The sequence below is a fragment of the Lathyrus oleraceus genome, chromosome 7, assembly GCF_024323335.1.
Source record: "Lathyrus oleraceus cultivar Zhongwan6 chromosome 7, CAAS_Psat_ZW6_1.0, whole genome shotgun sequence".
In the NCBI taxonomy this organism is placed as follows: domain Eukaryota; kingdom Viridiplantae; phylum Streptophyta; class Magnoliopsida; order Fabales; family Fabaceae; genus Lathyrus; species Lathyrus oleraceus.
The window spans coordinates 313,742,477-313,814,565 of NC_066585.1; the positions used below are offsets into that span (position 1 = coordinate 313,742,477).

The 72,089-nt window shown below is 37.3% G+C and overlaps 1 protein-coding gene across 4 annotated transcripts; it reads right to left on the reverse strand.

Annotated features, from left to right (window-relative positions):
- Positions 1-37,612: 37,612 nt before the first annotated feature.
- On the reverse strand, positions 37,613-44,064 carry LOC127101339 (uncharacterized). 4 transcript variants are annotated; one of them, XM_051038724.1, is made up of 9 exons: positions 43,907-44,064; positions 43,311-43,448; positions 42,311-43,212; positions 41,750-41,868; positions 39,037-39,939; positions 38,664-38,949; positions 38,241-38,394; positions 38,033-38,138; positions 37,613-37,941 (listed from the first exon to the last, which is right to left on the reverse strand). In XM_051038724.1, the coding sequence occupies exons 3-9, from the start codon at positions 43,148-43,150 to the stop codon at positions 37,824-37,826; spliced, it is 2,526 nt and encodes an 841-aa protein (XP_050894681.1). In that variant the 5' UTR covers positions 43,151-43,212; positions 43,311-43,448; positions 43,907-44,064; the 3' UTR covers positions 37,613-37,823. The 4 variants fall into 4 exon arrangements, with proteins under 4 accessions (XP_050894681.1, XP_050894678.1, XP_050894680.1 ...); XM_051038721.1 differs by having other exon boundaries at positions 38,229-38,394; XM_051038723.1 differs by lacking the exon at positions 43,907-44,064 and adding an exon at positions 43,623-43,807 and having other exon boundaries at positions 38,229-38,394.
- Between the last annotated feature and the right edge of the window lie 28,025 nt (positions 44,065-72,089).

Here is a 72,089-nt window from a genome sequence, read left to right on the forward strand (position 1 = left end):
GTTTAAAATTATTTGATTTAAATAGAGAATACAAAATGATTAAGATAAATCAAGAAGTTACGAAAATAAAATAAAATAAAGAATGACAATTATATATAAAATATAAAATAAAATGGTGAATTCAAAATCTGCCAACACCAACAAATTGAACTGAATACCTCATGGGAAACAGGAGATACCTTCACCACTAGACCATGGATAACTGATGGGGAGAATAACACATTCATTAATATAACAAAGAAAACCAGAAGAAAAAAAATTAAAAAAAAAAAAAGATGGGCCAAGCGAACCGGATCGGATCTGACCAGTTCATCACCACTTAAATCCCAGAAGACAAAGAAAAAAACCCTAATCCTAAACGGCCGCTCAAGAACTAAACGTTTCTTTTCTCAGTGACAACATTATTCCACACGACATCATGAAACGAAAAAAATCTCTCATCTCCGACCACCTCATGTTAATCCGGCGACGCCTCTCACGAATTCGGCGACGCCTCTCACGAATTCGGCGACGCCACTCATGAATCCGACCAAACCTCTTGCGAATCCGGCTAGGGCGCTCACGAATTCGGCCAAACGCGTGGCTGTTACTCATGAATTCACCGACGCACAACTTGATTCAGCGGTGTTACGGTTTCAAAACAGACAACCTCGCCGTTGAAGGGGATCAAAAGCGGAAACGAAGGAACTTACCTTGATTCAACAGTAACCGTAAGTCACTTTTCTCCTCCTTGCTCGATCTATGAAAATCCACTGGTTTAGTAACAATCTGATACTTTATTTTTGTTGATGGTTTTTATGGTGTCAATGTTAATTTTGTTGGTGGTTTTGCTGTTGTTTTCTTTTTGTTGAGATTTTTTCTTAAGCTTTCTTTCAAACTCTCTTCCCTTCTAATTTCTGTTGAAATTATCTTCTTTTTTTGGATTTACAGTGATGGAAATTTATTTGTTGTTTAGTGACAAAGTTAGATATGAAATTGGCTAATTTTTGAAACATGAGAATTTGTTTTGATCAACTGGTATAAAACTCTGTTAATTATGAAATTGTGATAACCTGCATTTGCTTTTTCTTTTTGACTCCAATGTCTTGTGTTTGTTTCTTGTAAATATGTTAAGTTGTTTTTCTGAAATTTGTAGGATAAAAGGACAAGTTGGTGGAAAGGGACCCTTCAAAGGACAAGACAAAACTTTGTTTCTTGTAACTGATTTTTTTTTGTAATACCTTATATGGAACTTAAGGAAAATGTAAATTTAAGTGTAATATAATTTTTTGTAATTTCCAATGTTTTGTAATATAAAATGAAAAAAAATTATAAAACTAAAACAACTATTATAAAATGTAGCAAGAAAATTAAGAAAAAAGATTTTTTTAAAAAGAAAATAAATTATAATGTCAATTCTTATGGAAATACTAGAAAAACTAGATTTGTTTAAGAGGAAAAAAAATATAATTACTTCTTACTCCATGGTTTAATTTTGAACTTAAAAAGAAACATAAATTATTACTAGCACTTCTAATTAGCACACAAGAAACTTGCTTGAATTTAAAAAAGACATGACACAATTAAGGACCTAAAAATATCATGGCACCCTTATTAGAAATTTCTCTAAAAAAGATAAAGGAAAAGCTCTAAACATATAATGTCAAACTTGATGAAATTGCAAATCAAATCTAAATATCCATGCTAACAAGCACTTCATGTGAAACAAGTATAATGAACACATGTGGACATGTAATAAAAACGGTATGGAAGCACAATTTACGAATGAACATAGTGTATGAATGTATATGCATCAATGCACAATTATGTGGTTTTAAATAGGAAACCTAATGGGAAATCATGGTTATGGATATGTAATGAATAATAATAATAATAATAATAAAATGCAAGATTGACCAAAATAAATAAATTAAGCAAATTGACTATTAATCTTGAATTATGTACGAAACATGAAACCCTCATGACTAAATGATTATCAATTCAGACAATGAGATGCAGATGAATGAATGTTTACAGATGAATGAATGTTTACAAATGAATGACTTTAGGTGGGACAAAATTTAGGATACGACAGTTGCCCCTATTTAAATATGTCCACTTGATATCATGAGTAACGACAGTCCTCATGAAGTCAAGGTGAAGGGTATTTAAATTCAGAAGACCTGAAATTTTGCCCCTGGGTGCGAATGACGTGTCATGCTATGAGCTGAAGGATCTCTTTTGGTTTGCTGGGGATATGATGAACCCTAGCATGATTTTTATGATGGATGAAGAATGACAAATGGACCTGTGGGGAATGATGGAGACATGTTATAATGGTGGTCCACAGGAAACAAAGATGAAGGTGAAAACGTGTTAGGGATAATAATCCTGCTAGAGGAAAGACAATTGGGGAATATGCAAAGAGATTTTAACAAAAGGTTCATCCATGACCTGACAGACACCAGAATATTCAAAGAATTTTCAGCAACGGGTTCAAACATGACCTAAAAACACTTGAATATTCAAAGAGTGCTCAATTAACAAGCTCATACATGACCTGGTAGCACTAGAGAACATACAAAGAATGTTTGAACAACAGGTTCAGACATTGACCTAATGACAACCTGAATATCAAGGAAAGTTTAGTCAACATATTCATACATGATCTGACAACACCGAAAAAAAATCAAAGAATTTCATCAATAGGTTCATACATGACCCGACCATTGGAATATTCAAATAGTTTCAATAACAGGTTCAAACATGATCTGACAATGTTGTGGAATATCAAAAGGTTCCATCAACAGGTTCAAACATGACCTGACAATACTGGAAAACAGACAAAGAAAGTTCCATCAACAGGCTCGTACATGACCTGACATCATTGGAAAATTCAAAGTGTTTCAACAACAGATTCATACATGACCTGACAATACTAGGAAATCAAGGAAATTTCAATCAATAGATTCATACGTGACCTCAACATTTGGATATTCAAAGAAATTTTCACCCATAGGTTCATACATGACCTGACAACACTTGGGAAAAATAAAAGGGAGTTTTATCAACAAGTTCATACATGACCTGACGATACTAGGAAATTCAAAGAAAGTATATCCATAGGTTCATGCATGACCTAACAATTTTAGAGATTTCAAAGAGATTTTATTAACAGATTCAAACGTGACTTGACAACAATAGAAAACCCAAAGAAAACTTCAACAACGGGTTCATACATGACCTGACAATATTGGAAAACATGCAAAGCAAGTATCATCAATAGGTTCATACCTGACCAGAAACTTTAGAATACATCTGACAGTTCTGTAGATTTCTCACAAGAAATTCATCTGATCAAAGATTTTGAAGATTCCTAACAGGGAATTTATGCAAAACAAAGATAAGCAGGAGTCTTCTTATAAGTAGATCATCCGTGCAAAAGGCTATGATGATTATTTACAAAGAAATCAAACAAAACCAACATCATTGGAGTTTTCTAACACGAAAAACCTCCAAGCTTCTGGGAATTCCTCAAGATGATGAGTCATACATAACTTTCACGGAACCATCAGGAAAGATAGGGTAATCAAACTCTCTGTACGTGACAACAACAATTGCACTTTGACCATAAGCAATGGATTACAACGAACTTTTAACGGATTTTGCCAACAACAATTGGACTTTGACCGTAAGCAATGGATTACAACCAGCTTTTAACGGATTCTGCCAATAACAATTGGACTTTGACCATAAGCAACAGATTACAACCAGCTTTTAACGGATTTTGTGAACAACAATTGGACTTTGACCATAAGCAATGGATTACAACCAACTTTTAATGGATTTTGCCAATAACAATTGGACTTGACCAAAGGAATTAGTAAAATAATTACCGACTACAATGAAGTTTGCCAGCAACAATTGGACTTGAAATGGTGTTGGCGACAACCAAACTTTAGATACCAATTACAATTGTATTTATAAACAGAGTGACAGTGATGCCATCGATAATTGGGTTTAAAATGAGTTCTAGTAACCATTGAGTTTGGAATAATTCCTAGTAACAACTGAATTTTATGAGGCACCAATGAGTCTTGAAATAATGCCAGGGAATGAGATAGAGGTTCTGGAAGTGCGTCAGAACAAAAATGACATGTCCGAAAATTCATCGGAGAGTAAAAGAAACGAATTCTGGAAATACATCAGAATTATAAGTGATATTCTGGAAATACATCAGAATACAGACACGTTCAGTAATACATCGAGGAAATTCTGGAAATATATCAGAATACAAGACAGACATATTTGAGAATACATCAGTTAGGTGAGGAAACATCTGGAAATACATCAGACAAGTTATGGAAATACATCAATAATTAAAGGAGTAATCCGGAAATTCATCCGATAATCCAAAAAGGAATTGAACCTCGTGGACAAATTTTTTTATAGGTGCCAACCGAGTTGGACTTGAAAATGACTGTGGAAACCGGATGATGGTTTAAGGGCACCAAAGACAAACTGGAATTAGAGGTCAAAGGATATGGGACCAACAACAAGACCTAGGTCAATGCAAAATGAGCACGAAGTACATTTAGGCTATGCATGATTTGGATTTTTTTATGCATGATATATGAATGATCATGATATGAGAATGTTGAGTGGACTAGGAGTTTGTAAAGGCTTTTTATGGAAGTCATGATTCCTCAACACGAGAACTCAACCATATATTTTGTGATAGATGTTGTCAAAGGATAATTCTATCAAGCTTGACAACCACAACTTAGCCAATGGGATCCTTTTGGAGGATAATGAATCGTGCTAGCATAATTTTCGGGCACTCATCTTAAGCTCAATAGTTGTTGACGTGTGGCAGAATTTGTATGAGTAGTTTGAAAGCATGAAGGGGGACTGCCCCTCTGTGGCTCATCTTGCCCTAGTTGGTTGGGTCTTTGAAAACGTTCACCTTGAAAGTGAGTTTGAAACAGCTTGACATGAGACAATCTCGAGATGGCTTACCCCAATGTTTGAATACTATAATTATTTGACCCTAATTAACCAAATCTTGGAATGGTAGACTTCTGATTGACCGTCCTTTGGATAGTTGGACTCATTAAGCTCTGAGGTGGCTTGCCCCAGTCTAAGTCTTAAAGCAAATTACTCTTGGCTAATTGAACCTTGGGGTGATTGGCTCAGATTGAATGATACTCAAAGTGATTTTCCCCTGATTGGACTTTTTCACTTTATCAAATTCCTCAATTGTATATTGTTGGAATTTCTTTAATGCTAAGTGTTGACTCGCAAATATGATTGTGCATTCAAAAATGGTAATTTTAATGCAGTGCTTATGCAAAAATTTGAAATTAAAATTTATTGATATAAACAGGTGAAATATAGTGAAGGGTCACTGGTAAGAACAAAATGGTGATCTAGTCATTCACAGTATGCAAGTTGTGCCATCAAATGATTAAAAAAAATTGTTTGGAGTTAGGTTAACACAACCTTGTTTTAGTATGCTTTCAGAATAAACCTGCCTCAATTAGGTCTTTTAAGGGTTGTAACATGGTCTGGTTCACGGTTTTTTGAAACAAAAGGATATAAGGCTCAAAATTTAATTTTTACCCACCCTTCTTCTTGATGATCTCCAGTTCCTATGTTCAGTTAATTCAATACACGCATTCGACTTCGAAGGTGTGAATGTGAAAATGAGGATTCAATATGAGATTTTCTTGAAATGGCAGTCACCTTATTTTGTTTTTGTTGAGGATTTAGTGACCTCTTTTTTTTTGTTTTTCTTTACCCCTAATTTTTCCTGGACCGCTTCTTTGAAGCTTTCGGTCCATCGGGATGCCCTAACTTTTGCCTAAGTCATTTTATGGTATTTGACTTAGCGGGCTTCTTTCTCTTTTTTTGAAAGGTGTTGACTGCCACGTTATTGGTGGATGAGGATCAACCAACACTAATTTTGGCTTTTCTCACCTTCTTTGACACTTCAACATGTGCGCGAAGGATAACATGTGGTTGAACCTATTTGGAGGGTGTACAGGTGGACGTAATCTTTTAAAAGATCGAATACATGGACAAACTATCTGAACACAACTACCCTGCCCCAGGTTAAGATTAAGGGTTTTTTAGATCTTAAAGAAACACTAACTTCTAGGCTCAAAGTGGTTGACTAGGGATTAACTCCCTATCTCTTCAGTGTTTGGGGATTTGAAACAATGCCTTACATCATCGACAAGGTTTTCTTCAAAAGCATACCACGACAAATTCAGGTGTTTCGTTTTCATCATCCTCCTTCCAATATTTGTTAATACAACAGTTTGATAAACAAAAGTGATTGAGATAAGTATTATTTTTTTTTGTTTTTAACATAAATGAAAAATGAGTGAATACGAATGGATTAATTCAAAAGATGCATAAACATTTCATTAATCTTACCAATTCAAAGAAAACAACAATACTTAAAAGCAAATCACAATCAACATGCAAGGACATTACAAAAGAAATGTTGAAACAACCAAATGATTGCCAACTTTAGGGAATTGACTTCTTCAAACTTGATCCATTAACTTCGGGAGATATCCCTTGAAGTCTTCCCACTTATCCGGATGATAGGTTAACGTTAACCACCGGGATTCCTTCTTGAAAGGCTATGTACCTGTTATCAATCAGCTGTTGTACTTTGGCTTTGAAAGCGTTGTAGTCTTCAGTTGAATTCCCTTTTGATTCGACATGATATCCACATTTCACATTTGGGTCATACCCGGGTGGGTAAGGTTGTGGAACCGACTTGAGAGACTTGGGAACCACTAACGAGTTTTGAATTAGAGGTTGTAGAAGTTGGCTATATGTCATGAGGATTAGATGACGAGGAACATTTCTTCTTTCCAAGTTATTTTGAGGTCTAAGCTGATTTTGACGCTGATTCCGATATCTCGGGCCTTGGGCTCGTTGATTTGGATGAGGAGAAAACCCGGATTGTTGGAAATGAATACCAAAAGGTAGTGGTTGTTGGTATGGCACTTTGGGCATTGCTAACTGCTCATTTTCATCCACTTAAAAGTTGGGATCAACAAGCTTTTTGACACTGGCACGACGATATTCAAATTCTTTTCCTTCAATCTCATCGTTGGACGGAACCTTCTTGGATCCACTTATCACTTCTCCTTTGCTTTCATTGGCATGGGTCGTAACATTGGAAATCCAAGGCGATATCTCAATACTCTTACCGGGAAACAATGATATCTCGTTAGTCACATCCCTAACCTCTTCCTTGTGGTACAAAAATGTGAGGGGTTTCTAGGGTCTTTTTCCTTTCTCACTACTTGGCCCAGAAATCAAGATGTATGTGCCTGAGCCTTCCTCCTTGAGTGTTGGTGACCTTATGTCAGTCAATCTTTGCAGCTTGAACTTAAAACTCTTTCATTCCTCGATGGAGTTCCCCATTGTTCCAGTATGGTATCCGCACTTGACCTTCGGGTGATCTTCTTCAAAGACTAAGTTCTTTTTGTTAATCAGTTCTCGTACCAAGGCTTTCAGCATTAAGCAAGAATCCAGGTCATGTCCCACTGTCCCTTTATGGAATTCACATGTTGCATTTGGATTGTATCGTGACAGGTATGGTGACGTAGGTGTGAGAGCTTAAGAGGCCACCAAAGCATTCTGGATCAGTTGCGGGTAGGGCTTGCTATATGGCACTGGAATCGGGTCATTGTGATCTTTGTTCCCCTTGTTCTAATTCTGATTTTTGTTCTGAACCTGACTTCGATGATTTTGAGGAGAAATAGCCAGAGGATGTTGATGATGACATCCTGAGGGAGGATCATATGTCGGTAGATGAGGAGTTGCCATATAGAATTGCCTTTGACTTGGGGTAACACCGGATAGATGTGGAGCAGTAGCTCCCTCCGTTGCAGTAATTGGTATGGGATGACCCTCTTTTCTCAATAAGGCTTGCAGGGTTTCCAGGACCCATCCCATTTGTCTCTTCAAAATATTGAGCTTATCCTTCAATGCTTCTTGACTTTTCCTTAGCTCGTTCATCATCTCTTGAGACATGGTTCTTTATTCTAAACGCGTGTCGGGAATCACTTTGCTGATCATGGACAAAGGATGGATGAGTTTTTTGTATTTTGTCTGGAAAATGACATGCATTATGATGAGATGCATATGCAATGGAATGTGAATGAATGCAATGCAAGCCATGCATATTTGTTTTTTTCTCAATACACGAGCTCAAAAGTCTAAGGTACTGATGAATCTGATTACTTTCCAAGAATAGGTTCTCACCGGGTACGATCTAGGGTTACAAAGGTTCCTAGAGTCATGGATCCATTAGATTATTTGCTTCCTGTGGCAACTTACTTGTCGGGCATCAACTTCATCCAAAGAATCTACTCCAAGTGAGGTTCTGGCATCGATCCAACGAGAAATTCGTCTCGCGGACCCATACTACGCAACCATCTTTCCTAATTGGCCAAAGTATTAAGGTTCTAAAAATGGTCCTCAAAGTCATGGATCCTAATGAGAATATTGAAGCTTACAACAACTTACTTGTCGGGCGACAACATCCTCCCAAGGATCTACTCTAAGTAAGGTTCTCGCACAGACCCAACGAGAAATTCATCTCGCGGACCCGTACTACTCAACCTCATCCTATCTTATGTTTTTACTCGAGACTCGGGTAAAATGTCCTTCCCACCAGGTTTACAATCAGAGTATCCAAGTACCAAAGCATAATGGAACCAATTCAACAAATTATATCAATATGATAATAAAGATAGCAAAAGCAATAAAGAAAAGCCACATAAGTAAACAAAGAAAGGCACACAAATGACCTAACTAGGCTTGACTCACTTAGGGAAATCATATTCCCCATTAGAGTCGCCATCTGTCGCACCTCAAAAAAAAGGAGAACACGACTTAAGCGAAGCGCAATCGCACGCTCGCAATGATGGACTGAACTGAGTCGCCACCGAACTTTATTTATTCCTAAAAAAGAAAAGGGGAAATATCGATAAAACCCAAGAAAGAATGACAATGATTATGGTCGTCGCAACCAATATCAGGGTTCAGGAGTCGATTATGCAAGGGGAAGGTATTAACACCCCTCACGTCCGTTGTACTCAATGGGAACCATTAGGTTAGTTGTGTGCATTAGTGTTAGCTTGAAATGTTAGGCTCCTCAAGTTATTATGAGGGAAAGAATAAAAGGATCAAAAGAAAAGAGAAGATGTTTTTGGATTTTGCAACGAAGGGGACTAAACCTAAGTTTTTATATTAATGGGCCTGACAAGATTTATAAATCCCGCTCCTACGTATCTCCGGGTGCAATAGAGAACTCAAGGATTACGTAGTTCTGGGTAGAAAAATATTTGTTTGTTGGTCGATTTTAGCGAAATCTATATTGTATTAATCGATGAAAACATTATTTTACCCAAAACAGATGAGGAGCGGACGTATACCACACATCGAATGGATTTACAAATCAATATTCGGAAAAACATCACTTATCTCAACTCAACAATTGTTGCCGAAGCATTGCTTTACATCACCTTAAGACAAGGTGTCTTTCGTTTATGAAGAGGTTTTTAAAGATCAATCGCACGGTGGCGAAAAAAGAGTTTGATTGGTTGAATGTATTTTTTGGCTTGAAAGACGAATATTTATGACTTGCAAGCTCTTAGAACTTGGGTCTAATACTCGGGACTACGTCTGAACCATAGAAGTTTGAAATTAAATTAAAGGTTTTGAAATTAAATTAAAATGATCGAAGCATAGAAGTTTGAAATCAATAGAAGTTGAATGGATACACTCAAAAAAGACTTGATATAAAAAGACCCCAAAATAAGACGAGTATAAATAAATAAATAAATAAATAAATAAGTTTTCTTTGTCCCACTTAAAAATTTAAAAATGAAAATAAAATAAAATCAACAAGTGTTTAAAATAATTTGATTTAAATAGAGGATACAAAATGATAAAGATAAATCAAGAAGTTAAGAAAATAAAATAAAATAAAGAATGACAATTATATATAAAATATAAAATAAAATGGTGAATTCAAAATCTGCCAACACCAACAAATTGAACTCAATACCTCATGGGAAATAGGAGATACCTTAACCACTAGGCCATGGATAACTGATGGGGAGAATAACACATTCATTAATATAACAAAGAAAACCAGAAAGAAATTTAAAATAAAAAAAAAAAGATGGGCCAAGCGAACCGGATCGGATCCGACCCAGTTCATCACAACTTAAATCCCAGAAGACAAAGAAAAAAAACCCTAATCCTAAACGGCCGCTCAAGAACTAAATGTTTCTTTTCTCAGTGACAACATTATTCCACACGACATCATGAAAGGAAAAAAATCTCTCATCTCTGACCACCTCATGTTAATCCGGTGACGCCTCTCTCAAATTCGGCCATGCCACTCATGAATCCGACCAAACCTCTCACGAATCCGGCTAGGGCGCTCACGAATTCGGCCAAACGCGTTGTTGTTACTCATGAATTCGGCGACGTACAACCCTGACTCACAAATCCAACGACGCACAACTTGATTCAATGGTGTTACGGTTTCGAAACAGACAACCTCACCGTTGAAGGGGATCAAAAGCGGAAACGAAGGAACATACCTTGATTCGACAGTAACTGTAAGTCACTTTTCTCCTCCTTGCTCGATCTATGAAAATCCACTGGTTTAGTAATAATCTGATACTTTATTTTTGTTGATGGTTTTTATGGTGTCAATATTAATTTTGTTGGTGGTTTTCCTGTTGTTGTTTTTTTGTTGAGATTTTTTCTTAAGCTTTCTTTCAAATTCTCCTCCCTTCTAATTTCTGTTGAAATTATCTTTTTTATTTATTTACAGTGATGGAAATTTATTTGTTGTTTAGTGACAAAGTTAGATATGAAATTGGCTACTTTTTGAAACATGAGAATTTGTTTTGATCAACTTGTATAAAACTCTGTTAATTATGAAATTGTGATAACATGCATTTTCTTTTTCTTTTTGACTCCAATGTCTTGTGTTTGTTTCTTGTAAATATGTTAAGCTATTGTTCTGAAATTTCCAGGATAAAAGGACAAGTTGGTGGAGAGGGACCCTTCAAAGGACAAGACAAAACTTTGTTTCTTGTAACTGTTTTTTTTTTTTGTAATAACTTATATGGAACTTAAGGCAAATGTAAATTTAAGTGTAATATATTTTTTTGTAATTTCCAATGCTTTGCAATATAAAATGAAAAAAAAAATAATATAAAACTAAAACAACTATTATAAAATGTAGCAAGAAAATTAAAAAAAAAAAATTAAAAAAGAAAATAAATTATAATGTCAATTCTTATGGAAATACTAGAAAAACTAGATTTATTTAAAAGAAAAAAAATTATAATTACTTCTTACTCCATGGTTTAATTTTGAACTTAAAAAGAAACATAAATTATTACTACCACTTCTAATTAGCACACAAGAAACTTGCTTGAATTTAAAAGAGACATGACACAATTAAGGACCTAAAAAAATCATGGCACCCTTATTAGAAATTTCTCTAAGAAAAGGTAAACGAAAAGCTCTAAACATATAATGTCAAACTTGATGAAATTCCAAACCAAATCTAAATATCCATGCTAACAAGCACTTCATGTGAAACAAGTATAATGAACACATGTGGACATGTAATAAAAAAGGTATGGAAGCACAAAAAGACATGTGAACATAGTGTATGAATGTATATGCATCAATGCACAATTATGTGGTTTTAAATAGGAAACCTAATGAGAAATCATGGTTATGGATATGTAATGAATAATAATAAAAAAAATGCAAGATTGACCAAAATAAATAAATCAAACAAATTGACTATTAATCCTGAATTATGTACGAAACATGAAACCCTCATGACTAAATGATTATCAATTCAGACGATGAGATGCAGATGATTGAATGTTTACAAATGAATGAATGTTTACAAATGAATGACTTTAGGTGGGGCAAAATTTAGGATACGACACCAGGCATTTAAGTAGTACCCCTTCTGGTGTCTTCTTCAACAATTTGTTTCCTGACCACACATAACTTAAAGCCATGTACTTGGTTTTCCTGTTAGTACCTCTGACTGGATTCTCTAAATATTCAATAATCGGCTTCCTCCAATCTGTTGGAGATGAACTGTTGACAGCGAAAACTCCATGTTCCCATGCCTCCTCGACTCCACAGGTTTCCTGCCATTCTCCTTCACGACTGTCACTCTTGTCGAGGATATCTTCTGCCAGTGGTGTTCTCGACACCATTTTCTCTCGAACCTCTATCATATCTTGTAATGTTGACTAAGACATCTTATACCCTAAAGCGATTTGAGCCAACTCGTTGGCTTCTTGGTTTTCGTTTCTGGGTATATGTCTTATGTCTGTAACTTCAAAATATTCTAGTAGCTGCGTCATAGTCACAAAATACTTCATCAAACTCCTCTTGATGCACTTATATTCGCGTGTAATTTTCTTTACTACCAGCTCCGAGTCTCCCCTTACTTCAATTCGACTGACTCCCATCCCTTTCAAAAGTCGAAGACCAACTATTAAAGCCTTATATTCGGCTTCATTATTGGAACACTTTTCACTGATCATGTACTTAAACTTCGTCGGACTAACCTAAAGGAATAATATCAATACCCTGACTCTCGTTCCGTATTTATGACTTGATCCTTCGAAATACAGACGCCACAGTATGGCGTCGACCACGTTCAAAGATGATTCGACCATGGCATGATCCACTATAAAATCCGCCACGATCTGGCCTTTCATGGACTTTAAAGGTTTGAATGTTAGAGAGAACTATGTTAACGCCAGTGCCCATTTCCCATTTCTACTATGCATAATAGGTTTAGACAACATATGTTTAATAATATCGTAATGAGACGAAACATAAACATCAACTGGTTTTATATATTGCTTTAATTTCATACAGGCAAAGTACAAACATAGACATAGTTTTTCTATGAGACTGTGTCTAGTTTCATCATCTACCAACATTCTACTGAGGTAATATATGGGTCTTTCGACACCATTACAATCCTCTTGGGCCAACATGCTCCCTATAGTCGTATCTGACGCAGCAATATATAAACTCATATTTTTCTTCCTACTAGGAGGTAACAGAATAAGAGGCTTGGTAAGGTACCCCTTGATTGCATCGAAAGCTTCTTGTTGTTCCGGGCCCTAGTGAAAATCACTTTCCTTCTTAATTTTAAGTAGTGGCGAAAACACCTTCGTTTTACCACTTAGATTTGATATGAATCTTCTTAATAAGTTTATTTTCCATAACAAAGACTGGAGTTGCTTCTTTGTCGATGGGATTTTGAGGTCTAAGATCTCCTTTGTCTTGTTCTGATTGATCTCGATACCTCGTTTGTGTACCATAAATCCCAAGAAGTCGCCTGTGTGCACATCGAAAGCACACTTCAATGGATTTATTTTCAATCCATATTTCCTCATTCTATCAAACGAGCGTCGAAGGTAATCCAGGTGCCCCTCCTGAGATGACGATTTTATCATGATGTCGTCAATATACACCTGCATGAACTTCTCAATGAAGTCATGAAATATGGCATTCATGGCCCTTTGGTAGGTTGCTCCTGCGTTTTTCAAACCAAACGGCATGACGACCCACTCTTACGTCCCTAGAGCACCAGGGCATCGAAGCGCTGTCTTGGGGACAACTTCTTCGGCAATAAGAATTTGATTGTAGCCCGAGTATCCATCAAGTAAGCTCAGATACTCAAACCCTACGGCCGAATCAACCAACATTTCCGCCACGAGCATTGAACACTCATCCTTTGGTGTGCCGTTATTTAGATCTCTGAAATCTATATAAATCCTAAGAGTTCTGTTTTTCTTGATGATGGGCACTATGTTGGCCAACCATTCGGCGTACCTAGTCGTTCTTATGAAACTACTTTTGATGAGTCTTTCAATCTCTCGCTTTTGAAGTGACGTCTGGGGCAAGCATCGAGGGTGTTGCTTCACAGGATTTTTCCCTGGTTGGATAGCCAGTCGATGCTCCACGACGCTCTGATTTAAACCTGGCATTTTGTCATAATCCCAGGCAAAGCAGTCCTTGTATTCATTCAATACCTCAACTAGTTTCACCCTCATTTCTGACCCCACGTTAGTACTTATGTAGGTTGGTCTTTTTGTGATTCCATCTCCCAAATCGATCTCTTCGAAGGGATCTTGCGCTTGCATCTTCTGGGACTCATTTAGTGGGTTCTTTTTGAACCCCAAAGGCTCATTGTCATAGATACAATCAAGCATCCCGCTTTCTGAAGTTGTTGTCTGGTCTGGTCGACCATTTTCCAAACCTTCGGCCTCACAGGCCAAATCCTGAAGTCTCTCCCTTTCCAGAATTGACTTCCTCTTGCTTTCAGCCAAATAGACTGAAATTCGAGCCAGGCTTTCTGACTCAGCAGTCATCCTCACCGACTGCAGGCCACCCCGTAGGTGGAATTCCCGTCTCTAATCTTGTGTCTTCCTCGTTATCCCATACGAAACCATGATCAGGGTCCAAGTTCAGAACTCGACCAATTTTGACGGAATTATAGGAGCCCGATTCGTCATCACATGGTGCTATATTCGCCAAGTGTTGGTCGAAAGACCTCTTGGAACCCCTATCGTCGACCCGGTAATAAATTTGGTCAGCCTCAATATTTTCTATGATGTCGTCCTTTCTCTAGATTATAAGCCTCTGGTGGACTGTCGATGGTACAACCCATATCCCATGGATTCATTCTCGACCCAAGAGTACATTGAAATTGGCTTTTGAGTCTATCACCATGAATAGTGTTGAACGTGTTGTCTTTCCCACATCGAGGTCGACCTAAACAATGTTGTTGGTTTTCCCTTCGTAGTTTGAGAGGACCATGTTGTGTTGTCGAAGATCTTCATCACCCTTTCCCATTTTCTTAAACAGAGTATGGGGCATCAAATTGACTGCAGCACCTCCGTCGACAAAACCTTGTTCACCGCCATCCCATCAACCTTTGCTTTGATGAACAATGGCTTCAGATGGTACATCATCCCAGGATTGGGCCTTTCAAACATAGATTTATATTCTTCCACCATGTCGCTATTCATGACATAATAGCACAAAGGTTTTCCTCCATCTGTCTCGTCTGGTACAAAGTCTCCCTCTGTTTCAGAGACCTCGAACACCATGTCTTATTCAGCTGGCAACACTGATACAATGTCACAATTTACAACGAGATCGTCACCATAAATGTCATTGTTGTTTTCTTCGTACATGTCTTCATAGAATTCCTCATCAGATTGAGGGGAGTATTCAGGCTCTCCTTCCTATGGTTGGGGATAACACTCGGGCTCTTCCTCTTTCGATTTACCCTCGCTTCGGGGCTACCTCTCGACCTCTGATGAACATTCCATATTCTGAGTAGCTATCACTGCCTTCTTTCCCGTCGAGTCGACAGTCATGGCCACTGTCTGATTGGCCACCATTTTTCATGGTCCTACAACCTTTGACATTTGTTCCTTTTGTCCAGCGATTTCCGAAGGCTTCAACTGTGGAGTAGTAACAACTTTCCCAGCCTTTTGATTTCGCTGGTGGCGTCTCCATTGTGTCCTAGTCATTGGATTATTTCCTTTGTAATTAGGAGATATTGTGTAGCCTCTTCTCTTCTCTGGAGATGTTGTCTCTTTCTCCAACAACCTCCATTTTGGCTTTTTGCTCCCTTTCTGATTGATGGACTCTATCCACTTTTCCTGTGGAACATCAGTTGGAGGAATGAAGGTCTTTGGTCGGGAACATTGAAACTGTCTTCTATAATCTTCGTTCCGTCGAGGTGTTTCATGCTTGTTGAACACGAATCATGGGACAACATGTTTCTCATCTTTCACAACCTTGTTGTCTGCCTTCAGTCTTTCGGCAATTTTCTCATCGAACACCGCGCTGCACTTTGGGCATAACAGAGCTTTTGACCCATTTTCCTTACACTTATCTTGGAAGTCTGATAAGCTTTCGCCAGGTTGAGGATAGGCTGACTCGGACTTCCCTTTGGCCTTGTTTCCGAAACCTTCAGTAGTTTCGACCATCATCACTTTAAACGATTCAGCTAACGAGGCTGCTTTGGAAACTTCAATGAGACCATTAGTAGTCTCTACCATCATGCATTCTAGAGGCTATGCGTACAAATATTCCTCCACCTTCAGAGGGTCGGAATCCAATTGCATTTTTGGCCTTTCGCCAAACTGGAGCCTTCCTTCTTTCAGAGCTTTCTGCACCAAATCCCTGAAAAGAACACATTGGTGAGTTTTGTGACCAAGAAAATTATGAAATTTACAAAATCCCCTTTTTTTATGTTGTTCTAGGGGGGTGTCGCACCTCAAAAAATGATGATAATGCGATCCCTCACGATAGGACGCGGAAAAAAATGTTCGAAACAGAGTCGCCACCGAACTTTATTTATTCCAATGAAGGAATAGGAAAATATCGAGAAAACCTTTTATAGATAAGAATAATGGTCGTCGCAACCATATTCGGGTTCGGGAGTCGATTACGTAAGGGGAAGGTATTAGCACCCCTTACGTCCGTTGTACTCAACGGGAACCTCTTAGTCTGATTTTGCTATTTGACTGTTAATTGACTGTTACTTGTTTGCTTCGAGTGATTAGAATTGATGATAGATATGGGTGAAGACCTCAGGAGGGGGAAATGGGAGGTTTTTTTATTAGTGTGCTCGCGAAGATACAGCAATCTCCTGCCTACGTATCCTTATGGTGCAATAAGGAAATCAGAGCAATCGTAGTTCGGGCTACTACGAATATTTGGGTGTGTTTTGTTTTGATGAACGACTGTGTAGGTCGGCGTTCTAACGGCTAAACGCTGGCGTTGTCTACTCTCGGGGGAGGCTCTAGCACTGGTTTGTTGTGCGCATTAGAAAGGATTGACAGTGTTCTTTTGAAGAGGTTTTGGTCACGCGGGGGTGACAAGTTGATTTGATGTGTTTGGGTGTTTTGGTTTCGATCGCTCGGGGGCGAGAAATTAAGTTTGATTTGTTTGAGATGTTTTTTTTTGAAGAACGACGAAAGGTTGAGCAATGTGGTGTTCACCAATCGTCCAATTCTTTCGAGGAATAATAAGGCGTCCGCCTTCTAGTCCCTTTTCGTTCGAATTATTTTGAAAGTTTGTTTGTGGATGTTGAATATGCACGGTAGTGAGGCGTACGCCTCCTACTTGCTTATTCAAGGAATAATGAGGCGTGCACCTCCTATTCCCTTATCCAAGTTTATTTAGCGTGTTTTAATCAGAAGTCGATAATTTGTGCAATATGGCGTACGCCAATTATCCAAATAATCGAGAGATTGTGAGGCGTACGCCTCCCATCTTTTATCATCCGAGGTTTAAATTGTAAAAGATATGTTTAGATGTTTGTATTTGATTTGCGTAGATAATTTGAATTTGGGTAGGCTTTAATTTGATGACGAAGATTCGAGCAATATGGCGTACGTCAATTATTCGAATAATCGAGAGATAATGAAGCGGATGCTCACTATTCTCCTTTTCATCTGAAATGTGGAATTAAAATAATTTAGGAGTTGTAGTTGATTTAGGAGATGTGATTCGAAATGGTGATTTAAGATTTAATCGGGTGACAAGAACTTGCGCAATGTGGCGTACGCCAATTATTCAAGTACTTGAGAAATAGTGAAGCGTACGCTTCCTATCTCCTTTTCATCCCAAGTTATATTTAAAAGAGAAAAATCTTTTGAAATTATATTTGATTTGAAAAATGATTTGAATTTGGATGATTATTAGGGTTTAATCGGATGACAAGAACTCGCGCAATATGGCGTACGCCAATTATTCGAGTAATTGAGAAATAGTAAGGCGTACGCCTTCTATCTCCTTTTCATCCCAAATTTATATTTGAAAGAGAAAAAACTTTAGAAATTGAGTTGATTGGAAAATGATTTGAAGTTGTGAATGAAATGAGTTTATTTAGTGTATTATTTCATCTACTCGATTATCCAATAAACAAGTAGGTTTCATTGTAAGGAAGCCCAAGAGTAAGCTATGTGAGGTTGATGGCGATGCGAAGAGCGATCGACTTACGAAGGTGTTTTAAAAATGGGCTCGATATTTAAATCGAGAATTGTATGATTTGTGCTTTTTGAAATTGGTTTGTGTTGGATGATGAATTGAAATCGAAATAAAATTGGAAATGGTCTATGAAATGATGATGGAAAAGAAAAACCTTTAATTATTAAATCATAAATCATTAGAATTTGGTTAATCTAATTAATTGAAATGAATTCTTTAAACAAAAGTCTATTTAATTATAATTTTAAAGAAAACAAATAAGAATAGTGACAATGTTAATTTATTTAATCTTAAGTTGATGGTGTTTAGGCATTGTTATGCTAAATAGAGCAAACCAAAATCCTCAATGGCAATCAAATAGAGAACATTGTGCAAACGGTATACAAATAATTTTCTGGAACATCCTTTTCTGAAATCTACCGCAGCATCCCGGCATATGCCCACTCCTATGCTTATTAACTTCATCCAAACACACATGAATTTATCCTTAACAAAATTGGTTCAAATTGAAATTCCATCCTAGTATTAATAATAAAACTTTTAACACCACAGTAAAGCATATCCACGTTAACCTCTGTATAATGACGAAAACAAGCCAAACTCAATGAGAAAGCCCACCGATAATTTGGTTTACGGCATGAATCGGCTTTAACAACAACACAGTATTTAATCATATAATCAACAAGCAACAACATGTTTTGTTTGTTTTTTTTTATTTTAAAAACTTTACAATATCAACAATTTAAATGACAATAAAGTGGACAATTTGGAAATTAAGGACACACTTGAAACAGGTTTTATGACTAAAATCATGACGCATGAAGGCTGCGGATTTCTGCAACGGCTTTTAAGCGTACAACCTCAACCAAGCGGGATTAAATCAATTATATAGCACAAATGATAAAATACAAAAAAAAAACAGGCCAGGAATTAAAAGTAGAATACAACTCAATGGCAATTAATCCAGACCAAAACCAAAAAATTGAAACAACGAACATGACATAAACAGAGTTGGAGAGAAATGACTCAGATTTACCGACACCGCTTAGTCAAGGATGTTGCTGCAAATCGTTGAGGTAGAGCTCCTTTGTTTCATACACGTCCTTGCTGTAAAGGAAAAAAACCTATTGCTGGGTTTCGACTGGAACATGCGAAATCCGAACCATCACGAACCAAGACCTCTTCAGAAAACCAAATGCGATCTTGAATAGCATGTTGACGATGTTTATCCGAGAGGACTTGTTGTTGGATCTGCGGCGATTCAGCGAAGAAGGTGGTTCTCTGGACGAAGGCACGATTGGTGAAGAGGATCCGGTGGAAACAATTGTAGTCGGATGAGGGTTTGAAGGTGGTGAAGGCGAGCGATGAAGGGTGTGGGTCGGAATCGTGAGCGGTGGAGGGTGAAGGTCGCGTGTGGTCTTTGAAGGGTGACGGTGGCTTGGAGATGAAGAGGAAAGGGCGATTGGGGGTTACCGGCGGAAAGCGAAGGGATTTTGAGGGTTGTGCGTGGGTTTTGTGAGAGGAGACGGGGTTTTGACGGTGGTTTGAGGGACGATGGTGGCGGTGACGACAAGGCGATGAAGGGTGAGAAAGGTTTTCGGATGGTGGTGGATTTATGGGGTTCGTCGGTGATTGAGGGAGATTGAGGGGTTTCGCTGTTGTTTGGGTTTCCGGTTGGTGTTAGATTCGGCGGCGGCTGGGTTTTGAGAGTGAGGGAGTGAGGAGCGGATGTGATGAATAGTGAAGGTAGTGTTTTTTGAGAGTGAGCGAGAGAGGTTCTGAGAGAGGGAAGCGAGCTGTGTTGGGAAGAGGATTTTTGTGAGAGAATCGCCAATGCTTCCCAGACGCGTGTGAGATGAAATGGATTTAAGGAGATTTCAGAGAGAGGATTGTGTGTGACGTGTCCGGTTATTGTGAGCTGAGAGAAGAGATTTTTTTTTGTTTTTTCTGCTGAGTATGAGAGAGTGGAGAGTTAGTGGATTGTGAGTGGGATATGCTGAGAGAGTTGTTGTGAGTGGAAAGAAAGAAATTGTAGTGGAGAGAGACGTTAGGATAGGAGAGATTTTTTTTGTTTTTTATGGAAGAGAGAAGAGAGGATCATAGAATCCAATGCTAACCCTTTTTTTTTAAAAAATACACTAATAATTCACTTATATACAAAAACATTAATAAAGAACTAATTAACATAATGTTTAAAAAAACTCTAACTAATATTTTAAATAAACTAACTAATATTAAAAAAACTCTAACTAATATTAAAAACTAACCAAAATTTAATTAAATAGCTAATACTTAAAACTAACTAAAATTTGAATATTTGACCAATTAAAAAAAATAGAAATCGAGTATAAATTTTATTCGAAAAGATTAAACCAGTCACACTAAAATTGTCAGCACAAAACACATTATTTGAAAAATACACTGCTTCCTCAAATTTTAACAATTCAATCGATTTTTTCTGTATTCTCAAATAAATTCATTCTGACTGACATTTCATGTGTTTATTCATGATGCAAATGTATGTCATGCTATGCATATGATGCTAAATTGAAAAATGAAATTAATTCTATGAAAAATTAAAAATGCCCGGACAAAATTGGGGTACGACAGCTGCCCCTATTTAATTATCTTGAATTAGAAGGTAAAAATGACAATGGTCATCATACATTCGTGGTGGAAGGTAATTAAATACGAAAGGATCCAAATTTTGTCCTTTGAAATGTAATGGAGAGATGCAGATGAAAATGCAATGGATTCTAACAACACCAAGGTAATAGGGATAGAATGCCAAATCACTGCCAACCCTCGAGTCAACATTCAAATTTTGCACAGGTCTTCATGATGTGAGACAAAAACTGAACAAGTTTTCTGGCACTAAAAGGATGACAGTAAGACTTGCTATCACCAAAAGGATGATAGTAATTCACCATGATTGTCGGGATCGTCATCACCAAAAGGATGATGGTAAGATCAACAACAAATCTTGCTATCACCAAAAGGATGAAAGCTAGACATAATCCAAAGATTTTCATCACCAAAAGGATGATGTCCGTCACCAAAAGGATGATGGTTATTCTGATAAAGTTTCCCATTATCAAGAGTATAAGATCCAGGCTACCACCAAAAGGATGATAGTTAACTCATCAACTTCAAAGATCACCGTCACCAAAAGGATGAAGGTAAGATCCAACAACAAAACTTGTTATCACCAAAAGGATGATAATAAGTCAAATAACTTCAATGATCACCATCACCAAAAGGATGAAGGTATAGTCCCACAACAAACTTGTTATCACCAAAAGGATGATAATAAGTCAAAACTCAATGATCACCATCACCGAAAGGATGAAGGTATAATTAAAAACAAAGCTTGTTACCACCAAAAGGATGACAATAAGTCGGAACTCAATGATCACCATCACCAAAAGGATGAAGGTGTAATTAAAAACACAACTTGTTATCGCCAAAAGGACGATAATAAGCACTCAACGCAATTGATCGCCATCACCAAAAGGATGAGGGTAAGATCAAGACACAAACTTGTTATCACCAAAAGGATGATAATAAGCACACACGCAATTGATCACCATCACCAAAAGGATGAAGGTAGGATCGAGACAAACTTGTTATCACCAAAAGGATGATAAGAAACACACACGCAATTGATCACCATCACCAAAAGGATGAAGGTAGGATCAAGACAAACTTGTTATCACCAAAAGGATGATAATAAGTCAACAATCACCGTCACCAAAAGGATGAAGGTATTGTCAAACGACAACACTTGTTACCACCAAAAGGATGATAATAAGCACACACGCAATTGATCACCATCACCAAAAGGATGGAGGTAGGATCAAGACACAAAACTTGTTATCACCAAAAGGATGATAAGAAGTCAACAATCACCATCACCAAAAGGATGAAGGTATTGTTAAACGACAAAACTTAGTTACCACCAAAAGGATGATAATAAGCACACACGCAATTTGATCACCATCACCAAAAGGATGAAGGTAGGATCAAGACACAAACTTGTTATCACCAAAAGGATGATAATAAGTCAACAATTACCATCACCAAAAGGATGAAGGTATTGTCAAACGATAAAACTTGTTACCACCAAAAGGATGATAATAAGTCGATAGTCACCATCACCAAAAGGATGAAGGCACTACAACACAACAGAACTCGTTATCACCAAAAGGATGATAATGAATCCACAATCACCATCACCAAAAGGATGGAGGTGAGATCATAACTTCAAAACTTGTTACCACCAAAAGGATGATAATAAGTTATAATAACTTCAAATATTACTGACACCAAAAGGATGACAGTGGGTTGGATTTTTCAAATGTCACCATCACCAAAAGGATGATAGCCTTAACTGAACTCCATAGTCTCTATCACCAAAAGGATGATTTTAGATTGAACTGGACGTCATCACCAAAAGGATGATGGTTGAGCCAAAATGACAAGGATTGCTTATCACCATAAGGATTGCAGACACCAAAAGGATGACGGTAAACTTGTAATAATTGCAGAGGTCACCATCCACCAAAAGGATGAAGGTTAGACCAAAACTTCAAGGATCTTCGACACCAAAAGGATGACGGTAAGATCACAAATGTCAGGGATTTACCATTACCAAAAAGGATAACGGTGATCGTAAACAGGATGATGTTTAATATTATTCCTCAATGGACTTTCACCAAAAGGATGACAGTGAGAAAAATATTGGAAAAATAAGGCTACTGTCAAAGTTCAGTAAACCTGATTTGCTTGGTAATGTTGGAACATTGCTGGGTAAGACTTGCTCAGGGTATCGACAACAAAAAGGTTGCAAAACCAATATTCTCTGGAGAGATGTAGTTTCTGTCAACAAAAGGTTACAGGAAACAACTCATTGAGGGACGCTCAACGCGAAACAAGGTAAGTGTTTGGAGAAATATTGTTTGACTTAGCTGAGGATAACATCTTATCAACAAAAGGTTGAAGGATGTAACTCAATGGGGAACGCCCAATAAGAGGGTAGGAAGTCACTCAGAGAAAAACAACGACTCAACTGAGAGTTGGCCTGGATGCCTACGACTAAACCTTGGATTTTGATTAATGCTATATGCGTAAATGATATGTATGCATTATGTATGAGGTGATGCATGTGATGCATGTTTGAATGCAAAGACTGATTGGCTTGTTTGGGATTGGCCCCCCCTTTTCAAAGGCAATGGATTTTGTGGAAACCAGTGATGGTTGTATTGTTTTTGTGTGGGTGCCAGCAATGTGGACTTTGGCTTTTCTGGTGATTGTCAATGTGGATTGAGCTATTGATTGGTTGATGGAGGGATCTGACTTCCCGACACTCGGTAGTTGATGATGTGATGAACACGCAATAGATGCGGATACTCTTGGTGCCCCAAGTTTGATCTCTTGTTGATATGTTGTGAATTCGTCTTTGAGAAGATCCCGACTTCTTCTTTTGATGCGTTTGGCCAGCCCATAACTGAGCATAGCGACGTGATCAACGCATGTTGGTTGTGCTTTTGATGTGCCCCAAGGGTTCTTGTCAACATATGTTGTCGTATTGGTATGAACTTTTGACGTTTTTGTTGTGAATTCAAGCAGTCACTGGTGTCTGATGCACTCTGCTTGACTGACTTGAAGATATGAAGGGAATTTGCCCCTTGCAACTTGTCTTGCCCCAGTATGTAGGGTGTTCGAAGGAATTCTCCCTACAAGGAGACCTTAGGAATGATTATCCCATGACGTGGTCTGAGTCTGTTTTTCCTCAGCTCTTGAATCTTGCAATGGTCTGCCCCTGATTAGCCTTTGGGGAACTTGCCCCAGATGGGTTGAATACTGAAGTGCTTTTCCTCCTTGATCAACCGATACTTGGAGGTTTGTCTTATACTGACTACTTCTTAAGTCAATATGATCAAAAGATGCCATGCCCCTGATTCATAGGATGGTCTTGATTCATGTCTACACCAACGATCAAGTGCCACTCGAATTGCCCCTTGTTGGAATTTTCTCGATGTCAAGTACTGACTGACAGTTAAGAATTGTTATCCAAGAAACAGTGATGTTAATGCAACGATTATGCAAACTTTGAAAAAACAATCATTCATTTGGAGTGTTGTGGTACTGTGTGGCGAGTGGATCATGAGTCCAAACGCGGTGCTGGATTTAGCTAGCGTGTGAGTGATATAGTGAGAAGAGAATATTAGCACATCTTTGGGAGTCAGTTTACTCAACCTTGCTATAGTATGCTTTCAGAAGAAACCTTACTTCAATTAGGTCTTTTGAAGGTTATAACGTGGCTTGGTTCATGGTTATTGAAACAAAAGGATATAAGGCTCAAAGTTTATTTTAACCCGCCCCTTCTTCATGATGATCTCCAATCCTACATTCAGTTAATTCACACACATTCGTCTTTTGCAGGTGTAAGGATAAAGATGGTGATTCAAGGTCTCTTGGAATGGCAGCCACCTTATTTAGTTTTTTTTGGATGTCGGTGACCCTTTGATTTTGGTATGGTGGTCACTGAATCTTGTTTTTTTGTTGGAGACTTCCATTGTCTCTTTCGATTTTTGTTTTGGTCCCTAACTTTTGCATGGACCGCTTTGTTTGAAGCTTTAATCCATCGGGATTGCCCCTGTTTTTGCCTAAGTCTCCTTTTAGGGTGTCTGACTTAGCGGGCTTTTTTTTTTTTGAAATTATGTTTAAAATCGTGACTACCAAGTCATTGGTCATTGAAGAACAACATACATAAAATTTGGATTTCTATGGTTTCTTCGACACTTCAAGATGTGTGCGAAGAATATCATGTGATTGATCCTTGTATGGGATATTTCATCTTGTAATTCGAAAGTGTAGTCAAATCAACTGAACACTACCCTGCCCCAGGTTAAGCGTAAGGGTTTTGTAGATTCGAAAGAAACTCCTACTTCTAGGCTCGAAGTGGTTGACTAGGGATTAACTCCTTATCTCTCCAGTGTTTGGGGATTTGAAACAATGCCTGTACATCATTAGTAGGGTTTTATCCGAAAAAGCATACGATCAGCAATTATGAGTATTTTGTTTTCGTCATCCTCCTTCCAACATTTACTAACAATAGTGTGATGAAAGAAAGTGAGGTGAAAAAGTATGTGTTTGTGATTTGCAAACGTGATAGATGAGTGAATATGAAAGATTGATTCAAAGCATGCATAATCATCCCATTAATAAGACCAAATACAAATAACAATGTTTAAAGCATACAGTACTTAAACAAACAAGATCAAATTACAAGAATGCAATATGGTAAAAATGGCATCAAGATTGCCTTCATTCAAATGAATAGGCCTTCATCTCTTGATTCTTTGTTGGAATTGCTCTGTTTTTTCAGGCCGGTGAGAAGCTTTACCTTCGAGCTTCACTCGACTCTGCATGCGCTGGCATGGGATTTGTTGCAACGTTTGGCCTCACTGGCGTGAATGTAAGTGCTTTACTGTCAATCAAATCTTGAACCTTGTGCTTGAAAGCCTTACAGTTCTCTATTGTGTGCCCTAGGACACCCATGTGATACTCGCAGTGAGCATTGGCGTCGTAGCCTGGAGGATATGGTGGAGTTACAGGTGTTATCTCCTTCAGAACAACCGATCCATCCTTTAGCAGGTAGGGGAGAATCTTGCTATATGATACTGGCAAAGGATCGAAATGTCTTTCTGGCCTCCTTGCCCTCTGCTGATTGGGTTGACGTTGTGGAGCACGTTGTTGTTGATTTTGATGTGGCCGCTGGTAAGCCGGCTGTTGATACTGTTGTTTGATAGAGTTGCTGATATGGAGACTGATATGGCGTTGGGACGACAGCGGCGACCTGATCGTAAGGCATAGGAGCATTCGGATGTGCCCTATATCCTCCTCCTCCCATTATGGCATTGGTTTGACCTTCTGGCTTCTTTGGGAGATTAGGATAAGGTTTCTTCACCCCACTTGAAGCATTAGCAGTGCAAGGTAGTTTCCCCTTCTTGATCTGGCTCTCAATCCGTTCTCCCACGGAGACGACCTCAGCGAAAGTCGGAAAACTGGATCCTACCATCTTCTCCATGTACTGGGTGTGCAGAGTTCCCATAAACATGTCAATTAGCTCTTTGTCAAGGAGAGGAGGTTGGACACGAGCTGCAAGCTCTCTCCACCGCTGTGCATATTCCTTGAATGACTCATTGTTGTGTTGAGTCATATCTTGCAGTTGTGTGCGATTGGGTGCTAGATCAGTGTTGTACTGATAATGCCTGAGGAAAGCTTCAGCGAGATCTCTCCATGATTGGACCTGACCTCTCTCCAGTTGCATGTACCACTCCAAGGATGCCCCACTGAGACTATCTTGGAAGTAATGAATCAAGAGTTGATCATTACTGATGTGGGCAGCCATTTTGCGGCAATAAGCTCTGAGGTGAGTCCTCGGGCAGCTGATCCCTTTGTATTTGTCAAAGTCCGGGACTTTGAATTTTTGGGGAACCACGAGTCCTGGCACCAGGCACATATCAACAGCGTCTAAGCCGGGAGTAGTGTGAACCTCCAAGGACTTGAATTTCTCTTCCAAAGCATGGATTCTCTCTACAGCAGGGTCTGGGAGACCTCCAACAACAGGTTTGGTGGGTTGTGGCATGAAGAAGGCATCGTATGGATCTTCATCACCCATCATTGATCCATGGCGAGCAGATGTAGCAGAATGCTCATGGGGGTTCAGGTTGACCATGGGAACAGGAATAGGGATGGGTCCTCCTTCAGGATGGGCAGGATTACCATCAAGGTTAGTTACTCCAGGGATGCTAAGTGATGGCGATCCAAACTCGGCAGCAACTTTCCTGGCTTCAGCGTTAGTCTCAGCATCCTTTTCCTTCTGGGCCAAGAGTAACATGGTTTCCAACAAGCGATCCATCTTTGTCTGCATGGAGTCAATATCTGTTCTCATTGAAACCTGGTTTGCCTCAAGCTGTTCAAGTGTCATCTTGTAATTGCGGCGTGTCTCGTACCGGTGTCGAGTAGTCAGCGTTTACTGGACAAGGGGAGAATATGGTGTAAGTTTTTGTTCCTGGATAATGATATGCAATGCATGCTGATGATATGCAAATGCATGAAATTTTGCCATGATTTTTCGCAAAGGAATACCAACACTGAAGATCATTCACACGTCGGGTACATCAGGATAACAGGAAGAAGTATAGGTTTCTCTGATTACTAGAAATTCCCAAGGTAGGTTCTAAAGTTATGTTTTCAAGGAAGGAACTTAGACTCACGGATCAAGTTCAAAACTTCCTCGCAATGGTGGGCTAGCCACATCGTGATGGAAGTTCTGAAATGATCTAATCTAAGTGGGATTCTCGTATTGTACGAACAGGGTGTACACCCTTCGGTTCAATACTACATAATCACCGATTATGAAAACAAAACTTGGTTTTAAGGCGAGGTCCCTAGAGTCACGGATCGTGTTTAGAACCTCCACCGCAATGATGGGCTAGCCATATTGTGATGGGAACTCCAAACAGATATACTCTAGGTGGAGTTTTCGTATTGTCCCAATGAGGCGTACGCCCCCCGGTTCAATACTACACAACTCCGGGTTCTAAGTTCTTCTCGAAGCTCGGGTATGGAGCTTATCTCACAGCATATACCAAGTCCCATTTCAAAGTATCAAGATAAAATACATACAACACAAGCAATCAGAATAAAATACAGAGAAATAAGTATGGAAAGAAAGAAAATCTTCCAACAGTCATAGCAAAATCAGACTAAGTTAGGCTAGACTCTCTCTGGCTTGGAGCAGGTTCCCCAGCAGAGTCGCCAGACTGTCGCACCTCAAAAAATGATGATAATGCGATCCCTCACGATAGGACGCGGAAAAAAATGTTCGAAACAGAGTCGCCACCGAACTTTATTTATTCCAATGAAGGAATAGGAAAATATCGAGAAAACCTTTTATAGATAAGAATAATGGTCGTCGCAACCATATTCGGGTTCGGGAGTCGATTACGTAAGGGGAAGGTATTAGCACCCCTTACGTCCGTTGTACTCAACGGGAACCTCTTAGTCTGATTTTGCTATTTGACTGTTAATTGACTGTTACTTGTTTGCTTCGAGTGATTAGAATTGATGATAGATATGGGTGAAGACCTCAGGAGGGGGAAATGGGAGGTTTTTTTATTAGTGTGCTCGCGAAGATACAGCAATCTCCTGCCTACGTATCCTTATGGTGCAATAAGGAAATCAGAGCAATCGTAGTTCGGGCTACTACGAATATTTGGGTGTATTTTGTTTTGATGAACGACTGTGTAGGTCGGCGTTCTAACGGCTAAACGCTGGCGTTGTCTACTCTCGGGGGAGGCTCTAGCACTGGTTTGTTGTGCGCATTAGAAAGGATTGACAGTGTTCTTTTGAAGAGGTTTTGGTCACGCGGGGGTGACAAGTTGATTTGATGTGTTTGGGTGTTTTGGTTTCGATCGCTCGGGGGCGAGAAATTAAGTTTGATTTGTTTGAGATGTTTTTTTTTTGAAGAACGACGAAAGGTTGAGCAATGTGGTGTTCACCAATCGTCCAATTCTTTCGAGGAATAATAAGGCGTCCGCCTTCTAGTCCCTTTTCGTTCGAATTATTTTGAAAGTTTGTTTGTGGATGTTGAATATGCACGGTAGTGAGGCGTACGCCTCCTACTTGCTTATTCAAGGAATAATGAGGCGTGCACCTCCTATTCCCTTATCCAAGTTTATTTAGCGTGTTTTAATCAGAAGTCGATAATTTGTGCAATATGGCGTACGCCAATTATCCAAATAATCGAGAGATTGTGAGGCGTACGCCTCCCATCTTTTATCATCCGAGGTTTAAATTGTAAAAGATATGTTTAGATGTTTGTATTTGATTTGCGTAGATAATTTGAATTTGGGTAGGCTTTAATTTGATGACGAAGATTCGAGCAATATGGCGTACGTCAATTATTCGAATAATCGAGAGATAATGAAGCGGATGCTCACTATTCTCCTTTTCATCTGAAATGTGGAATTAAAATAATTTAGGAGTTGTAGTTGATTTAGGAGATGTGATTCGAAATGGTGATTTAAGATTTAATCGGGTGACAAGAACTTGCGCAATGTGGCGTACGCCAATTATTCAAGTACTTGAGAAATAGTGAAGCGTACGCTTCCTATCTCCTTTTCATCCCAAGTTATATTTAAAAGAGAAAAATCTTTTGAAATTATATTTGATTTGAAAAATGATTTGAATTTGGATGATTATTAGGGTTTAATCGGATGACAAGAACTCGCGCAATATGGCGTACGCCAATTATTCGAGTAATTGAGAAATAGTAAGGCGTACGCCTTCTATCTCCTTTTCATCCCAAATTTATATTTGAAAGAGAAAAAACTTTAGAAATTGAGTTGATTGGAAAATGATTTGAAGTTGTGAATGAAATGAGTTTATTTAGTGTATTATTTCATCTACTCGATTATCCAATAAACAAGTAGGTTTCATTGTAAGGAAGCCCAAGAGTAAGCTATGTGAGGTTGATGGCGATGCGAAGAGCGATCGACTTACGAAGGTGTTTTAAAAATGGGCTCGATATTTAAATCGAGAATTGTATGATTTGTGCTTTTTGAAATTGGTTTGTGTTGGATGATGAATTGAAATCGAAATAAAATTGGAAATGGTCTATGAAATGATGATGGAAAAGAAAAACCTTTAATTATTAAATCATAAATCATTAGAATTTGGTTAATCTAATTAATTGAAATGAATTCTTTAAACAAAAGTCTATTTAATTATAATTTTAAAGAAAACAAATAAGAATAGTGACAATGTTAATTTATTTAATCTTAAGTTGATGGTGTTTAGGCATTGTTATGCTAAATAGAGCAAACCAAAATCCTCAATGGCAATCAAATAGAGAACATTGTGCAAACGGTATACAAATAATTTTCTGGAACATCCTTTTCTGAAATCTACCGCAGCATCCCGGCATATGCCCACTCCTATGCTTATTAACTTCATCCAAACACACATGAATTTATCCTTAACAAAATTGGTTCAAATTGAAATTCCATCCTAGTATTAATAATAAAACTTTTAACACCACAGTAAAGCATATCCACGTTAACCTCTGTATAATGACGAAAACAAGCCAAACTCAATGAGAAAGCCCACCGATAATTTGGTTTACGGCATGAATCGGCTTTAACAACAACACAGTATTTAATCATATAATCAACAAGCAACAACATGTTTTGTTTGTTTTTTTTTATTTTAAAAACTTTACAATATCAACAATTTAAATGACAATAAAGTGGACAATTTGGAAATTAAGGACACACTTGAAACAGGTTTTATGACTAAAATCATGACGCATGAAGGCTGCGGATTTCTGCAACGGCTTTTAAGCGTACAACCTCAACCAAGCGGGATTAAATCAATTATATAGCACAAATGATAAAATACAAAAAAAAAAGCAGGCCAGGAATTAAAAGTAGAATACAACTCAATGGCAATTAATCCAGACCAAAACCAAAAAATTGAAACAACGAACATGACATAAACAGAGTTGGAGAGAAATGACTCAGATTTACCGACACCGCTTAGTCAAGGATGCTGCTGCAATTCGTTGAGGTAGAGCTCCTTTGTTTCATACACGTCCTTGCTGTAAAGGAAAAAAACCTATTGCTGGGTTTCGACTGGAACATGCGAAATCCGAACCATCACGAACCAAGACCTCTTCAGAAAACCAAATGCGATCTTGAATAGCATGTTGACGATGTTTATCCGAGAGGACTTGTTGTTGGATCTGCGGCGATTCAGCGAAGAAGGTGGTTCTCTGGACGAAGGCACGATTGGTGAAGAGGATCCGGTGGAAACAATTGTAGTCGGATGAGGGTTTGAAGGTGGTGAAGGCGAGCGATGAAGGGTGTGGGTCGGAATCGTGAGCGGTGGAGGGTGAAGGTCGCGTGTGGTCTTTGAAGGGTGACGGTGGCTTGGAGATGAAGAGGAAAGGGCGATTGGGGGTTACCGGCGGAAAGCGAAGGGATTTTTGAGGGTTGTGCGTGGGTTTTGTGAGAGGAGACGGGGTTTTGACGGTGGTTTGAGGGACGATGGTGGCGGTGACGACAAGGCGATGAAGGGTGAGAAAGGTTTTCGGATGGTGGTGGATTTATGGGGTTCGTCGGTGATTGAGGGAGATTGAGGGGTTTCGCTGTTGTTTGGGTTTCCGGTTGGTGTTAGATTCGGCGGCGGCTGGGTTTTGAGAGTGAGGGAGTGAGGAGCGGATGTGATGAATAGTGAAGGTAGTGTTTTTTGAGAGTGAGCGAGAGAGGTTCTGAGAGAGGGAAGCGAGCTGTGTTGGGAAGAGGATTTTTGTGAGAGAATCGCCAATGCTTCCCAGACGCGTGTGAGATGAAATGGATTTAAGGAGATTTCAGAGAGAGGATTGTGTGTGACGTGTCCGGTTATTGTGAGCTGAGAGAAGAGATTTTTTTTTGTTTTTTCTGCTGAGTATGAGAGAGTGGAGAGTTAGTGGATTGTGAGTGGGATATGCTGAGAGAGTTGTTGTGAGTGGAAAGAAAGAAATTGTAGTGGAGAGAGACGTTAGGATAGGAGAGATTTTTTTTGTTTTTTTATGGAAGAGAGAAGAGAGGATCATAGAATCCAATGCTAACCCTTTTTTTTTAAAAAATACACTAATAATTCACTTATATACAAAAACATTAATAAAGAACTAATTAACATAATGTTTAAAAAAACTCTAACTAATATTTTAAATAAACTAACTAATATTAAAAAAACTCTAACTAATATTAAAAACTAACCAAAATTTAATTAAATAGCTAATACTTAAAACTAACTAAAATTTGAATATTTGACCAATTAAAAAAAATAGAAATCGAGTATAAATTTTATTCGAAAAGATTAAACCAGTCACACTAAAATTGTCAGCACAAAACACATTATTTGAAAAATACACTGCTTCCTCAAATTTTAACAATTCAATCGATTTTTTCTGTATTCTCAAATAAATTCATTCTGACTGACATTTCATGTGTTTATTCATGATGCAAATGTATGTCATGCTATGCATATGATGCTAAATTGAAAAATGAAATTAATTCTATGAAAAATTAAAAATGCCCGGACAAAATTGGGGTACGACAGGGGGTCTTTTAAACCTTGAGGAATGATAATCTGACCATCTTTAACTAACAGATCAAAGATTCCGTCGCACATAGACACATCAAAAGTATAGGTCTTAGCTACGTATTTGTCTGTTTTCTCTGGTTCGACAGGGTTTTTTCCATTCGAGGGTTTCAAAACCTTACACGCATACGGAGGTTCGGGCTTGAGTTCTGCCACGTTAACCTCACTCCTATCGACTATATCTTCGTCGTCGGAAGAAACTCCTTTGACTACGATGTATGACACTTTTTATTTCTTGTGATATCGATCTGCCTTAGACTTCTCAGCTTTCAAGCGTTCGATACGTCGAACCCTATCGGCCAATTCGACCATATCTCTAAGATACTGAGTATCCAACTTTTTCCTTATAGAATAATCTAGACCCCAACCGCCATCTCGACTAGTTCGTGTTCAGGGACTTCGGTAAAGCATCGTGCTTTCAGCAGTTTAAACCTGTTTAGGTACTGATCAACTAACTCAGCAACCTTTCGCTTAACGCTAGCTAGTTCTTTGAGGCTGGTCTTTGATCGTCCCATGTAAAATTGTTCATGGAACAGTCTCTCTAACTGTGTCCACGTTTGGATCGACTGTGGAGGTAGCGTTGTGAACCATGTAAACGCATTTTTTGTAAGAGAACTTGGGAAGTACTTAACTTCAAGTCCTCATTGTTCGCTATGTCGCTAGCCTCGGTCTGGTACCTGGCCACGTGCTCGACGGTGGATTCTTCAGTATCCCCAGCGAACTTGGTAAATTTCGGGACTTTCCATCCCATAGGCAATTATGTCTGTACGACAAAATCTGGTAGAGGTGAATAGTAAGTCGGCCATTGTAAGCAAGGACTTACTCTATTTCGCACTATGATTCGTTCGACGATAGCCTATAGGTTTTGTTCCCCCATGGTTGCATCGTGTCGAACTTGTCGGATCACCTGGTCAGGATCCTGGTTACGGTTAACCAGTACCACGGGGGGTCTTCGTGCCACCCTTGGGACCTGTTCGAATTCCTGATATTCCTGTTCGACAGTATCATTTGTCATTTCCTCTTGTCGAACCGGTGTCTCCTGTCGAGGAGGAGGCATGGGATTCCGACGGACCTGGGCCCTTGGGGCTCCCAAAAAGTCTCATATTCTCGTCATTTGTGTTGCCAATTGTTGGTAACTCTGCGTCGAATCCTGGATCAATGGCCTCAATATGGTACCTATTTATTGAGTTAGCATGTGTACCATTTCATGGTTACTTTCGTCTATTTGTTGTCTCATAACGACGACTGAACTTGACATAAAAGTTGGGACTGACTGAGACATCAATATGAAACCTGGAGGTCGACCAAATGGAGTTGCCAAAGGTCCAAACCCCTGGTAACGAGGGAATGGCGATGATGAGGTATCGTTGTAAGTCGAACTGAGGTTATGCATATTCGCCATAAACTCCGTCGGCATTCCCAATGTTCTGTGCATGGGGATCGTGAAATTGGGCATATGTTACCCAACATTTCCCATGGTTGTCGGTGTTTGTGGCTGACACGGCATCAGAATTGGCCCTACAAACGCTGTTGAAACTGTCGACGCCACGCTAGAGCCAATGTCTGCAACCTGGGGCGTCGGTGTGTCTCCCGCCAAAGACGTTTCTTCGTGGGGTCTAGGAGACGTCATTTTTCCACTGCGCAATCGCATACACTTAATAATGTCGATGTCCCATCGGGCATGCCAATTTGTTGTTTCGTCAACAATCTCTAGCCTTCCTATAAGAGGGTTACTTGCAGGACCGGCTACAAAGTCCTGGACTTAGTGTTTGAGCGTATGGTTTTTTGGTAAACAATGTTTTTGAAAGGTTTAAAAGGTGTAAACACAACTCTTGATGAGTTAGGAACGTGATAAATGTAAGGCGAAAAGGGAACTTATAAACGATAAAGCAAGAAAAACAAAGGTAAATTTAGTAAGATTAAATGACTTGTGAATGTAAAATGGAGGCAAAGTACATTTTTTGAGGAGATTGACTCTTTTCTCGTAAACGCTTTGATACTTCAAGCTTTACCCCTACTGCAAATGTTCAAAATTCCGCCTCTAGAATCTCACCTAACACTGGCTCAAATACTAGTTGAAAATAACCATCTTGAGGTTACAAAACCATCTCATGATGCCACGCGTCGGTCCACTCCCCCAATTTGAGAAATAACTACCCACGATTTCTTTGAGTGCCCACGATTTTCTTCATCGCTCAAACCCTTCGACTTCGGCTGAGGCTTGCAGATGTCGACCTATGGACGCGTCCACCATCCTGTCGAGGATGCTCCAACAAGTTTCCTAGTCGAAACTAGCTTTCTCCCTTAGCCGAAATTGGTCAGCTAACATTCTACCGATCCACGCGAACATAATATCTTCAATCTTGTTGCTATTTGATCCAAGTGAAGACTTTGAGAGAGAGAGAGAGAGAGAGAGAGAGAGAGAGAGAGAGATGTAGAGAGAGAGAGAGAGTGTAAGATTTAGAAGTGTTAGGGTTTAACAAACCAAAATTGTGTTAAGCGTGAAATACTCCAATATAAGGGTTTTATTTATAAAACCGTTTGTGTGGACTGCATGTTGAACAAACTTACTTAAACACATTATATCTCATAACATATTTCACTTAAGTATGTTGTACTTTACATTGTTTCGTATTCAAATTAAGTAGAATACATTTTTCTATGTTCTATATTCCACGTAAGTACGTTGTACTTTATTTATGTTCTCTCTCATCAATTTGTTATACGTGTGTGACTTTTTAGGTATGGGTGGCAAAACAGGCTCAGTCCGACAGGCAAACTCATTTTTCTTGCACTTTTTTGTGGGGTGGTCCAAGATTTTAGGCTCTCACCTTTTAATATGATTGCCCTCGTCGCGCCTCATTTTTACGGATTTTTTACGAGTGCGGTCATTAACATAAGATTTGCATTTTTAGGTTTAAAATATGCAATTTCTTTGGGTTCACCCCGTCTTGATTTTTTTATATTTTTTTTAATCTGTATAAAATGATGAACCGTGTCATTGTAGAAATTTAGTTTTAGTATATATATATATATATATATATATATATATATATATATATATATATATATATATATATATATATATATATATAATTTTGTAACTTACTCCAAATTATATTCTTTAAATTTAATTTAATTTAAATTTGTGAACCCTCTTTTTCTTTTTTCTCAAAATATCATTTTTCATTATTTTTTTTTACTCACGATTCAGTTTTGTCTTTTATCTTTTAAAAAATCAATTGAGTCCTTCAAATTTTAGAAATATATCACATTGGTCTTTTCCATTTAAATGTGAATAATGACGTCTATTTTCTACTGATGTGTAACATTCAACTATTGATGTGGAACAAAATCAATTAAATTGATTTATTTTATGGATTTCCGTTTTGAACATAATTTCCATCTTCAATCTTAGAAAAAGAAGAGCAAAGATGTAAGAGAGAATATATGAATTTTTTTAATAGAAAATGTATCTTTTTCTTCCTTAAATATCTATTCAACAAATTCAAACCAAATTTCTTCATGGCGGTTTAAATGTATTCGTCTTTTGCGGCAATTTGTAAAGCTGCGAGCGCGTGGAGAAACGGGAGGGTATCTGAGATGGTTCCATGATCGCGTTCCATGTAGATGACGAATGGAAAGGCCGGAGATTTCAGTGAGAGTTGGGGAGAAGGTGAGGAGGAAGTTGCCGTAGAGAGTTTCGTCATAGAGGAGACGGGCTTTGAGGATGTAGTAAGACGGGCTTTGAGGATTGTAATCGCTCACTTCGTTTCATAGCTACAAGCTCCACATTGAACTCAAGGAAATAGTTTCCAACAGTGGGTGAGTTTCGTTTTTCATTCCCAATCATTCTTAATAACCCGACAACAACAGCTCAACAAAAACCTCAACTCAACATCAACAACCTAATAACAAGAAATCATAAACCAAAAAGGGAAATTTATCTAAAGAAAACTTGCATTCCTCACTCAACCCATTACAACACCTCAATGGAAATTTACCAAACATGAGGAGGAAGATGTGTAAATTTGCAGTAGGAAGATGAGTTTAAGGAAAATGTAAGTTTGAGGCAAAAACCAATTTGTTGGTGCTAATGGTTGAGTTGAAAAAAATGGGTTTTGGATATGGTCCGAATGTCTAGAAAATGATATAAATGTTGCAAAAAATTTGGATTTTGGATGAATATGTCCCAGCATGGCGCAGGATGTATGTCAAATGGTCCTTTATTTTAATTTTAAAAAACTAAAACTAAATTTCTACAATGACACGGTTCATCATTTTATACAGATTAAAAAAAATATAAAAAAAATATTTTTACTAAATTATTCATATTATATATTGAAAATAAAAAATAATTAAAAGATAAAATTAAAAAAAATGCATTAAAATTTCAAATTGATCACTCATGGTAAGACGGAGGAGGGATTGTAAGACAGAGGGAGTAGTTTTTAAAATTTAAGGACCAAAATAAACACCATCCTAAACGTACGGGATGAAAAAGGTTATTGTGTCTTCTTTTTTTTTAATGCATGCGTGTAGTAACTTCGTTTTCTATATATTTCCTATACCCAGCGCCGTTGATAAGATGTTATGGGGTCATACTCAAAAACCTCGTAGTATTAAAATTGGGATGCAACACAGGATGGAAACCCACAATTAAACAAAAATAACAGAAAAGGTGTAAATCACTGCATCGAAATATACTCATTGCCTTTTTTTATGCAGCTTTATAGTTGCTTCGTTTTCGATATCTTTCCTTTACCCAAAGCAATTGATGGATGTTATGGGGTCATATTCCAAAACCAACAACAAGGATAAAATATTGTCTCGCAAATAGTTACTTGGCTTAATAAAAGTGAAAAACTTGGCGTAGAAAGTGATGTCAATGTTGCTCACCAAAGCTTCCAACAAAGCAATTAAAAATACTATTACTAAAAAAAAAAATTAAATAGTCTTTCATGATCCAGTGAAACTGGTTGCTTCTAGTTGTGATATGATATTATTTTAAGTTACCTCTTATCATTCAAAGTTAAATGACAAATCAGCTTGTGATACCGACCATAACAGTCAGGCATACAATCCACTTCAGGGCCAAGCCAATTTGATTTTGATGTATGCAGTGTGCAACCCAAACATGAGTGCTGACACTTCAGGACAAGATCACAATTACATATGTACAGGGACAGGGTTGATTTATAAGTATAAAACACCATCCAGCCACCTAAAAATAAAAAAGGACATGATCTCTCTGCCTCTATCCTTGGAATTAAAAAAAATATATATGTAACTCAACTTTAAAACAACATACACTTTTTATTCATATCAGAACTATATGGCCCAAAAAAATGGCATCATGTGTTTCTTTGGTGTACTTACTTGACATAAATACAGTAATCACAGTAACAAAATAAAAAACTAAAAGAGTACCTGGAGACACGTCTAGAGATACAACTTGTTAGAGTCCTGTATATTTGTTAAGTATGACCTTTATTGTAAAGTCAATATTATAGTATAGAATAAGTTCGTATCACCTCCAAAACAGGGGCTTGACACATTGGGCATTTCCTTCTACTTTGAAGCAACTCATTGGCACATTTTGAACATGTGCACAAGTGCCCACATCTACAACAAAAGTATAATCGTATCGGGTGATTATAATAATCAAGGTGCAAACTGGTTACAGACTACGTTTCAAACTGAAAATGGATAGTACCTGTACAACAAAGAATCGATATTGCCTTCGCCGCAAATACAGCAAAGTCCTTTTTTCACACATTCCCATTTAGAACTGTCATCTGGTGAATCGCAGTCATGTATTCCTGGGATAAATTTAACTTTATTTTCTCAAATTTATTTCTTTTTTAAAGATAAAATGTGGACCTAATCGAGAGGGTTAAGAAATTACAAACCTGGTGAATCACCTGAGCGATTTAGGGCTGCAGAAACTTCTTGTCTTATTGAGCGCTGCAATTCAAGCTGCATATCCATACATGTCTCAAGCATCTTCTGCATACTATTCATTCTTTGATGTAATCTAGCCATGTCAAGTCTCAAATCATTAATAATCTCCAATTCCTGCCAGAAGAATACACATTAAAAATTATTTAATAATGTATACAGAGAGAAAAATAAGTTATAACCCATAACTTTCAATCATTTGTTACCTAGAAACAGTTGCGCAATAAAATCATCGGGCATATAAATATATTTTATGACCCTAATTAACTAATAAAAATCATTTGATGTAAATACCACATAAGACTCGCTTTTACATTTATTAGAACATTATTATAAAAAATCTCCAAAGAAAACAATCTCATAGTTACAAGACTTGGATTATTTACATCATTGTGTGCCCAGCTATCATCATGAGGATGCTGATCCCAAAGAGGCGGAGTAGAAGGTGTATGCAAAGAGGGCAAGTCAGGTGAACTATTAATAGTAGTCTCTTGATCAACAATCTGATCTCTCCTCTGATGCTCAAGGTTCTGTTCTACTAAAGCAGCAGAAGGGGTTGCTTCTTCCATATCCCACTCCATGTTAGCATGACCTTGTCTTTCAATATATGATTGTATCAACTGGTCAAGACTCTCACGGAAACTACTACCGAGAAGATTAGAGACACGTCTCCTGCAATATGAACAGAGCCATTTATTCTGGATACATCTTTCACTTTAAAATGATAGGTGCAGAAATTCATATCCCGTTTTTACATACCTACTGTGAAGTTCCCTGAGTTCACCACTGTATACATTGTCATCATCAGGAAAATAAAAATTATGAACTCTACCACCACCTGGAGCGGTTTCATGGTTCGAAGGTCCTCCCAACCAATTTTCCACCGCTTCTTGGAAGCCACCATCCTCTTGCCACACTTCAGAAGCTTCTGGCAGACGAGGGTTTTCTCGATCCTCGTTTGCCCAAATGTTTTCAGCCCACTCATCTGCTGTATTGCTGAGCTGATTATCATCCACACTTTCATCAGTGTTATTTCTCCATTCAGTGTTACTCTGATGCCAGCCATTTCCTTCAGTTTCAACAATATCTTCCAGTGGTTCTTCTAGAGCAATGGATCCATAATTAACATTATTAACAGCATTGCCCTCTGGATAACCGTGGTGATTCGATGAATCGTTTTCATCAATACTTATATCACCCAGCTCAGATTGCTCAATGTGCACCTCGCTGGACTCCTGATTATTGCTATGCTCTGAATCATGAATTTGTAAGTTTTGTTGGATAAGTTCATTAGCTGTATCTCTGATTGCCACCACATCAACATTTTGCCCAGTGTCATCTCTTCTTTCGCACACAACACTGACTGATGGTGACTGTCCATCTACTGATTCAATTTGCAAGCACTGCAACTGATTTCCATCTGCATGGACAGTAGATTCTTGCCAATCAAAACTCTCACGTGTAGTTCCTTCTAGACGGTGGCCACCAGATATCCCAGCACTGTTACCTATTCGGTTATTAGCTTCAACGACAATACATGAACTGCTTTCTCCGGCTTGTTCATTTGTATTAAAATCAATATCAATGTCTGACAAGGTGTCAGATAGGTTGCTGGTTGCTTGACTGGAACCGGTACTGTCCAGTCTAGAGAAGAACCCTTCCCTGTTCAATAAACAAGCTAATGTCATTGGCATATGGCATAGAACAGATTATAAAATGAAGTGGACAAAATTACAAACATAATACAACCTCAAATCAGAACAATGATTAGTAGATAATTTAAATAGCAACATAGAAACAATTTCTCAATATGATACAATTATTTTCATCCATCTGAATGCAGTGGGAATTTTTTGAACAGAAGTTATTAATTTCATATTCATCCTCAAACAGCTGTTTCATTCCACTACCAATAAGTCATTTCCTAACAAAATGGTCAATGTTGAAAGGCACAGCCCTGAGCCCGTGTCAAACAGGATAAAATAAACTCGACAGAAATCGCTCATTTTTGTCTTTCAGCTAGACAAAATTAAAAATTGACAACGAACATAAAATTGAGCTAATGGATCCATACAAGAAAAATAGGGTTATTCAAAAAGCTGGAGAGTCGTACTGAACCATGAATTGAACTGCACTCATTTTGAAATAACTGGACTATTGATATTAGTACCCGGACTGAACATGCAATTTTAAAGCACGGTTCATTAACTAATATTTTGGAAGATAGTCTTAGTGGGCTATAGTAAACTGAACCAACATTATTCGAATGCTCACTCATCTCTCTTTACATGCAACCTTCTTTCTCTAGTACAATGCTTCTTCATTTAAAGATCGCAATTCTACTTCGAATGCTTAATTGGCAACTAACGTTATCAATTTATTTTTCTCTCTATGAGCTTGGTTCAATGATTATGGACAAGAATTAGGATCCGCGATAAATAAATGGCATTTTAGTGATTTTAAGACATTAATTCAATTGCGATTGTTTTATTTTATTTCCTTTTTTGGTTACAATTGTTTTATTTAGTTGAATAGATATTTTATTTCATGGAACAAAGTTTTTTTGTTTTTTTTTTCACAAGATAGGAACAGTCTCTTTTTTATCAGGTGATAGGAACAGTTTATTATGCATATACCATAGGAGTTTGGCTAAAAAATTGAACAAACTACGGTGCAGCGAACAAAAGAATCAGTTCGTTAGTAGCGGAGCTTGGTTGATTTAATTGAGGGGACATTAGAAATGGAATATACCTATTTTACATAACACTCAAAACTATTTGTTGGTCTAATAGTTATTTTGGCTTGGGTGTTACCCTCTGTGGCCGTGGGCGTGTTCAAATCCTGGCTAAAACATTTTGGGGAAAGAAAATACCGTAAAAACAAAAATATAAAACAAGGTGTGCATGAATCGAGCTCATGACCTCAACGCTATTTGTTGGTCTAATAGTTATTTTGGCTTGGGTGTTACCCTTTGTGGCCGTGCGTGTGTTGAAATCCTGGCTAAAACATTTTGGGGAAACAAAATACCATAAAAACAAAAATATAAAACAAGGTGTGCATGAATCGAGCTCATGACCTCAACGCTGCAAAATCTATCCTTGCCACTATGCCGCTTCATACTTCAAAATAACAAACAAAGAAAAATAACATGTATACATGTATGTACACATGTATAACATTTAGAATGTGTTTATATATCTTTAAAGAAAAAGAAAATTTTGGGAAAGCCATAGCCACTCCCAGTCCACAAGAAGATCTGTCACTACCGTTCATTTAAGTTAGAGGTGAATTAAAGAGAAATCATGCACAAACAAATGTACCAAAAAGACAAGAAAAATTATGCAAAAAGTGACATTAATTACTAATAAATAAGGGGAGGGGAGGGGGAGGGAGGGGGTCTAAAAGAGTTCACAGATTAAAATAAATAGTTAAAAGATTCTCATAAACATAATAGCATAAAAAATATGCATACCTTAGACCTGATACAGTTTGTTTTCGCCTCAATAGGCCTAATTCACTTTCTGCTACAGATGTGGACCTGTTATGATCAGCGGATCTATCATTTCTCAAGAACCTGCCTCTAAGCAATGCCTGCAAAAAAAATTGACCAGTGTTCATCAAATTGAATTCAAAGCTCGGGATATCAATCAAGTTCTAAATTATAAATTATGTTCCACTGGAGTAAAATTTACAGAATGTCTATTTACATTACCTAGGTTTTCCAAAATATTGTAGGTGAGATTACATCTGCATAGTTAGTGTTTCATTCTATGCCGCAACCAACCTACACTACTTTGAGTTTGGATTGTAAACACATGTTTCTATGCCTAGAATAAAGGTATCTTCCACTTCACCTTGAAATTCAGTACAAAAACAAAGCGCATGCTTTCAAGTACTGTCTTACACAACTAAGTGTATCTTTTACCCAGTTCACATGAACAAAATTCCATCTCCGAGTGTAAGCTAATAAATAGATGGTATAGGAAAATGAAGAAACATAACAAATAAGAACATAATCATTTATAAGACAAACCTGAATGCGATTGCGATGGGGAAAACGAGATACAGCCTGAAGGCCCAGCAATTCCTGAATTTCTCTCTGCCTTTCCCTCTCAGCCTTCTTAAGCATATCGAGCATAAACTGCCTGCCACGTATTTTACGCATACCCCTCAGTATATGTTCACTTTGGCCACCACCATGGTTAACCACAAATCCATCACGCACACGTTCAAGTTGTGTACCAATTTCAGCACATGGCTGTTCCCTGTTTTCCCCAGAAGAAACATTTCTCTGCTGGCTGCTCATTTGTACCCACTCCCTTATAACTCTCACCCTTTCCTGTTCAGTTTCTCCAAGCCATTCTCTCCTTGGACTGCTACTTCTTCGGGAAATGGTTGATCCACAATCCCTAGACCCGCTATTCATCCATTCCCTGAAAATTCGTCTCACTCTTTCCCTTTCAACTTCTCCGAAAACAGAAGAATTTTCACAGCTAGAATTGTTTAAATCCTCATGACCATCATGTGATTCATTCTGACTTTGTGACTGTGACCATGTTTCCGACTCATTCTCACCAAAAACAGCATCTTCTAAACCATTCCTTTGTCCTATCTCTGGGCTATCAGGCGTTTCTTCTAATGAAAGATCTGCAATCAACCCATTGCTCCTTTGTTCAAGTAGTACTTCACCAGGCCTACCTTGAACTTGACTCACAGCATGTTCATCCTCAATCTCTCGCCACATATGCAAAAGTGAAGATGACCGAGTGCTTCCCCTTCTTCCCTCTCCCCTCCTTCGAGAAGCCTGAGACTGCGAGTCCCTCAGTAAAGAAGAGTCAAGCATAGATACACTGTGCAGACCAGCAATAGCCATTTCAATTCTTTACTAGCAAATATATAGATCTCTTGAACTCATCTGATTTAATGAATTAAAATCTGCATTTAGTAAAAAAAAAAAGCAACAAAAATAAATCAGAAACAAATCTTCCACTTTTTTGACTCAATCAGAAATAGATCTTAATAACAGATTCAACCTCCAACACATCTGTCAATTACATTATTCTCCTCTCCGCCGCAAATCATCCGAATAAGTACCAATCAAGTAAAACAATCATGAACTATATAGAGCTTTCCTATTGAAGATTCAACACTAGAGCCAACTATACTTCACCCTGCATCCAAAAATATAACAAAAAGGAAAAATAACCTACATTAACCAACTATAATTTTTATTTAATTCTTAATTCACAAACAAAACAATGAATTGTAAATGAGAAATATCCAGTACTGAAAATTCCATTTCAACCTCAGATTCAACAACCACAAAACACAGCCATTCGGCTTACCAAACCGGAGTTCTTCATTTCGACTCCATAAAAATGAATTTGAATATTCATATCTCACCATTTCACTCAGAAAATACACACGCGCGCGTGAAACTGAATAAATAAAAAGCTAAAAAAAACAAAATCCAAAAATGATTCAAATCGCCATTGAAGAACAACGGAGACGAATCAGAAATCAGCAAAAGAACCAGGAACACGAGAATGCATATTTAAGCGCGTGTGAAAATGAATCGTAACGTGAAAGCGCGAGGAGAATGTGAATTGAAGCATGAAAAGGAACGTACCAGTGAAGCTGAATTTGAAGTGAAGAAAACGTAACCCTAGAAGTGAAGGAAGAAAGAATATTGACAACGAAAATGAGAAGAAAAAGGATTGGAAGAAGAGAAATATGAGAGAGAGAGAGGGGGAAGAGCGGCGTTTAGAAATAAATGAAAGTTGACACGTCTGCATGGAAACCTCTGTAACGTATAAATAAATAATAAATGTCAAAATAAATATTCATCAAATAAATATTACTAATATTTTTGTTGTAATCAATTCAATAAATCAATTCAAAATTGATGCAATAAATAAATTCAAGATTTAAATTTGTTTTAAAATAAATAAAATATATAAATAGATTATGTGACATTAAACAATTTGATGTTGACTTTAACAAATTCTAAATTATAGGGTGCTCGTTCACTTTAAATATAACTGAAAATTTTAAGATAATCATATTATAGTACTAGTTGATTATGAAGATTTATTTAAATTTTAAATTAATTTAATATAGAAAATGGATAAAATCTCAATTAATTAGATGTTGAGTATCATATCAAACAAAAGGTCATAAAATCTAGAAAAAATATCCATGGTTAGATTAAAAGAGCGTCTCTTTAATTTAAAATCTTACTCTAAATTTATATATTGATATTATAAAATAATATTAAACATAAAGGTAAGATTTTTACGAGGAGACCGTCTAATTAGGTTTTGAGAGAATCTCATACTTAAATCAATTAAAATTATATGAACGAACTGAAATTGAATTTATATTATTTTTATGATAAAATTCAAACCGAATCAAATCGATATATAATAGATTGGTTTGGATTGCACTAATCAAATGCATTAGAATAAATATGCAAAATATATATTTTTTAAATATTTTAAAATATATATATTTTTTATAATAATATAAAAAAATTATTTTTTTCATTTCTCTTATAAGTTATGAATGTCACATATGACATTTCTGTTTTTTCTTCTTTAGGGAGGATATCTTATACTAGTTTTATGATAATGATGATATAAATTATATGAATTAATATGATCAGTTCAAGAAGATAGATTTACGAATAAAATATTAAAAATTTGTTACTCAAACTAATTAATATTGAATTTCTTTGGTTTTGTTTGATTTGTGTTCGAACTAAAAAAATATTTAATCAAACACCATTGTTTAATTTAGATTCCAATTTAGTTCAGATTGACTGAACCAACCAACATACTTATATATAATCAATCAATTTATATATAATCAATCAAAAGAATTATATTTATTATCTTATATTATTATTTTAAAAATAAAAACGTTATTTTACGGAATATATATCTCTGATTGATATATATATATATATATATATATATATATATATATATATATATATATATATATATATATATATATATATATATATATAATTAATAACGGGATTATTTAATCAAATTTTAAATGAAAAGTGTTTGTTGTTTATCTTTAGATTTTATTGAAGTAATTATTTTTATTTACACGTGGCTACATATTTTCTGTTCCAAGCAAATCACCAAACATTTTACAAATCTTATCTTAAGTAAATCTTTAAATTGAAGATGAAAATTCACATATAACCCAAACCAAACACCAAACGACGCCGTTTCTAAAATATTCCATTTTCCAAACAATTTCACCAACAATGAAATTCACCGGTTTTGAAAATTTTATTTTAGACTTAATTTGTTTACACTGTTGTTATAACTTTTTTATACGTGTATTTAATTATATCCATTATATGTTATCTTTAATTAAATACATATCTTGTTAAAGATATTTTTTGGAAAAAAAATAGTATTATGCTCTTATTTATAAAACTCTTTTGGCTAAATTATTATAATTAAAAAAATGTAGATTGTAGTATTAAATTTATCAATAATTTATATTATTTTTATAAATTTATCTTTCAAGAATGAGGGTATGCCTATGTTCTTTGTGAGCCATTTTACCAATTGTCTCAACACCATGGTGGTGAATATGCTTGTATCATTATAAGTTTAAGATTATAAATGCATAAATGTTTAAAACTAGTGACATAAGTGGAGACATATATATCGTTCATTTTATTTTTATTTTTTCCTCAAATATATATTATGTCCTAAATTTTTACTAATAGGAATAATTATCATATACATCCAATTTTAAAAATATATAATTACAAAATAGTATTTATTTTTATTTGGTAAAAAAATTAAAAGAATATTGTGTTTTTGACAAAAAAAATGTCAAGATATTTTCAAAGTTTTATATACAAAAAATATCTTATTATTGAATAAAAATTTTAACTTATAAAAGAAGTTCGTATCTTTGACCGGAAATAAAAAATAAATTGAACCTAACCAATTTAATGAAATTGATTTATCATAGGTCAGTGTTTGTTTAGCAATGTTATATTCTTTGGTAAGTTTTCCCATCAAATAAATAAATATATAGTATAATAAAAATATAAAATGCAATATACAACCATAGTACGTTACGTTGATCTTGTTATTATGAATTGAAAATAATCATCATACAAAATTTATCTATTGTTGTTAGAAATATTATTCAATAATTAAATATCTCAGAATAGTTAATAGTTAATTGAAAATAATTAATAACAATTTCAACTTATTCTATTATAATATTATTTAAGCATGTAAACTCAAATATACTACGGATTATTCATTAAGAATAGTTTGGTGTATCAAGATGATAGACTCACCTTTTCAAATTAATAAGACTATTAATTAGGCATCTAAAACACATTCATATAAACACAAGTGTCATCGTTAATTTTGGAGTTAGTAACAACAACACACGTTTACTTATTCATTAATGATCGTATAGATCATCGGAGTAGAAATAACAAATTATATTGAGAGGATCATAGTCCAGTCACTATACGTTTTTAACTTATGATCACACAATTTATTTGTCTACTTTTGACATCCGCATATATTTCATTTTACTTTGGCACCCTAATGTTTTGGCGGGCTTGGCATCATAGTATATGAGGAAATTGAAGCATCATACCAACACATCACAAGTAAAAGTTACATCACATATTTAAGTGGTCCATATAGTAAGTTCACATATGAACATTGATATTCATCATGGGGTCAAATAAAAGTTTACATAAAACTCAAAGTTCTCATTTTATGGAGGTGATTGAAAGTTAGGCTCCACCAAAAAAAATTGTAAGGTTTTTCCTTCCATCAGAACCACGAGTCATATAATGGTGAGTTCAAACGTATTAACTCACCATCTCAAAGGCGTGATGATGTAGGAAAAAATTGCATCCCTCAATGCTCTCGATAATTGAGAAGGAACAAGGAGAAATCGTTCTAATTGTGCGATGTTCCGTAACCCATACATCGTGAATGCGGGGAATAAATTATATATAAAAATCATATACGTGATAAAAACTAGGTCACGTGGCTCAAGAAGATGATAGAAATGATTGAGAAGAACCAGAGATGTTTGAATGACTTACGTCGAAAGAAAGGTGTTTATGACAATATTTTCAATTTAGAGTCAAGGAAAGAATCGTCTTCCCGAGAGAAATCAAGATGAAAGGGGACAAATAAGGATGTAACTCAACAAGAAGTCAATATCTAGGATGTTTCGATTAGTGACAATTGAGAAATGTGATGGCAAAATGGACGCATATTATCACTATACCTCATTCAATATTGGGATGAAAATTAAATGAGAATTGAAATCTCTAAAGTGCATCGTCTTTCCATGTCTTATAAAGAAGGTTTCACTTTTTATAGTTCTCTCACCAACCAAATAGGTACATTAGATTGTGAAAATAATTGGATGATATGTTTGTTTTGAAGTTCCTTATAAGTCGAATAATTTATAGGAGTTCAATGTACCTCGTTCAATTTAGGAAAATAATAAGATTGGTCTCTCATATCTTACATGGGTTCTATCAATTATGATACTGATGGATAGTTCTAGAAAGTGTACTAGTATCGTCGAAGTAATAGATAAAATTTGTTCCCACATGGATTGTGAATTTAAACAAGGTAACTATGTGCGGATTTTGTAAATATCAACGAGGTGTTTTTCAAGGTTGATTTGGTTCGCAAATAAAACGAAAAAATACTTGGAATAAAATTCAATAAGTGATTAGATCCTTTTTTGACTCCCCTACTTACACATTGATCAAATTTATAATATGTTAAAGTAATGAACATAAAAAATCATTGTTTATAATGTTAATTGAATTATTTTATGTTATTGTTATTATTTAATTGGTTATGTGTTCATTACTTTTTATGTATTGACGAATGCATGAATCGATATAAGATGAGTAGGGATTTCTGATCAAATTTATAATATGCACCTAATGTTCTTATCAAAGTTCGAAGATATATATACGACACTTTTTTATCTCCTACATATTAGAATTAATTATACTCTAATTATTTTCTTTTGATTCCAATTAATTATTTTTCTCTAATTGTTTTGAGGATTGAACTATTCCTAATCTTTCGTTGTTTTATTAGGTTAGTATTCGACATCTCTCGTATTGTCCTCACTAAACCTGTTGGCATTTATATTTATTTTATTAGTGTAATTATTAATAATTTGTGTAGAGTTCTATTTTTACTCTGAGTTTGATCAAAGATTAATGTGTGTATAAATAATGTTGTTTATTTTTATCTTCTACATGTTTTCAGCTTTTAATTGACAACATCATGCCAACTTCAAATATCACTCATTTGCTATTTAAATTTGATCTAGATACGCCTGTTAAGTGGTCAGTCTTACACCTTAAATTTTATTATAGGTATTGTCTTTTGTATGTTGCTATTATGATATATTGATTCTGTTAAATGTAAATGGGTTTTCAAATTTATAATATGTTAAAGTAATGAACATAAAAATTTATTACTCATCTGATGTTGATTCATGCATTCGTCAATACATAAAAAGTAATTAACGCGTAATCAATTAAATAATAACAATAACATAAAATAATTCAATTAACATTAAACGGCCATATGATCCAACAGGTACAAGAAGTTTTGTCTAAAAAGACTTAATCTAAGGAATCTAGCTACTCATAGTGCATATGAAAATTACAATGAGTTTAGATGGAGAGAACATGAAAATTAAGGAAGATAAAGGTCTTCAATGGCTTCCAAAACCCTCAAAATTGTCACTTTGGTATCCCAAGCGTCACTTTCTCTATCAAATTCGAAACTCCCCAAAAGTAGGCAACCTTCTCTATTTAAAGTTGTAAAGCATGTCAGAATTTATCGCAGCATCGTGTCATGATGAGATGCATCATGCCACACTGAGACCTTCATCACGCCGCGATGGGATGCACCATGTGCGCGTGAAACCCTGGGACCAAAGTTGCTTTTTTTCTTCTCTTTTTCTTCAGAATGTGTTAAGTCCCCATTCTTCCACTCTTCATAGTTTTGCTTTATTCTTCATATTTTACCATGACTTTTTTTATCAATATTTCAATGTTTTCATTCGAATTAACTAGTAAAAATCACATAATGCCGAATGTCATTAGATACATTTTAGATCAATAACAGAATTAAGTTGTGTCTTACACACACTGGTGGAAAGTCTCAAACCATGTTTATTTTCTAACCTCAGTAGTGTGTAGGTCATCTAAAACACTAATGAGCTTAGGAAAAGTGTAAGAGGGTACATATTTATCAAGGATGTAGCTTCAATAAAGCAGTAAGTTTACAAGAGATCTTCATGCAATGGTTATAACTAAGAAAAAAGATAGAATAATCAAGGAAATAGTAAAAGGAGAAATCACTTCTTCAACTACATTTCATTGATAGTAAAACCCATAAGAATCTTTAGAGATTTTTATAATTCCAACCTCATCGACTTACCTCAGCATCGAGAAACCAAACTCAATGCAAACAAAAGGACTTATTATTAATACCACCAAATTCATGGTTATTTCATAAATTATTTCCAAGGTATGAATATAGATATCGAGAAGTTGATCCTCAAACGCCACTAACAAAAATACGTGGAGAAAAAGACATACATATCAAGCCCTTAGAGAATAAGTGTCATGTCATCAACACCTTGGAGGATGACATTACAATAACACTAGAAAGAGGCACCTAAGAGATTTAAAGTTCATTTATGCCTTCATATATATATAGGAAGCATCTTTCCATTAATTATGTTTTATGAAAAAAAATTACAAAGAAGTTGATATGCACCATGATAACATGTGGTTATATCAATGGGCATAGAAAATTATAACGTCAAAAGGAGTTTTAGTGACCAAAGAAAATTGCTTGATATCATATTTTCATAGAATATAAGCAGTTGAGATTACTTGAGATAAAACTAAGACCCTATAATGGGACACTAGTTGGATATTTAGGAGATATGGCATAAGTCATGGGATTTGTATAGGTTAATATGACCTTCATAGATATTGTCAAATCCAAGCGAGTCCAAACTAGGATACTAGTAATTGAATGAACATCAACCTACAAACTTATCATTATGGTACATACAATGAGTGCACTTAGCTCCACCGCATCAACAACAAACTTGGAAGTTATGTCCCTTTTAATGAAATACAATATCATTATCGTGCATGCAGACCAACAAATGGTTGGGTATTGTTATGTCAACAATAGATGAGATGAAATCCGCCAAGAAATCTACCAACAATAGATGAGATGAAATCCGCCAAGAAATCTACCAACACCTGATATTTTATAATTTTTATAGGCACTAAATGGATTTGGATAACTTAACTGACCAAAATAACATTCTACCTTATAGATTCGGCTTTTTCAGGATTTGGCATATGTGATAGTTGGTTTTGACCATTACATAATGACCTTGGAAATATGGTATGAGTTTCCTTGTAATAATCATGATCGACAATTCCAATCTATCATTTTTTATACCTTACCTCAATGTTTTTTGATACATTTCTCTTGAAGTAGATCGATTGTTAACCTTTTTTTCTCCTTGACAAGTATATATCTCATCGCCCTATTGATAACTGATAACTACAAGTATAAGATGGGTCTTCCACAGGGCATGCCATAATGGGTGGTGTCGCCAAAAATATTTTTAAGTTTATGAATGCCTCATCGCATTTGTTTATGAACTCTAACTTCTCCCTCTTATTCAGAATAGTGAAGAAGTGGAATGCTTTGTTACTTGCACATGAAAGAAAATGAGATATGGAAAGCAAGTGCCCTGTTAGCTGGTGAACCTCCTTGATGCTGGAGGGGTTCCTCATGTCAATGATTTCCTGATATTTGTCAGGGTTTGCCTTGATCACCCTTTTGGTCAACATAAATCTCAATAATTTTCCTGCTTAAACCCCAAAGGAGCATTTAGAGGGGTTCAAATGCATGTTGTATCTTGTAGTTGACTCTAAGATATCTTCCAAAACTCTATAATGGCTTCCCTCTTCAAGGGTATTCACAATCATATTGTCAATGTAAACCTTCATAATACACCTTATTTAGCATGAGAACACCACATACATTAGCCTTTGATAAGTAACGTTTGCATTCTTCAATCTAAATGGCATTACATTGTAAAAGTAATTATTGTGGTTGGACATGAATGCCATCTTGAGCGCTTCCAATGGATCCATTTTTATTTGGTTATAACCGGACTAGGCGTCCATGTAGATTAAAGTTTTATAATATAAGGACCCTTCTATCATCCTATCAATTTTGGGCGATGGATATTGATCTTTAGGTCACATTGTGTTGATATCAGTAAAATTGGCGCACATTCTCCATTTATTTGATGATTTATGAACCAAGGCCATGTTAGAAAACCAAATCGAATATTTGACTTAAGTTATAAATCCTATATTCTTTAATTTCTTAACCTCCTCATCAATCACAACCCTCTAATGTATATACCCAACATGTATGAAGGGGCCTAAGCGAACAAATCCTCCTAAACAAGGTGATCAACTATTCTTCTTCATCCTTGGTTAAAGAGGTGCCCAACTTGGTGGTTTAAAAATCTTGGGGGCCCGGTTTAGACCTCCTTTAGATCTTATGCGGGTGTTAGTATTTTTTTTCTCGGGCTCTATCTTAGGATCTAAATTCACATAATTCATTCCTTATCTGCAACGTTACATAATAGCATCCACGACCATCTCCGCCCTTCATATTTTAAGGCAACCCTCATAACATTCTTGGGTGGTGACTTGATCACCTTGGACTATTCCAACTCGCCTGTTAGGTAGAAGATATTTCATACTTAAGTACAAGGTTGGCAGGGTGGCCCCTGAAAGGTTAAGGGTGGGTCGTCCCACGATGATATTGTATGAATAACATGTGTCGACCACAAGATACATGACCTTGATCATTTTTGTACTCTCTGTCATCCAAAATATTATCTTGAGTTATGTGGTCTTTCACTTGTGTGTGCTCTCCAAAGAGCCTGGCCCATAAACCTTGGAACATTCAGATGTCATCTAGATCCAACGGAAGCCTTTCGAATGAGTTCCATAATAGAAAATCTGTTAAGCTCTCCAGGTCAATCAATACCCACTTTATATCTCAATTGTCTCACTGCAATGTTATGACCATGGGGTCATTTTCATGAGGATGCATGTTGGTCGTGTCTTTACTAGAGAAAATAATTCCTAGTTTTGACTATTTTCCTAAAATTTGTTTGGGGTTGTTAGGCTAATCTATTATTGTCATATCTTGAAGAGAATATTTTTAATGAGAGGATTTAGACTTTACGCCTCCAGCAAAACCCATATTATGGTGTAAATGGATATGGCCAATTTGGTCGGTCTCATGGTGCATCCATTTGTCACCGTGTTAAGGAAGATGACTTGTGAGGCTTATGAATTGAATGTGAGTTTGGCCTAGGTCAGTTTTATTAGGCTCTATGATGGACGCCGGTTGTAATGGAAAGAGTGAGATCATGTGTGGATGATGAGAGACTATATATGTGTATTTTAGGGTTTGTGGAATTAGTGATTGGTCCCTTTTCCAATTTTGAGGTTGGGATACTTATAGCGGATCCTTATGCCAGATCCATGAGAAACGATTACTTCCTTTTAGATTAATAATATGGGAGAAGAGGAAGACTGATTCTCCCTAAAAACTTAGAGGAAATGATTTTCCCTCTAACTCATATTTTATATCGTTATTCCTTGGACACCTCACAAGCCACATATGTCAAATGAGGTTGATTGTGGATTTTAGGCCCAAACATATCAGGTGACTTGCAATGCGCTTCGAGCGCTCTAGTCGATTAACTTTGCTTCAGGCGACCAATCTTGCTTTGGGCGTTTCAGGCGTCCAAACCTGCCCCAGGTGCACACCTAAAAATACTTTGTTTGAGATTTTTTTTATAAGGGACTATTACTTTGTATCATCCTTTCTCCTTAAAAACTTATTTTCAAACAAAAACTTGCTCAAACTATCAAACCAAACTCTAGGAGCTTGTTCCAAATCGTAGAGATCCTTTTTCAATATGAGAACATGAGTAAGAAAAGTTTCATAAAATCGGGACGATGATCAACATACACTTCCTTCTGGATGTAATTGTTCAAGAAAACATTATTTACATTCATTTGGAAGAGTTTATGAAAATATAGTGCATGAGAAAGCTAGAAGCATTCTTATGGCATCTAATCGAGCTACAGGGGCATATATTTCATCAAAAAATATGTCTTCTTATTAATTGTATTCTTTTGCAAGGAGTCTTGGTTTATTTCTCAAAGCATTCCAGAAGCATCAAACTTATTGCGAAAGACCCACTTAGGAACCAATCACTAGATTAGCTGAAGCTTTGGGAATGAGTTCCCAAATGTTATTTCTCTCAAATTGATTTAATTTTTCTTCTATAAAAAGACACCATTTTTCTTTGATGATAACTTCATTAATTTCCTTTGGCTTTGTAATATCTCATATTCCCTTAAATGCTCAATTAGTTATCAGTTGAGACCAACTGAATTCCTATGTACTCTATCTCTTGTAAGTTGGAACAATTTGAGCTCCAATATGCTCCAATTGTTGTCAGTTGGGACAAATAGAGTAACAAGTAGACTCAGAAGAGACTAATTATTATTAAAAGAGACTGACCATTATTAATAAGTCCGATAGGGGACATTTTGGTAACATTAATAATTGGTCAATTGGTACTAGAAGATAAAATATTAATTGAGATATTTTGTATCATTACTTAATACTATATATTATATATTATATATTATATATTATATATATGTGGTGGTTAAGAAAGAAGGGAAGAAGAGTAGATAAGAACAAGAAGAGAGATATCAGTAAGGGAGAAAGAAAGGAGAAAGAGAAAGAGAAGAGAAAAGAAGAGGAGAAAGGGAGAAAGTTTAGAGGAAGAAGAAGAAAGCTCATGGAAGTATCATCATCATCACTGTCTTCACCCATTCATCTCAATTTCTCCACCATCTTCATCATTTAGAGGTGAGTTCTTAGATAGTGTTAGCAATTAGGGAGAATTTCATGGGAATGGGATTCGGGTTTATGTGTGATTGCTAAATCATGAAGTTGTTTCTAATAATTGATGGATTGGTTGTTATTTATGCTTCTATATGCTATCCCATGATCTTTACATGTTATTTGGTGTTTTCCCCCATCCAAATATGCCTCGGTGGTGTTTTGATACTGCCATGTTCGCTACAGTTTGCTAAACAAAGTCAGGGGAAGTCTGTTATTGACTCGGTTCACTAGGACTTCACTCAGTGAAGTCTGTTCGCGGGGAGTTTGCTAAAGCTCACTAAGCGAACTTGGCAGAATTGAGAAAAATTTCTTTGGTTCTCATTTTCACCATAACTCGAGAATCATAACTTAGAAGGAGATGTCGTAGGATGTGTTGGAAATCTATTTCAATGATTTATTATATGGTGAAGTAAAAACATGTTTTATGGCAATTATTGATTGGATATTAATAATAAACTAATATGTATGATATGATGAATTGATTTAATACCTTTTTCCCTGTTTCCACCATTAAACGAGAATGGTAGCTCCAATTGATACGAGAATGGATGTGTTAGGGAGCTAACGCATAGGACTATGATATAAAGAGAAGTATATATGATTTATTCCATTATGTATTCCCTTTTAGTCTGACTATTCCCATCATATGATGATCGGACAAACACTTATCTATGTGGCATGAAAGTGGAATAAGTTAGATTCAAGAGTGAATGTGATGGCCTTGCCTACTAGGGTTTATTGTGACATGTTGAGCTATCATGTATGCTTTATGTATGTTTATGAGTTATATTGTAATGTATGTTATGAACTATATTATGGATTGTTGGTTGAATAAATTGGTTTTTCTTTCCACTATAATTCAAGAACCGAGAATTTGATGGATATGAGACTAGAGCCATTGGAAGGATCCAATGGGTTATTACATCGTAATGAGGAAAACATGATTATTAAACCAATGATGCTTGGTGAATGATAATAATTTTTATGGGCCTTATGTGTGTTATTGTGTATGTTGGATAATCATCTTGTTTGTGCTTAATACCCTAAAATATTGATAAGTGGGGATAATTAGGATGACATCTAGGTGAATGAATTAGTAACCTAACTTAAGCTAGGATATGAGAATTAGTTGGCGATATTCAGACACAAGGATACCTCGGTGTGTATCATGGATGGATAGTTGCTACCAATAAATGAAATCGTGAAATATTATGATTTGTATGGAACATAATGTTTGTGTGAGGGTGAAAGTAATCACCTGGTCATTAGTGGTTAATCACGTTGGTTTTAACAAACAAATCATGTATTTTGAAACAACCTCATTGTCGTGCTAGTCTCCAAAGTTCGATGCTTATTAGAAGTAAGAATTGGGATATGTGCATTAATTCTTCGCTCAACCAAATGGGTTAGAGTCCCATAGTGCGACCAAATAGGTTAGAGTATCATACGAGGAATAAGGATCGAAATGGGTGTTAAGTCCCATAGGGAGTGATGATTTATAAATTAGGTACGAGTCCCATGAAAGAATTTGAAATCCATAAGAAAATCGAAGCATCATACATGGATCTGTGACCCGTGTCGAGAATCTTAGATGTAGGGTGGGTCAGGGAAAGGTGCCTTAGTACGATTTCTGAATAATGATTGTTTTTAGTTGGTGAACTCAACTGTACATGTTTCCATACAATGCGATAATCCCATAGTTTCTTAAGTCTTTATCCTCTTTGAAGACTTGAATTAGGAAATCGACTAGAAATCATGTAGAGCCGAGTGAGCCCATAAGATAGGGGAACTCACTGAGATTATTATCCCATCCCATTATTGTTGTTGTTTTTAAGGTATTATTTGCAGGTTGAACCTATGAGATTGCTGGATGATGTTTTAAAGGTTTCTGGCTACTGAAATCTTCCGATGTGGATTTTGTGTAATGTAGATATTGTACTAATATCTTAGTTTTTATTGTTAAGTACTATTGTTTAACATGTACTATAAATGTAAATTAGTTTGGTCATGTGTATATAAATGATGCCATTAGGCTCTTATGTTGTTTCAGTACCAAAAATTAACACTTGTATAATATTATTCTATATATATATATATATATATATATATATATATATATATTATACGAGTTGTTACAGTTGGTATCAGATCAGGTCGACTCTCGACCTAGCCTTGAAACATCATAAGTAAATCTATTTCTGCCTCATCTGTGTGTTTAGCCAACATGATTCTTAAATCATTGTAGGTAGTATTGGGCCTGATCAACCTAATTTTATGTGTGTGGTAGGTATGATCATGCTTGAGTGACAACGAGGACTCTGAATGTTATGTAGAGCTTGTACTTCGAGGGTGGACTCAAGCCAATAGTTAGGAAGTAAGGATAACCAGTTAGCTCAATTGAAATTTCAGTACGAGTTTTGATTCTGGTAATGTAGAATTGAAGGGAGGTGTATGGTTCAAGCAAATAATTAATGCTAAAGGAGTCGGGAAGTGAGGATTTCTATTTGATGAATTTGTCGAAGTTTTGAGAAATGTGTGAATCTGCTAGTTGAATAATGTAACACCCCAAAATTTGCCCTCCTCATTCATGCATTCATTTTTAGGTCATTTAACATTTCATATTGCATCTCATCATGTCAATCAGAATCAGATCCAAGAAGCTTGAACATCATCCCAGACACTTTGTGGATTCTATCCAGGTGATCAGTCAACACATAGGAAAGACTTGAGTTACTTCCAACAGGTTCAAATGGGGTCTATTCATCATTCAGAACGCTAATCTTGAAGGAGCAAAAATTTGTTCCTAAGCTGTCATGCTCGTTAGGCGAGCAGTATGGTTCGCTCAGCGAAGCTGAACTGTCATGCTCGCTAGGCGAGCAGATCTTTCGCTAGGCGAAGCGCGCACATTTCTGAAAATAAAACAGAAATTCATGGGCTTGAGTTACCCTCATTTGAGCCCACAAAAGCCACGAAAATCAGGTTATAAATACCAGAGTTTCAGTAGAACAAAAGGCAAGACAGACAGAGAGAGAAAAAGAGGCTATTCCTATTACCCTGGCAGAAGAGAAGAGCTAAGATAATTCAGAGCAGCCTCCAGACAACCCTGAAAAGTTCACTCTGACTCACACACTTTTTCACCTCCATCTCACGCAAACCCTAACATTGCTTTGCAAACCCAGCCGTGTCACTCGATTTTAATCGATCTCTCCAATCAGGTTTGCCTTATTCCTATCACTTTATGCTTCTAATTTGAATACTCTAAATGTATGAGGTATTATCGTGAGGTTTTGCATGCGGGTTTAGATGTGCATGAATGTGTAAAATAATGTTTTGAATGTCTGATCACTTGATTTCTGAAAGGGATACCATAGGGTTTGGAGTCTCTAAAATCGTATTGTTATCCATGGGAAATCCAGAACCCGCAGGCATTCGCTAGCCGCTTCGCTAGGCGAGCCTGCAGCAAAGCTTCGCTAAGCATTCGCTAGGCGATGCAGCAGCGATCGCGACAGCAGTTGTTTTTCTGTTTGCTCTAACCTGTTTTGTGTTTGGCATGGCATTGCTTTCTCCTGATTCCATCCTGTTACTCTAACCCGTTTGTTGAGTTTTGTGAGGGCTCACATGACTCTTGCAGAGATGGCTTGCTTGGTATTCCATTTTATTTGTGGGATACCACCTGGAGGTCTATTCCGATTACCTGTACTGACTCGCTTTCTTTGATGGTGTTTAGCTTGGAAGAGTCTCTGGGTTTCTTATTTCGTTACTTGTTATTACTTCGGATCTTTATCCGTACGGTAGACCTCTCGATCCCTTTATTTCTCCCGCATTTTTACCGCTTTCTTAGCTGGAAGACCTCAATAGGAGGCAATGTTTTCTTTTATTTGTTTACTTTTGTGCCCAAAGACCTCCCAGAAGAGGCACCAGTGCTAAAGACCTCCACGAAGAGGCAATTGACGGATAAAAGGGATTAGTAGTCAATCCCCCGTTATTTAGTGCGTCGTTCTTTAAGATCACACTACCTGTTTTAGCTTCAGAACAAAAGCCCCAAATCTTTTGTCCGGTCGGTCAGTGGAGAGGGTTCCACCTTTCTGAACCCCCACGCCTTATCATGAGCTCGCCCTGTCCAGGGTTAAGAGCTATGAGGTCTTATCCTCATTACCCTTTTGATCTGCTCACCCTGACGGTCAATGTCAGTGGTTAAGAGCCCGTTTGATTACCTTTCCATGGCTTGTTTGTCGAGGTTGATATGACCCCTCTTGACTAAAGCCCTACCCATGTATGTTTGAGCCCCCTTGTTGGCGTGTTTACTTTATGCATGTTTGTTTTGTGATCGTCTCCCCATAGGGTTGCTAGGCTTCGTATAGTCTCCCGTTTGCATGTCAATTAAGGTAGCGCGGTTCCTTCGTCTAGGACTGCCCTTTTGCATGAGCATTCCTAAAACACCCCAACTCATTGATTTTTCTTCTCCTAAGAACACGTTTACTCCTTCTACTATAGGCGAGTAAGTCTCCAAAGGTCGAGCATCCGGTAGATTGCGTAGTAACGTCGTTCACCCCAAAACACAATCCTTACCCCGTAGTTAGCTGAACTACGACTTGCTCTGATTCTCATTCTAGATGAGATACGTAGGCATAAGACGCGATGTCTTAGCGAGCACACTCCTCATTAACCCATAGGTAGCCGAGCTACGAAGACTCTGATTCTCATATTCAGATGAGATACGTATGCAGTGGATGCGACATCCGCACGAGTCACTTTCTTTTGACCCCTCTTTTAGTAAATAATACATTAGATAAACCCACATCCTTTAGACAAGAACAACAAAAGTGGATCCCATAGAGTACTACAGATGCGTAGGGGTGCTAATACCTTCCCTTCGCATAATCGGCTCCCGAACCCAAGATTTGGTTGCGAGACCTTGTCTTTTCCTTTCCTTTTTTCAGGTTTACTTTGAGCGTTTCCTTTCCCTCCTTTGGGATAAATAACGCACGATGGCGACTCTTCTGTCATCTCTTTTCTCGCGAGTTGTTTTTTTTTGCATTCCTTTTTTTCAGGTTGCGACAGTTGACGACTCTGCTGGGGAACCTGTTTCCCTAAGCGAGTCCCTCTTAGCTTTTGTAGGTTTCTTGTTTGTTAGGTGTTTATTCTTTCGTACAGTTATTAATCTTTCAGCATTTACCTGCTTTATTGCATTGTGTACATGTGATTGCCGTATCTGCTGGTTCTATTTGTTGGGATGGGATGTTCTATGAGAGGTAAAAGGACCAATACACAGGCTATGAGTGAACTTTATGACACCTAGGAATAGAGTGATTCATGGGAAGCGGGTGGTATGACGCCACTTAGCGGAACATGGTATCACGAGCAGTTCAGATTCTGATGGGGTATTATCGTTGCATACACCTGGTGTGCGTATGATGATATTCTTGAAAGGGTTGTTTATCCTGTGTTTCTCTTGACCTTACCCTGGCCTAGATTACACCCGTGAGTGGGGCGGGAATGAATCATTTACAGGTACTGATGGTGACTTGTTCTGTTGGTGACTCTTGTTCGGTTCTTGTTGGTGACCGTTGGTTCTGAAGTATGGGTTCTGAGTTGATGACTGTGTTCTATGGTTCCCGGTTCCGAATTCATGCCGAAGTGTTGATCCGGTATTATATTCCTCAGTGGGTTTCTCTCCAGACAGTGCAACCTGACAGATGTTCAAGCGTTTCCAGCAATCCTGATTGACATGCCTTTGCATTGCATAACATCATCTGCATATTTGCATCCAACATCTCATGCTTATTCATTTGCAGGGTATTCCCTTTTTAAGGGGGGTGCCTTGAAATTGAATAAGTAGTGCATTGCATACCATGCATACTAACCCTTGTTTGTTTTGCAGGTGTCATCGCAGTGTCTAATGTTTGTTCCCTGTCTCAGGCATTATTGGTTCCAAGCGAGTCCACAGGTACCCGACAAAGGAAAATCGCTCGCAACTAGCGATGGACCAAGTACAAAAAGAGTTGGCTGATATGCGTGAAAGGATGGATCAGTTCATGACATTGATGACTGGTATGACAGAAGGCCAGGAAAAGCTGAGGGAATTGGTTGAGCAACCGAGGCCCGATCCAGAGGTGGAGATACCAAATGCTGAGGGAAACCCTGGTAACCCTGGGAACGCTGATAACCCTGTGAACACTGGTAACGCGGGTAACGCAAATGCTGATGGAAACTCGGGTAATGTTGGCAACACGGGGAATGTTGGAAATGGTATTGGCGGAAGGTACAATGTGAATCAAGGAATTCGGATTAACGGGCGCCCCGTTACTGAGGATTATCAGTATGATCAATTCTCTTTGCACGACGAAGCCTACGAGACCACTCGCCGTATGGATGAGCTTGCTGAGAAGCTCAAATCTTCAGAGTCTCAAAATTCCTTAGGTTTTGATGTCACAAATCTTGGTCTGGTTCAGGGAGTAAGGATTCCTCACAAGTTCAAACCCCCTACTTTTGAGAAATACAATAGGGCTTCTTGCCCACGCACTCATCTCCAATCTTATCTGGGAAGGTTGGGAGCTCACACGGAAGATGAAAAGCTGTGGATGTACTATTTTGAAAACCGTCTAACTGGAGCTTCTCGTGAATGGTATTCTCATTTGTCTCGTACTACCATCAAGAGCTGGAAAGACTTGGCAGAGGCTTTTGTCAAGCAATATCAATACAACTTGGACATGGCTCCAAATCGGACCTTGTTGCAAGGATTATCTCAGACTGCCAAGGAAACCTTTAGAGAATATGCCCAGCGTTGGAGACAAATTGTTGCGTCCGTCCACCCCCCTATGTCTGAAAGGGAGATGGCAGACATGTTCATGAACACTCTTCAAGGCAACTATATTGAGAGGTTGGTTGCTTGCCCGTCAATCAGCTTTGCAGAGATAGTAATTGCGGGAGAAAGAATCGAGAGTCTGTTGAAGATGGGCCGAATTCAAGACAACAGTGCTTCCAGCTCATCAGGTCCCAAGAAACCGTTTGCTGGTAACGGTCAGCGAAGAAGAGAAGGCGAGACAAGCATTATGTATGCCGGCAGAGGCAGGGGCAGAGGACTCCCTAATTATTATCAAGATCAAGTGGCCGCAGTCAATATTCCAACACCTGCTCCTCAACAGCAACAACAACCACAGTATCATCCGCAACAGCAACCCAGGTACAACAATCAACAACAAGAAGGTAATCCGGGTCAGCAGAGACACTATCAGCAACGTCCAAGGCAGACGGACCGGGTCATTGAGCCAATCCCAATGCCTTATTCTGTACTACTTCCCATGCTGATTGACCTGAATCTGGTTACGTTAAGAACTCTGGCCCCACCAATCGATCCCAATAATTTTCCTAGAGGTTATGATATTAACGCTGTAAGAACAAAAAGTGTTCTACAACAGACTCCATGATTTTGATGATAACAAAGGATGAAACCAAAAATGGCACCCTAACGAAAAGTTTCTAAGTGTGCAGGGTTCTATAGAAAGAAGAAATAAATCTGATGATGTCATCAGATGCAATACAAGATCAGATGCAAAATCTCAAGTATCAGAAGCATCTAAAGAGGAATCTCATTCAAGAAGCTCTGACTCTGGACAAAACTACAAAGTATCAGAAGCATCTGAACATGAAGTAAAGTCTAGAAGCTCTGACTCTGAACAAATGTCCTCTGTAAACTCTGAAGTTATCAGCGCCATCTGAACTTTCAAGAAATAACATCAGAAGCAAGATTCTCCAGATACACGAAGACTCTAATCAGAATTGTTAATCATGATGAAGTAACGTTTAAGCCAAGTTAAAGTTCTGCAAATGGATTTCCTCAATTAGAAAGAGACGTTAATCTCCACTTCCAAGAGAGAAGATACTACTTGTGGTAAGTAGTCACTTCTAAGAGAAAAAGTCTACTGCAGAAGCTATTAATGGAATGGCGTAACTACATCTCAATATCCAACAGATTCAACGCTACTTCAACTCTACTTCAACTCCTATAAATAGAGAAGAAATCTCATTCAGTAAGCAAGAAATCACTAGCCAAAACTATACTGAAATTATATCACGCTCAAGAAAAACATCTTTGTTCTTCAAAGATTTTCACTAAGCTTTTGCTTATCAAGTGAAAAAATTTGTTCTTAAGTTTGTAATATTTGCTTTCTTAGAAGCACTCTAGATTACACATCTTGTATCTAATTTTTATTTGATTTCCTCAAGTGACTCTTTGTAGTCTGTAGACTTGAGAGGACTAAGAGATTTTCTTCTCTCTTAGGGGTTGTTTGTAATCTTTCAAGATTAGTGGATTAAGTCCTTGTTGAAGGCGAAATCACCTTGGCCGGGTGGACTGGAGTAGCTTTGTGTTATAAGCGAACCAGTATAAAATCATTGTGTGATTTCATTTTGCAAAAGCGCTTATTTTTCAAACAATTCAAACCCCCCCTTTCTTGTTTTTCTCACCTTCAATTGGTATCAGAGCTCCGGCTCTGTTATTGATTTTCAAATCAAACACTTAACCGTGTAGAGAGATCCAGTGCGAGAAAAACAAATGGCCCACTCAAATGAGAAAGATTCTTACAATGCCAAGCCTCCTGTTTTTGATGGAGAAAAGTTTGATTACTGGAAAGATAGAATCGAAAGTTTCTTTCTGGGTTATGATGCTGACCTCTGGGACATTGTCACAGATGGATACAAACCTCCAGTCTTAAATGGAGCTGAAGTTCCCAGAAGCAAAATGTCAGAAGATCAGAAACGTGTTTTCAAAAATCACCACAAGGCCAGAACAATACTTCTAAATGCCATATCATACAATGAATATGAAAAGATCACCAACAGAGAGACTGCCAAAGATATACTTGACTCTCTGAAGATGACCCATGAAGGAAACTCCCAAGTCAAGGAGACGAAGGCTCTGGCGCTTATCCAGAAGTATGAAGCCTTCAAGATGGAAGATGACGAAGCTATAGAAGCTATGTTTTCCAGATTTCAAACTCTTATTGCAGGTCTTAAAGTGCTAGACAAGGGATACACGACTGCAGATCATGTTAAGAAGATTGTCAGAAGTCTGCCAAAGAAATGGAGACCAATGGTTACTGCTCTGAAGTTATCAAAGGATCTGAACAGTATCAGCCTTGAAGAACTTGTTAGTTCTCTCAGAAGCCATGAGATAGAACTAGAGGAGGATGAGCCTCAGAAAAGGAACAAGTCAGTGGCGCTGAAGTCCAGACCTGAAAGACGGAAGTCAGACAGAACCAAAGCTCTCCAGGCAGAAACTGCAGATACTGACGATTCTGAACCTGAAGACTCTGATGATGAAGAAGAACTGTCCTTACTAACCAGAAGAGTTAAGCAACTCTGGAAAAGAAGGAACAACAACAACTTCAGAAGATCAAGACCCAGAGGGGATCGATCAGAGTCAACTTCAAAAGGTAAACCTAACAAAGATATTACCTGTTTTGAATGTAAAGAAACAGGTCATTATAGAAATGAATGCCCCAAGCTGAAGAAAGATAACTCTAAGAAAGAAAGCTTCAAGAAAAATGCCTTCAGAACAAAGAAGGGATTAATGGCCACCTGGGACGATAGTGAATCCGAATCATCAGAATCTGACTCTGATGAACAGGCCAACGTAGCTCTTATGGCTACCACATCCAGCAGCTCAGATGAAGAATCTGAAGAGGTATTTTCTGAACTTTCTAGATCTGACTTAGAATCATGTTTATCAGAAACTCTTACCTCTCTTCAGAAATTAAAACAAAAAGTTAAAAACATTAAAGGCCTTCTTAAAGCAAAATCTGAAGAGTGTAGTAAACTTGAGACAACAATTCTAGCAAGAGATGATACAATCACATCTTTAACGTTAGAAAGAGATGAAGCTAAAACGAAAAGCTTAGAATTAGAAGAAGTGTTGTCTCAAGCACCACAAACTTCAAATGAAATTATTTATAAATATGAAGAAGCCTTTCAACAATTTCTGAAGAATGGGATAAATAGGAGTATTATGGCATCCATGATTTATGGAGTAGGTCAGAATAATAAAAGGGGAATTGGGTATGATTCTGAGGAAAATAAAACCTCTACCAGTAACCAAATTAAATCGCCTTTTTCATACCACTACACACACACACAAGAACACAAATTTAAAAATGCTAGAAGACCCAAAGTTGTAAGAAACTCTGGGAAAACTAATCTGAAAGGACCCAAGAGATTCTGGGTACCGAAAGATAAGATCATCTATGTTGCAGATATCCTATGCAGCAAAGTTCAGACACCAGTCATGGTACCTGGACTCTGGATGCTCGCGACATATGACGGGAAGAAAGTCTATGTTCCAAAGCCTGGAACTTAAAGACGCTGGATTTGTAGGCTTCGGAGGAGATCAGAAAGGAAGGATCAGAGGCTCCGGAACTATTGGTAACGGTACTCTTCCCTCTATATCTGATGTTCTTTATGTAGAAGGATTAATGCATAACTTGTTATCCATAAGTCAATTAAGTGATAACGGTTATGATGTAATCTTTAATCAAAAAACGTGTAAAGCAATTAGTCAGAACGATGGCTCTGTCCTTTTCACAGGCAAGAGGAAAAACAACATTTATAAAATAAATCTTTCTGATTTAAAAGATCAAAATGTTAAATGTTTAATGTCAGTTCACGAAGAGCAATGGGTATGGCATAGACGCTTAGGCCACATTAGCATGAGAAAACTTTCTCAGCTAACTAAACTTGAGTTAGTCAGAGGCTTACCTAAACTGAAGTTTTCTTCAGATGCTCTGTGTGAAGCTTGTCAGAAAGGAAAGTTTTCAAAAACATCTTTTAAAAAGAAAAATGTTGTTTCTACCTCCAAGCCTCTGGAGCTTCTTCACATTGACTTATTTGGTCCTGTGAAAACAGCATCAGTCAATGGAAAGAAGTATGGACTAGTAATCGTTGATGATTACAGCCGCTGGACATGGGTAAAATTCCTAAAGCACAAGAGTGAGTCTCACTCTGTATTCACCAGTTTCTGTTCTAAAGTGCAAAAAGAATTTGACTCTAAAATTGTTAGAGTCAGAAGTGATCATGGTGGAGAATTTGAAAATAAAGATTTTGAAGAACTATTTGATTCTAATGGAATATCCCATGATTTCTCCTGCCCTAGAACTCCACAACAAAATGGAGTTGTAGAGAGGAAGAATAGGACACTCCAAGAAATGGCCAGAACCATGATCAATGAAACAAATGTTGCAAAGCACTTTTGGGCAGAAGCTGTAAATACAGCGTGTTACATTCAGAATAGAATCTCTATTAGACCTATTCTGGAAAAGACTCCCTATGAACTGTGTAAGGGAAGAAAACCCAACATTTCTTATTTTCATCCTTTTGGATGCATTTGTTTTATATTAAATACTAAAGAACATCTAAACAAGTTTGATTCCAAAGCACAAAAAGGTATTATGTTAGGATACTCAGAACGCTCTAAAGGCTATAGAGTATACAACACAGAAACCAAAATTGTGGAGGAATCAATTCATGTTAGATTTGATGATAAGCTTGACCCTGAAAAGTCAAAGCTAGTTGAAAAGTTTGCAGATTTAGAGATCACTCTGGTAGAATCTAAGAAAACTCCAGAAGCAACTGTCACTCCAGACTCTGAAGAAATTAAATCTCCAGAAATTCCAAGGAAAGTCAAGAGTCGTAGCAACGTATCTGAAGATTTGATTTTGGGAAACAAAGATGAACCTGTTAGAACCAGATCTACCTTCAGAACTTCTGAAGATATTCCTCTGGGACTAGTGTCTCTGATTGAGCCTACGTCCTGTGATGAAGCTCTTCAAGATAATGATTGGGTGGCAGCTATGCAAGAAGAGTTAGATCAATTCTCCAAGAATGATGTCTGGGATCTCGTTCCTAAACCCAGAGGCACTCATGTCATTGGAACCAGATGGGTTTTCAGAAACAAACTGAACGAGAAAGGAGAAGTTGTCAGAAACAAAGCACGACTGGTAGCTCAAGGTTATAGTCAACAAGAAGGTATTGATTATAATGAAACTTTTGCTCCAGTCGCGAGGTTAGAATCTATTCGTCTTCTTGTATCTTTTGCTATTAATCATTCTATCAAATTATACCAAATGGATGTCAAGAGTGCATTTCTTAATGGTTATATTTCAGAAGAAGTGTATGTTAATCAACCTCCAGGCTTTGAAAATTCAAACTTTCCAGAACATGTTTTCAAACTTAAGAAATCTTTATATGGACTTAAACAAGCTCCCAGAGCTTGGTATGAACGTCTGAGCAATTTTCTTCTGGAACAAAATTTTATCAGAGGGAAAGTTGATTCTACACTCTTCTGTAAAAACCTTAATAATGATCTCATGATATGCCAAATTTATGTTGATGATATTATTTTTGGTTCTGCTAATATCTCTGTTTGCCAAGAATTTTCTAAGTTAATGCAGGCAGAATTTGAAATGAGTTTAATGCAAGAACTAAAGTTCTTTCTGGGAATTCAAATCAATCAAACCCCAGAAGTCACGTACATTTATCAAAGCAAGTACATTAAAGACGTTCTGAAGAAGTTTGATATGACTGAATGCAAATCTGCAAAAACTCCTATGCATCCAACTTGCATTCTGGATAAGGAAGAGGTAAGCAACAAGGTTTGTCAGAAGCTCTATCGAGGTATGATAGGCTCTCTTCTCTATCTGACTGCTACTCGTCCTGATATTCTCTTCAGCGTCTGTCTTTGTGCCAGATTCCAATCAGATCCTAGAGAATCTCATTTAACAGCTGTTAAGAGAATTCTTAAGTATCTGAAAGGAACTCCTAACCTGGGCCTGATGTATGAGAAAACATCAGAGTATAGGCTTTCTGGTTATTGTGATGCAGATTATGCAGGAGATAGAATAGAACGAAAAAGCACATCTGGAAATTGCCAGCTTCTGGGAAACAACTTAATCTCCTGGGCTAGCAAAAGACAGTCAACAATTGCTCTATCAACTGCAGAAGCAGAATACATCTCAGCATCACTGTGCACAACTCAGATGCTCTGGATGAAGCATCAGCTAGAAGATCTTCAGATATTTGAGAGTAACATTCCTATCTTTTGTGATAATACTGCTGCTATTTGTTTAAGTAAGAATCCCATTCTACATTCCAGAGCCAAACACATAGAAATTAAACATCATTTTATTAGAGACTATGTTCAGAAAGGAATAGTAACGCTGAAGTTCATTGATACAGAACATCAATGGGCAGATATCTTTACTAAGCCTCTAGCTGAAGATAGATTTCTTTTCATCTTAGAAAATCTGAACATTAAAAATTGTCCTGAATGAAGTATGGCTCTGAAAAATATAAAATAAGATTCTGATAAAAACAAATATGATTCTGCCTCTGACTCTGATGCTTCTACATTGTTAAGAAGATATCTGAGTTAGAAATCTTCAGAACCAATCTCTTGGTATTCCTGAAGATCAGATACATCAACGCGTGGAACTCTGAAGCGTCAAACTTTAGAACTTCTAGACAGCTGTCAAGAAATTCAAAAGGCAGACGTTTGAGTTTTCCTCGAGCAGTGTGCAAACTGTGGGATTAGACATTCATTTATGAGCTGTAATCATTTTTCCCCCAAGCGTGCCTTTTTGAGTTTTGTGTCTAACGCTGGTATGTGTGTCGTTTTGCATGCGTTTTTACTTAGGTATATAAACACTTTTCTCACATTTCACACACTTATCACTCTTCACTCACTCTTAAACCCTAAACCCTCTCTCGAAGTTTTTCTCTGCAACTCCTTCAGTTCTTCATCTTCTTCATCAATTTTCTTCATGAATCCTCAAGAGCAAGAAGTTTTTAACTTCTCCCAACAAATGGAAGCCAGTTCTAATCCTCAAACCTCAAACACTCAAACACCCACTGTTACAGGCGTTACCACGACCCCAGTCTACAAAGAACCTCACATTCTTGACCGTGAACAACACATAAACCTTTCAACTCCCTTTGAAGGTTTAGATGTACTGTGTGAATCGCTGGTAGATTTTGAGAACTTGAGAAGAAATGGCGTTGATTTAACTGGAGAACTGCGTCAACAAGGATGGGAGAATTATTTCCAAAGATTGTATGGTCCAATCTATCCTCTTCTGGTGAAGGAGTTCTGGAGATGTGCAGATGCTGATGACCAGTTCATTGTCTCGTTTGTTCTGGGTGTGAAGATTGTCATCACTGAAGCATCAATTGCTTCCTTGCTAAACATGGAGAAAGCTGGAGGTAAAAGGATTTACAATATTCCTCCAAGGTCAAAACGCATCACTGAAGTCATCAACCCTACAATCTTCAAACCTAATGTTGAAGGAAACCCCTCTAAGAACAAGGAGCTTCATCAGAACCTCCGAGTTTGGCTGAAGATTATTCTGGGAACAATCCATCATCGTCCAGCCTCCAACTCTTCAGATTATATCAATGCTGATCAGAAATGCATCTTATATTGCATTTAGAAGGGTATCAAGATCAACCTCCCTACTCTCCTGTTCAGGTATCTGAGGGATTCAGTCAGAGAAACGAGGAATAATATGAAGCCCAGATCCTACATTCCTCTGGGAAGATTGCTCTCTGATGTCTTCATTGAGCATGGCTTAGTAGATGATCTGGAGAAGACCAGATGTATGGATGATCTGGCAATTGATGTGGGAAAGCCTCTGAATGCCAGAAACCTGAAGAGTATGGGAATCATCAAAGACATTAGAGTCAAGCCCACTATGGATGTGACCTGGGAATCTCTAAAAGATCAGAGGAAGATGCCTCATGGCCTTGCCAGGTTCTTCAAGAATGAACCCAAGAATGCCATTGCTATCTACCTTCAGGATCGTCTGGATGAAGGCGTTGATATTTCTGATTTCCGCCTTGAAGACTGTCTGGACTCTGTAGAAGATCTTGTCAGATACAAGAGAGGTGTCTCTGAGAAACAGATAGCTGCTGAGGCAAGGAGAGCAAAGAAAGCCAGACTTGGAGAAACTTCTGGCAGCAAAGCTTCAGCACCTCTGAATGTCTCCTCTGGTATGTCTATTCCTCTTACTACTTCTGTTCCTATGATGGCCTCTTCTCATCCTCTCACAACACCCCCCTTATACACTACCTCTGAAATCCCACCCTCAATCACCAGAACCTCCCAACCAACACCAGTTCTAAACATAGCTAGAACCTTCATTCCTCCCTCTCAACCTATACAAACTCACAAACAAACTTCTTCTTCCTCATCCTCTGAATATGAATCACCTCCTTACCTTTCCCCTTCTTCTGACCAAGAGTTCTCTGACCAAGAGTCCTCTGACCAAGAACACTCTGATCCTAACTCCCCAACAATAGCTGAAATTTATGCTAAAAATTTCGCTCCACAACCCACACGACAATCTGAAGTAACCTCACCCCTCCAAACTTCACTTCCACCACAACAAACAACAACCTTACCCTCTGAAACTCAACCATCTGATCCCATCACCTCTAATATCACTCCACCATTTATTCCCGCTGTACCTGGACCAGACTCTGACCCTTTAGACCTAAATCCACTATATGCTTCATCTCCTAGTCTTCAACCAGACGCAGATTCTGAACTTCAAGCAGAATCTGAACCTCAACAAACTGAACCTCCCTCTCTAAATCTCAGCCCTCAAAACTCTCCACCTCATTCACCTGAACCTGAACCTGAACTTACCATACCTACCCTTGAGGAGGCCATTTTACAGGTTGCAGAAGCTTCAGTCCAGAAGATCAAGTCTCTGGCTAAAAACTCTGAAGTTAGTGATGATCCTAAATCCGTTAGGACACACTGGAACAGAGTCATTAGTTGGATGACCTCTGAGTCTTATAGGCTGAAGAGTATCTCTGAACAAGTCAGAAATGGCTACATCAGAGACTCTGAGGAAAGACTCCAAGAGAGACTGGCTAGAGAAGCTGAGGCCAGAAGATTAGAGGAGGAAAGATTGGCTAGGGAAGCTGAAGAAGAAGCAAAGAGGTTGGAAGAAGAACGACTGGCAAAGGAAGCAGAACTTCTAAGGATTCGGGAAGCTGAAGCCAAGGCTCAGGCAGATGCAGAAGCCCAAGCTGCTGCTGAAGCTGAAGCTCAGCAGGCTCTGATTCAGGGGGAGTCTTCCTCTGCGATCCCTCTGATTCTTAACACTCTGAAAGAGATAAAGCAAGATCAGCAAGAGATCAAGAAGGATCAGAATGAGCTTCGTGCCAGGATGGACAAGCAAGATGCTCTGAATGAAAACATCCAGAACATGTTTGCCATGTTGCTTCAGAGACTTCCTCAACCTCCAAACCCTTAGGCACTTAGGATTTATTTTGTTTGCTTGCCTAGTCTTTTTGCTTCTGTCTTTTTTAGCTCTGATATTCTGTTGAATCTGATGTTTTGACTGCTGTTTGCCTTTGTGTTTTTTTTTATTGAAGTGTTTTTCTCTTTATTATTCTTTTTATTTTTTATTTTTTTTATGCCTTTTTGATTATGCCAAAAAGGGGGAGAAATTATTAAATAGCTCTGATGAAAATTATGTCTAAAACCTTAAGCATTCTGCAACAATTGTAAAAATAGTTCTGATATAAATAGCTCTGATTAAATAATAGCTCTGATTAAATAACTCTAAACATTAAAATTAAGAAATTGCAGAAAGTTTTCAGAAATCTCATTGCCTGGAAAGCTCTGGTAAGAACTTCTGAACTCCCTAGTACTAACTCAGGGGGAGCTTTTGTCTATCTGATCTAATATTTTTCATGTTTCATCTGATAATTTTATTTGTTTTGTCATCATCAAAAAGGGGGAGATTGTAAGAACAAAAAGTGTTCTACAACAGACTCCATGATTTTGATGATAACAAAGGATGAAACCAAAAATGGCACCCTAACGAAAAGTTTCTAAGTGTGCAGGGTTCTATAGAAAGAAGAAATAAATCTGATGATGTCATCAGATGCAATACAAGATCAGATGCAAAATCTCAAGTATCAGAAGCATCTAAAGAGGAATCTCATTCAAGAAGCTCTGACTCTGGACAAAACTACAAAGTATCAGAAGCATCTGAACATGAAGTAAAGTCTAGAAGCTCTGACTCTGAACAAATGTCCTCTGTAAACTCTGAAGTTATCAGCGCCATCTGAACTTTCAAGAAATAACATCAGAAGCAAGATTCTCCAGATACACGAAGACTCTAATCAGAATTGTTAATCATGATGAAGTAACGTTTAAGCCAAGTTAAAGTTCTGCAAATGGATTTCCTCAATTAGAAAGAGACGTTAATCTCCACTTCCAAGAGAGAAGATACTACTTGTGGTAAGTAGTCACTTCTAAGAGAAAAAGTCTACTGCAGAAGCTATTAATGGAATGGCGTAACTACATCTCAATATCCAACAGATTCAACGCTACTTCAACTCTACTTCAACTCCTATAAATAGAGAAGAAATCTCATTCAGTAAGCAAGAAATCACTAGCCAAAACTATACTGAAATTATATCACGCTCAAGAAAAACATCTTTGTTCTTCAAAGATTTTCACTAAGCTTTTGCTTATCAAGTGAAAAAATTTGTTCTTAAGTTTGTAATATTTGCTTTCTTAGAAGCACTCTAGATTACACATCTTGTATCTAATTTTTATTTGATTTCCTCAAGTGACTCTTTGTAGTCTGTAGACTTGAGAGGACTAAGAGATTTTCTTCTCTCTTAGGGGTTGTT

Bases quoted from the DNA above. Each gene is read 5' to 3' on its own strand.
- LOC127101339 (XM_051038721.1), bottom strand. From the start codon at position 43,150: ATGGCTATTGCTGGTCTGCACAGTGTATCTATGCTTGACTCTTCTTTA. The intron at 41,869-42,310 runs GTTTGTCTTATA...TTTTTTTTGCAG, and splicing joins CCCATCGCAATCGCATTCAG to GCATTGCTTAGAGGCAGGTT. The intron at 37,942-38,032 runs GTACTATCCATT...CTTTTGTTGTAG, and splicing joins ATCGATTCTTTGTTGTACAG to ATGTGGGCACTTGTGCACAT.